At 46.0% G+C, this 70,609-nt stretch overlaps 4 protein-coding genes across 9 annotated transcripts in view; 2 read left to right on the top strand and 2 right to left on the bottom strand.

Annotated features, from left to right (window-relative positions):
* SLC6A16 (solute carrier family 6 member 16) overlaps window positions 1-16,500 on the bottom strand; it is an 18,402-nt gene extending 1,902 nt beyond the window's left edge. The window contains 10 exon segments of the mRNA XM_046682147.1: window positions 724-883; window positions 1,025-1,226; window positions 1,588-1,774; window positions 13,159-13,400; window positions 13,569-13,679; window positions 13,916-14,091; window positions 14,308-14,434; window positions 14,623-14,780; window positions 15,172-15,474; window positions 16,452-16,500. Of these exon segments, the coding sequence (XP_046538103.1) occupies window positions 724-883; window positions 1,025-1,226; window positions 1,588-1,774; window positions 13,159-13,400; window positions 13,569-13,679; window positions 13,916-14,091; window positions 14,308-14,434; window positions 14,623-14,780; window positions 15,172-15,474; window positions 16,452-16,500 (1,715 nt within the window).
* A 27,576-nt stretch (window positions 16,501-44,076) lies between these two features.
* On the top strand, window positions 44,077-49,571 carry CD37 (CD37 molecule). Of its 4 annotated transcripts, none has more exons than XM_046683502.1 (8): window positions 44,077-44,607; window positions 44,730-44,802; window positions 45,671-45,795; window positions 45,915-45,989; window positions 46,604-46,708; window positions 47,384-47,620; window positions 47,989-48,072; window positions 49,188-49,571. In XM_046683502.1, exons 1-8 carry the CDS (start codon window positions 44,539-44,541, stop codon window positions 49,263-49,265), a joined length of 846 nt encoding a protein of 281 aa, XP_046539458.1. In that variant the 5' UTR covers window positions 44,077-44,538; the 3' UTR covers window positions 49,266-49,571. The 4 variants fall into 4 exon arrangements, with proteins under 4 accessions (XP_046539458.1, XP_046539456.1, XP_046539457.1 ...); XM_046683500.1 differs by lacking the exon at window positions 49,188-49,571 and adding an exon at window positions 48,369-49,172 and having other exon boundaries at window positions 44,730-44,784; XM_046683501.1 differs by lacking the exon at window positions 49,188-49,571 and adding an exon at window positions 48,369-49,172 and having other exon boundaries at window positions 44,730-44,798.
* A 79-nt stretch (window positions 49,572-49,650) lies between these two features.
* TEAD2 (TEA domain transcription factor 2) lies at window positions 49,651-63,871 on the bottom strand. The gene is given in 14 exon segments (XM_046683498.1): window positions 49,651-50,343; window positions 50,891-51,043; window positions 51,971-52,132; window positions 53,828-53,863; window positions 53,865-54,002; window positions 56,516-56,664; window positions 57,960-58,024; window positions 59,342-59,400; window positions 59,503-59,610; window positions 59,828-59,839; window positions 60,967-61,029; window positions 61,500-61,564; window positions 61,972-62,209; window positions 63,803-63,871. Coding segments are annotated over 13 exon segments (1,356 nt in total). The 5' UTR covers window positions 62,204-62,209; window positions 63,803-63,871; the 3' UTR covers window positions 49,651-50,229.
* DKKL1 (dickkopf like acrosomal protein 1) lies at window positions 63,068-69,225 on the top strand. 3 transcript variants are annotated; one of them, XM_046683506.1, is made up of 5 exons: window positions 63,068-63,303; window positions 65,680-65,854; window positions 66,292-66,432; window positions 66,555-66,647; window positions 68,830-69,225. In XM_046683506.1, the coding sequence occupies exons 2-5, from the start codon at window positions 65,699-65,701 to the stop codon at window positions 69,139-69,141; spliced, it is 702 nt and encodes a 233-aa protein (XP_046539462.1). In that variant the 5' UTR covers window positions 63,068-63,303; window positions 65,680-65,698; the 3' UTR covers window positions 69,142-69,225. The 3 variants fall into 3 exon arrangements, with proteins under 3 accessions (XP_046539462.1, XP_046539461.1, XP_046539459.1); XM_046683505.1 differs by lacking the exon at window positions 63,068-63,303 and adding an exon at window positions 65,253-65,352; XM_046683503.1 differs by lacking the exon at window positions 63,068-63,303 and adding an exon at window positions 65,260-65,401.
* The last annotated feature ends 1,384 nt before the right edge of the window (window positions 69,226-70,609 follow it).

Below are 70,609 nucleotides of genomic sequence, written 5' to 3'. Positions count from 1 at the left end.
ACCACTCTGCCACAAGGCTGGGCCCCATAAATATCTTTTTAAAAAATAAATCTGATAATGTCATTCTCCTACTCAAAACCCTCCAATGCCTCCTCTTTCATTCTGCAGAAAAAGCTAAGTCCTACCATGGCCTCCAAGGCCCTACATGATCTCCCGCTACCTCTCTGGCCTCATCTCCTAACATTCTATTTCAACCTCCTTGTTCTCCCTGTTGCTCAAAAACTCCAAGCGTGATGCTTCCTCTTGCCTTAGTACTAACTGTTTCCTCTGCTTGGAACAGTCTTTCTCAAAACCTTGTCATAGCTCCATCCTTCATTTCATTCAGGAGTCTACTCAAATGTCCCCTTATCGGAGAGGCCTTCCCTGCAATCTCATCTAAATTAGCACCACTCCACCCTTGATCATCTTACTTACTCTATGATTTTCTCTTGTCAGTTATCACCACCTGACATTTCCATTTGTTCATTTGGTTATTGTCTATCTCCACCATTAGAATGTAAACTCTCTGAGGACAGGGATGCTTGTTTTATTCAATGCTGCACCCCTGGTGACTAAAACAGTGCCTGGCACATATTAAGCACTCAATAAATACGTTAAATAAATGAATAAATAAGAAGGTTTCTCAGAAGGCCCTGAAGTTAACAGTCCCTATGTCACTCTAGTTGGGTGATAATAGAGGCAACAAGAAATCGGTCAACCTTCCCTACAGACCCAAGCTATCACCTCCTGGCCCCATAGGCCCAGGCCACGGCCATGTTTTCAAATATGACGATGATGATTATGGGGAGGACTATCCAGTATTCAGTCAGCAGTTTGAAGAAGTAGAAGCCTGAAGGTCGAATGAAGAAGAGGCCGCACAGGAACATGAGCACAAAGACAACCACTAGAAGAAATATTGGATCTGGATTAAGGTCAGAGGTCTGGCTGGGTGATAAGGGCTAAGCAGAGGTCATAGACCAGGGCTGGACAAGAATATCAGTGAAGTCAGGGTCATTGGTGGGAGTAGAGCCATAGATCAAGGTACCTGTAAGCAGCTTTGTATATTTCCTGAAACAAGAAAAGGTGTCCTGGAGGGGGGTAATGATACCCTGCATGTTCCCTATTGTGGTGCTCAGCTCCAGGATCAGCAACATCAGGAAGAAGAGGATGGACCAGAAGACAGACCCAGGAATGAATGACATGGTTTCAGTGACGGCCAGGAATGCAAAGCTTGGGCCCTCCTTAACCTGTTAAGAGGAGAAAGGTCAGGAGTTAAAGAAACTTTGAACTCAACAACAAAAAAAATACAGACAAAAATACATTCTATGCTCCCTGTAAAACTTCCTAAAAGCCCTGGGTCAGTGAGAAAACCCCATCTCTAAGCTGACCCTCTGATGTGGAAAACCAATTCCCCTAGCATTGTCCGCAGGAGGGTATTCTGGAAGCTATAGTTCTTTGCATCACCAGGGCTGCAGGTGATCCTGGTTCTTCTGGGATTTTTTCCTGGTGCTAATAAAAGCTGAAATTTCTGTTTTACAGAAGGCTTTGGAATATGACAATAGCTTCCAACTGAGGAACTCTAGGCCTTACTTGTCTGTTTTTACTGACCTTCAAAAATTGCTGCTCTAAGCTGCACTCTGGCACGTGGCTGAGGACCATGCTCTTGATGGGATGGGGAAGGTTCTTGAGCCAGGAGGTGAAGATAGAGGTAGGGCGGTCAAACAGGTTTAGAGGGGGCTGAGCCTCAAGAGGCAGCTTCCTCGTGGCTACCAGGTTCATAAGTATTTCAGCACTCCTGGGGATAAAGAGTTGAATCACATAGAATCATTTTGCTCCTTAGGAGACCACCTCTGGTTCCCTTATCTTCCAGATAGGAAAGGACATCACCAGCCTAGCATTACTGATCTGGGTAAGGTAGACCTTAGAATGAAGCCTAGAAGGCACTGACCTTCAGGGACATGAATTGCTGTGAGCCTGGAGAATTTATGACCGTGGAGGGTCCCAGGAGAAGCCGTATCTATAGTCTTCTTGGGGACTCTGGGGTCCCTGCTCTAGTGATGGGGTCTCTTATTCAGCCCCTACCTCTTCCCTTCCTCCTTCCTTAGACAAGTGGGTAAAAGTCAACCTTCTAAGCTTTGCACTACAGAATGTCAAGGAGCACCATTTACTTAGATTACTATATGCATAATGCTCCCATGGAGTTGTCCTATGTGACAGAAACTGCTTCTTGGACTTTTTGATCTGAGCCCTGCTGACCTCTCTAGCCTTATCTTCCCATCATGACCCTCTGCGTACTTCATGCTCAGGTCAGAGTTAACTCCTTACCGTTCCAGGACCTGCCATGCCCTCTCTGGCCCAAGACCAACCCCACCCCCATCGCCATTCTTCATTTGGCTAATTTCTACAAATCCTTAAAAATTCAGCTCACTGCTCTATAAGACTAAAATTGAAGGCCTGCCAAGTCTTATTTATTAGAGCAAAATGCAAGCTGCAGGAAAAGAAGTATAGTTTGATCACATTTTAGAAAATAAAATACTATTCTTTTGGTAACAGGCAAGTTAAATATTTGGACCAACTTTCTTACTGGAAATAACTCAAAAGTCTGGAAGATATTTTTTAATCTTAAAAGAAAAAACGCTGACAAGACAATAAGGAATTATCAGACAAAAATTGAAGTACAGACAAAAGCAGTGGGGAAAGGGGACTTCCAAAGCAACTTTGCCCTGAAGGTATACATCAAATACAACAAACTGTACTTGCAGTGTCCAATTTCATGAGCTTTAAGAAATAAAAGGAGCATGGGGATCACATATAAAGCACCAGAACCTGACCAAAGTAAGGATCAGAATAGAAAGTCTTCTCCTACATCTGGCACTTCAAAGGGCTACCTTCAGTATAAAAACGAACCAGAAGCTTGTGCCCAACCCTTTCACACAACAGGGAATGCGAGGAAAGTTGCTTCAGAAATGAGCAAAACAAGGGGAAATTTTAAAAGTTCCTGACACGTTATAACCACACGCCAGCACTAGTTTGGATTTACAGCTCAAATATTTGACCCTGGTTATCTCAAAAGCTCAAGCCAAGAACTGAGTTTCCTTTTTCTCTCTTTCTTTCTTTTTAAGAGTTTCAAGAAGTCTCTTTTTAATGTCCCTATGCATCAGGTAGAAACAAAAGTCCTATCTGGATGAATACACTTCATCTTAGGCCTTAAAGCATTCCTATAAATAATGGTCAAATAAATAGGACGTAGAGACAACCAAGCACACAAAAACAAGATACCATGAGCAATAACTATCAGAAACAATACAGTAAAAATAGACCTAAAGTTACTTCCAAATGTTAGAATTATCAAAGATTATAATACAACTATGTTTACTACGCTTAAATAATAAAAGGCAAGCTTGGAAATATTTGCAGGGAACAAGAAACTATAAATTGACCATGAAGGTTTTAAAAAACTAAACAGAACCTTTTGAAATAAAATAATTGAAATTTAACATTCAGTGTGGATAATTCTACTTCCAGCCACAATGAAGGAGCAGGGGCACCACTTACCCTCCCACTGTAAACAACCAGACAACTGGACAAACTTTACAAAGCACCTTTATTCAGACAAGAGATAACAGGAAGCACAGGTCTTTGATCCCTGAGAGAAGGGAAACAAATGAGGTGCGCCATACAATCGCCCTGGTTTTCTACCTGACAGCACATTCTAGTCTATAGAGCAGGGAAGAAGATTGCAAGAAAAGTGTGGTGGTCACATTCAGCTGAAGAGACAAAGAGGGGATTCAGGAAGGCTGAAGCAGCTGGAAGTTCCAAGGAAGGATTCTGGGGCAGAGGTAGCTACGAAGACAAAGAATTTCAGAAATGTGCATAGGGGACCTTTGAGTCTTTGCTGAATTTTAAGATGCACATGTGTAGGATGCAAATCCACAAGGCAGAGTAAAGAAAAACCTGGAAACATCCAAGTTCTGAATGGGGTATTCAGAAGAGATCCCAGAAAGGCCATGCCTTAGCACTCCTGGAGAAAAGATTACTCTAAACCCACCCTAATGAAGCTTAAAATCAAGCCACAAAAGGATCAAACTGAGCCACAAGTAACATTACCTGCTAGAACAAAGCTCAATATACATTAAAGGAAGGCAACAAAAGCCAGACACTCAAAAACATAAAATTCACAAAGTCCAGCATCCAGTCAAGAATTGGTAAACAAATGAAGAAGGAACAAGATGTGACCCATAACCAGGAGAAAAATCAGAAAATAAAACAGTAAATAAAATAGAGCAATAAATGACAGAGATGATGGAATTAGAAGTCAAGGATATTAAAACTATGTTAAAGGGGCTGGCCCCGTGGCCGAGTGGTTAAGTTCGCGCGCTCTGTTGCAGGCGGCCCAGTGTTTCGTTAGTTGGAATCCTGGGCGCAGACATGGCACTGTTCATCAAACCACACTGAGGCAGTGTCCCACATGCCACAACTAGAAGGACACACAATGAAGAATATACAACCATGTACCGGGGGGCTTTGGGGAGAAAAAGGAAAATAAATAAATAAATAAAATCTTTAAAAAAAAAAACTACGTTAAAGTGTTTAAAGAAAAATATGAACCTAACAAGTAGAGAAATGGAAGATATAAAAAAAAAACAACAAAAACCAGTGGGACTTGAAATTAAAAACATAATATCTGAAACGAAAAATTCCCCAGATGAGATTAGCAACAGATTAGACACTGTATAAAGAAAGATCAATGAACCTGAAGAAATAGCAATAGAAAATATACAAAAGGAAATACAGAGAGAAAACACACTGAAAAAAGAAGACAGAGACTCAATGACTTGCGGGACAATATCAAGCATTCTAAACCAAGTGCATTGGAGTCCCAGAAAAAGAGGAGGGGGAGAAAGGAGTATTTGAGAAAAACATTGGCTTAAATTTTTCCTAATTTGATAAAAATTGTATATCTCCAGTTTCAAGAAGCTTAATGAACCTCAAACAGGTTAAACAGAAAACTGAAAGAAGACCTATGATAATAAAATTTCTGAAAAACAGTGAAAAAGAGAAAATCTTAAAAGCAATCTGAGAAAGAATAAGACACAGTATAGGGAAAAAAAGATAAAAATGAATGCAAAAAAGCCATCAGAAAGTATAAAATCAAGAAGACAAGAAACTACATCATTAAAGTGTCAAAAGAAAAAAACTGTCAAACTAAAATTCTACATTGAAATATTCTTTTCTAATTGAATATATTTTACATATTCATATAAACATATGTTTCATAACTAAAGGTGAAGTGAAGACTTTCAGACAAATAAAAGTTGAGAGAATTCATTGCTGGCAGGTTTACATTACAAAAAATGTTAAAGGAAGTTCTTTTTCTTTTCTGCTCCCCCAAACCGCAACACATGGTTATATATCCTAGTTGTAAGTTATTCCAATTCTTCTGTGCGGGATGCTGCCAGAGTATGGCCTGATGAGCAGTGTGTAGGTCCGTGCCCAGGATCTGAACTGGCAAACTCAGGCACCCCAAAGCAGAGCACATGAACTTAACCAGTCTGTCACGGGGCCAGCCCCTACAGGAAGATCTTAAATGGAAGGAAAATGATACCAGGTGGAAACTTGGGATCTACACAAAGGAATGAACAGTGCTGAAAATACAAAATATAAAATCTCTTTAAAAGACATTGATTATTTAAGAAAAAATAATAATGATGTATTCTGTTTAAAATGTGGTTAAAAGAAAAATGCATGACAAAAACAATGCAAAGGACAGGAAAAGAGAATAGAAGTATATTGCTGTAATCTTTTTCAATTTTGTGTGAAATTGTTTACTATTATTTGAAAGAAGATGGTGACAAGTTAAAGATGTATATTCTAAACTCTAGAGCAACCATTAAACCCACAAAACAAAAAGGTATAGTGAATAAGACAAGAATGAAAATAAAGATGGAATCATAAAAATCCTTTTAAAAAACTCAACCTAATTAGGAAATGAGGAATAAAGTAACAAAGAGACAGGACAAAAAGAAAAGTAGCAAGACGGTAGACCTCATAAACACTGGAGAATCACTGCTTTCCCTTGAAAATGGCGAAATGCATGCCTGCCCATTCTTACGCCTTAATCAGCATAGCACTGGAGAGTCTAGTCAATGCAATAAAGCAAGTAAAATAATTTTTAAAAGATTAGAAAGGAAGAAGTAAATGTCTTCATTTGCAGATACAAGATTGTGTATGTCGACAAACCTAAAGCTACAAAAATAAGTGAGTTTATCAAGGTCAATGTACATAAATCAGTTGTAATTCAATATACTAAGCAATGAAAAGTTGGATTTAAAATTTAAGAATATTACTTATAATAGAATATAAAATATGAAATCATTAGGGATAAACTTTAGAAAATATATGCAAGACATGTTATAGACTAAAATTTACAAAATATTGCTGAGAGAAATTAAAGCAGAGGTAAGGGGCTGGCCCCATGGTCAAGCGGTTAAGTTCGTGCGCTCCGCTTCAGCAGCCCAGGGTTTCACCAGTTTGGATCCTGGGCGTGGACATGGCACCACTCATCAGGCCATGCTGAGGTGGCATCCCACATGCCACAACTGGAAGGACCCACAACTAAAAATACACAACTATGTACCAGGGGGCTTTGGGGAGAAAAAGGAAAAATAAAATCTTTGAAAAAAAAAAAGAAGAAGAGGTAAATAAACAGAGAGATGTATCATGTTCCTGAGTCAGAAGACACAGTATTGGTAGTTGCTTATTCTCCCTAAAATGATCCATAGATTCAATGCAATCCCAATTAACACCTCTGAACGACTTCTTTTTATAAAAAATTGACAAGGTAATTCTAAAATTTACACAGAGAGCAAAGATGTGCGACAGCCAAAACAATTTTGGAAAAGAACAACACAACTGAAGAACTTACACAACTTGATTTTAAGAAACAGGAAAACATGATTCATACTCAAGAGACGATGATATTGAAACCAGCAGACAAGAATTTTAATGCTGTTGTACTGATGCTCAAGGACTTAAAGGAAAATATACTTATAAGGAAAGAAAAGATAAAGATCACAGCAAAGAAAAAAATTATAAAAGAGAACCATAATAGAGGTTTTAGAACAAAAAATACAGTATCTGAAATTTAAAAATTCAGTGGGTGGACTGAATCAGAAGTGAGTTGGTAACTTAAAGACACATCAACAGATACCACACAAATCTGAAGAATAGAGAAAAATCATATTTAAAAAATATAATGAACAGAGCCTCAGGGACCTGTGGGACAATAAAAAAAAAGTCTAACAAACATATGTATATGTAATTAGAATTCCAGAAGGAGAGGGGAGAATGAGGCAGAAAAAATATTTAAAGGAAGAATGACAGAAAACTTCTCAAATCTGGTGAAAAAATATAAATTTACAGATTTAAGAAGCTCAGCAAACCACAAGCAGAATGAATATTTTTTTTTTTTTTAGATTTTTATTTTTTCCTTTTTCTCCCCAAAGCCCCCCAGTACATAGTTGTATATTCTTCGTTGTGGGTCCTTCTAGTTGTGGCATGTGGGACGCTGCCTCAGCGTGGTCTGATGAGCAGTGCCATGTCCGCGCCCAGGATTCGAACCAACAAAACACTGGGCCGCCTGCAGCGGAGCGCGCGAACTTAACCACTCGGCCACGGGGCCAGCCCCAGCAGAATGAATATTTTTAAAAATTGCCTTCTCATCAGAAACTACAGAGTTCAGAAGCACACTTCACCCTGCCTTACTGAATGCAAGTAAAAACCGTACACAGAACACATGGAAGGACTCTGGAAAGTAAATGGTAGCGAGCAGCTTGGGAAGGAAAATAGAACTTCAAGTACCACCAAATTAGTGACGAGTTTCCAAAAATTTTCCCTCCAGTATCTCCTGGTCTGGACTCAAAAGCAGCATGACACCCAGAACTATGTATCAGGTATGGACAGAAAGAGCTCAAAGGGAAGTTCTCTATTTCTGTTCTAAGGAGTAGGAAAGAGGCCTCAAAGTCTCAGAGAAAGTGGGATAAATCCCCTGATTTTTTTCGTTCTTTCTGTCTTATCACACACATCAGACAATCCTGCAGCAACAATGGTGGCTGTGGCAGTGGTGGCTGGACAAATACCCATAACCCTGAGATGGAAACCCTCATCTGACCAAAGAAACTGTGGTCCGAAGAACACGGATAAAGGAGGAGACTCTTGTTGCTTTCTAAAGATTTCTCTCCTCTCAATGCTTGGCCCTGGAGGTCGATGCAGCTGATGAAATGGGTAGCAGAGCAGGGAAACTAAAGTCCTAGTTGTTTAGGCAGAAAATAAGGTATTGGGACTTCTAAGAGCTGGGAAGTGTCAGGGAGATTTCAGGCAAGAGGGAGCTCTAGAAAGTGATCCCACAACGTGTCACATGAAATCCCGGGCAGCACATGATTGTATCTGAGCCTAAACAGCATTCCAGAGACTGTGAGAGCTGGAGAAGAGGATATACCACTGCCCAGCTCCCAAACTACTGGTGGTATACAACCAGGATAGCTCCAAATAGCATTGCAAAGACTTTGAAAACTGAACTGACATTGGAACCATAACCCATGTAAGGCGGGTAGAAACTTCCAGCTTAAATCTAACAGGGTCAGTTGTCTCCTGAAACTAAAAAAAAAAAAAAAAATCAACATTTTCCAAAGAATTAAATAAATGCCGTCTCAAATATATTTAAAATAACCACAATACAATACAAAATTACCTGATATATGAAGAACTAGGAAAATCTCAACATGCCAGAAGGAAAAAGATAATCAATACACATCAACCCCAAAATGACACAGAAGTTTTAATGATCAGACGTTAAAGCAGCTGTTACAATCATACTCTGAGAAGTCAGAGCCAACACTCTTGAAATAAATGGAAAGAAAGAATATCAGCAGACAAAAGGTATAAGAAAAACACTAAGTGGAAAATTTTATAACTAAAAAACATAACAACAAATAAAAAATCCACTTGATCTGCTAAATAGCAGAATGAAGAAGACAGAGGAAAAAGTCAGTGACCTTGAAGATCAGGCAACAGGAAGCATCCAATAAGAACAACAGACAGAAAAAGAGTGGGACAAAGTGTACAGAGCCTCAGAAACCTATGGGACAATAACGAAGGACCTATTATCTATGTTACCAGAGTCCAGAATGAGAGACAAAGGAGTGCAGTGCACAAAAAATATTCGGAGAAATAATGGCTTAAAATTTCCCACATTTGGCCAAAGTCATAAACTTTTAGATTCAAGAAGCTCAGGAAACCTCAAACAGGATCAACCCAAAAGCTCATGCCCAGACACATCAAAATCAAGCAACTGAAAGCTAAACATAAAATTTTTTTAAATCTTGAAAGCAGCCAGAGAAAAATGACACATTACATATAAGGGAACAACAATTTGAACGACTGCAAAATTCTCATCAAAAATGGAGGCCAGGAGGAAATAGCACATTTTTAAAGTCTTAAAGAAAAGGACTGTCAACCTATAATTCTATATACAGTGAAAACATCCTTCAAGAATGAAGCCAAACGAAAGGCATTTTCAGATTAAAGGAACTCAGAAAATTCATTGCCAACATATCTGCAACATAAAAGAAATGCTGAAGGAAGTTTTTCAGATAGAATGGAACTAATACTGAAGGGAAAATTCAAACTTCAGAAATGAAGGAAGAGCAACAAAAATAATAACCATCTAGGTAAATATAATAGGATATTTTTCTCCCCCTAAGTTTTGGAATATGTATGTCAATTGAAAGTATGTCAGTTGAAAGCAAAAATTATAACATTGTTTGATGGGATTTTCAATGTATGTAAATATAGCACATATGACAACTATAACATAAAAAGGGGGAAGATAAAGGGTCCTACATATAAATTTCTCCAACTTTGTGGCATACATTGTCATCATCTTAATGATATATTTCAAAGAGAAAATGGTTTTAATTTTGATAGTGTCCTATTAGTAACTATAACAAGGGCTTCCCTACTAAGGGACAACGAGGACTCTAAAGAATAGAGGAATAGCAGATATAGAGGATAGCAGGCACTACCTCTAGGCCTAACACAGATCACTTAAGAAAGGAGGTGGAAGAGACTCCCAGGTGATCTTGTTAAATGAAAAAAGTAAAAAACAAGAGTATAAAAACAATAGTATGGGGGCCAGCCCAGTGGCATAGTTATTAAGGTCGCGCGCTCCACTTTTGCGGCCCAGGGTTCATGGGTTTGGATCTCAGGCACAGACCTACACACTGCTCGTCAAGCCATGCTGTGGCGGCATCTCACACACAAAATAGAGGAAGACTGGCACGATGTTAGCTTAGGGACAATCTTCCTCAAGCAAAAAGAGGAAGACTGGCAATCTTCCTCTCTCTCTCTCTCTCTCTCACACACACACACACACACACACATATACAAACAACAGTAGGCTATCTTTTGTGTAAGAAAGAAGGGTAAATAAGAAAATATACATTTTTCTGCTTATTTTTATAAACAAACCCAGGAAAGATAAACCAAAAAATAATGAACTTGGTTACCTATACGGGATGGGTAGGAATCAAGCTGAAGTGATGTTGGGAAAGTGATGTTTCTCTGAGTATCTTTTTGTATAATTTTGTCTTTTAAACCATATTAATGTTTTAAAAAAACAAAATTAAATTAAGCTTGGAGGGACACTAAAATGTCATACAAACAGAAACAAACGATCCTAACTGTATTTCAAATGAACATCACATCCACACTGAATGGAGGAAAAAGAACTAACCCAAGTAATTTTTAAACATAGCATTTTGACTGTAAAATTCAGGAAAAGGACAAAAAGTCTTCAACAAATAATGAACCCTGGAATTAGCTGGCCCCCATACTATTGTTTTTATACTCTTGTTTTTTACTTTTTTCCTTTAACAAGATCACTGGGAGTCTCTTCCACCTTCATTCCTTTCTTAAGTGATCTTTGCAATGGTATGGGCTAGCAATTCTCTAACTATTTTGCTGTGTATTCTAACATCAGAATTGAGCAAATGGGTGTGTGTGAGAGAGATCATTACAATCGTCCCAACACTGTGGAAGGTAATTTGGCATTATCTAGTGACGCTGAAGGTGTGTGTGGTAAATTGAAGACACATGGCCACAGCATTTTGCAGCTCCTCTCATCAAGAGGTAAAGCGTATTTTTCCACCTCTTTCATCTAGGGTAGCTTTGTGACTTCCTTTGACCAAAAAAGTGTAGGAGCAATGACAATGGGAGCATTCCCATGCTTAGGTTTCAAGACACTTTGTTGATTCCGCCTTTGTTCTCTGGGAGCTGCCCAACAATCTCACTCATAGGTATATACCCTAGAAAAATGTGTACATTAGGAACATGTATAAGAATGTTTAAGAGCCAAAACTGGCTCTTAAACTGAAATGTCCAAATGTTCATTGACAGTAGAATGGATAAAGAAATTGTGGTACAGCCTTCTGTCAATTAACGACAGGGATACGTTTTGAGAAACGTGTCATTAGGTGATTTTGTCTTTGTGTGAACATCGCAAAGTGTACTCACACAAACCTAGATGGTATAGCCTGCTACACACTTAGGCTATATGGCACTAATCTTATGTGGCCACCATCGTATATGCAGTCTGTTGTTGACCAAAACATCATTATGTGACACATGACTGTATATTTACATACTGGAATATTATACAGCATTAAAAAGCATAGACTACAGCTACACACAACAATATGGATGAATCTTACAATCATATGTTGAATGAAAGAAGTAAAAGAATACAAAGAGAATATATATATAAATGAACAAATTAAGCTACATAAATGGACATACAAAACTATATTGCTTTATATAACTGTATAAATTAAACTATATTGTTTAGATATGCATACATAGATAATAAAATATAAAGAAAAACAAAGAACTAATCATAAAAGTCAGGAGAATGCTTACCTCTATGAGGGAGGAAAGAGGTTATAATCAGAGATCATGGAGAGGTTCCAGGGTCATTCTAGTTCTTAACACGGGTGGTGTCTATTTCACAGTTCTTTACACTGCACATTTTGTTTTATGTATGTTTCTAAACATATGTAATATCTCATAATAAAATGTCTTTTAAAAACATTAAAAAATACCATTACACTCCCACCAGACTGGTAAAAATTTTAAAGTTTGACCAAGTTTAATCAAGTGTTGTGCAGAAAGGGGAATACACGGAATTCTCACATATCACAAACCACTTTGAAAGTCAGACAATATATAGTAAAACTGAAAGTGTGTATACCCTACACAGCAACTCCATTCCTAAGTATATACCCTAGAGAACTCTTGCACGTGTGCACATATATGTGCCCAAGCTGCTTCTAGAAGAAAATGGCGGCTATTTTCACGGGTTAGGATTACTGGGAATAAATTCAGCTTAGGTCTGCATCCTCTGGGAATCCTTCTCTGACTAGCCTAGGCAGAATTAATGGCTCTGTTTTCTGTCCTCTCCATCACACCTGCTACCGGTTATCATGAGTTTATGACCGTCTGATTAAGTCCTTAATTCCCCTCCCCTCCTCCCTCCAAAACCAAAAACTCAATGAAAGCAAGGACTGCGGTCTGAGTCACCTGTCCAAGTCCCTGCGGTACACCAACAGTACTTTCTAAATGTCTCATGGATGCTTTTTAAATTAATGCCTGAAGAATAAAAAACAGCAGTGAGGAGACAAAAAAGGTTTTAGTTCTGAGAGTCCTTTTCGGATTTAAGTATGCTAGATTGACAGAAATCCCTGAATTTAGGAGTTGACATTCAGAATGAGGGCATTCAGGAAGTAGAAGGTTCTCCGGATGGGTGTGGTCTTACATGCTGTCCAGGACTCGAGTAACCTTGAATGTTTGCCACTTTTATCATATCTCTGTGGTGGGACTCTGAGGTGGACAGTTGGCAATCTCTGAGTTTGAAGATTTCTAGGGCTAGAAAAGGGCTCTGAGAAGGATAATAGCTGACAGGGATTCTACTGTCTCTGCTTCTCACTCCGAGAGAAAACAGAGGCTTTCAAGTGCACCTGAGGTTGAGATGTGTGAATGTGGATCTTTGTAACAACTTTAAGGTTAGGGTCTCTGGCTTTTGTAGTTCCCTGGGGCTGGGACCCTTAATCAAGGGGCTAGCCTTACTTTTCACTGCAGTGCTGCGTGATGACTGTGGCCCGGAAGCCCAGGAGAGAGAAGAAAAAAAGTGTGAAAAGCAGCATGGTGACCAGGTTGACAAGAGCCACAAGAAAGGCATCATGGAGACAGTTGTTTGATGGGTGCATGTGCGAGGATATGGCGACAACGGGGCCAAAGCCTAGGCCCAAGGCAAACAAGACTTGGGTCCCTGCTCGGCACCACACATTCATGCTGTACATAGCCGATATCTAAAAGGGAGAAGACAAGTATAAGGGGAGATGTCAAAGAAGGAGAAGAGAACCTTAACAGTGGGGGAGAGGGATGCATAGGGAGAGATAATGGGGAAAGGATGCCCTAAGAATAGGCAATAGGTGTCCTCCAAGGCCTGATAGAGGAGTGAGGAAGAAATACCGTACCTTGGCAGATGCCAAATGTCGAAGGCCAAATACCGCCCCATCCAGCAGGAGACTCCGGATTAGGAGACAAAGGACGATGAGATAGGGGACTGGTACCAAGAGATACATTACCTGAATTGAGAGTGGGACATATCAGCAACCATGTACCAGTGGGAGTCAACCAACAGTCAGCAGGGATGAAAAGTTCTAAGTCAGAAATGAGGAGGAGTTAGAAGACAGCTTTCAGTAGGAGTCAGGGGCTAGCAGGAGTAAAAGGCCAGTGAGAAATTAGGAGATCCATGAGTAAAAATGCTAGGTGAGGGCTAAAGCATCTGAGAAAGTCAAGAAATCAAAAAATGGTGGCTCACCTTCCCAGTGGACTTGAGCCCATTAATCATGAAAGCAGCAACAAGACACCAGGCCACCAATAAGGACAGGCTCAGACTGAGGACTGGTGGCCCACCATCCTCAATTCTGTCTGAGGCCTTCAAGGTCAGCCGGTACCAGAAGTACATGGAGGGTGTCGTCTGTGCACATTCAGGATCTAGGGGGACCTGGTTTTGGACACGCCTCCTAGACAGAGTGACCCCTCCCCTCTTCTTCACCCCTTCTCCCACCTCCCACTCCTCCTTCCCCTTCCATTTCTTCTTCCTTCTACTGCCTTCCTCTTCTTTATCCCCCCCTTGCTCCTTTCTCCTCTTCCAAATTCCCTTCCACCTCTCTGTTTTCCCTTTCTCCTCCTCTTTCACTTCCTCCTCACCAAAGTCAGTGGAGTTCTTCACTAAGGGACATTTCTCCCATGGAAGGTGAAACTGGAAGGACTGGCTCAAGTAAGAGAGAGTCCAGGCATTGACCACATTCAAGTACAAGCCACCGATGAAGCACACCTGGGGGTCAGGGAAGAGGTGGCTGGGGAGGAAGGGTGGGGACAGGAAAAAGGAAGGGATTTGACAGAGGACTGGGGAGCTAAAGGGACTTGACCCATGGAAGTGAAGTCATAGGACCCATTCCAGGACAAGGGTTGGGATGGGGGTGGGGGGTAAAGGGTAGGCCTGGGCAGCCCAGGGCTCCTCACCAAGAAGCTGGTATACCCCACACCACCAATCCAGGGGCTGATGAGCTTCCATACATCAATGCTGCCCCGACGCAACCTCTGACCAGCTGCCATCTCCAGGAAGAGAAGAGGAATCCCGATCAAGAACGTCATGAAGATGTAGATAAGGAGAAAACTGCCTGTGCAGGGGATGCAAGGAAGGGCTCTGAGAACCATCTGGCTTTTCAGTGCCTAGACTTCATCAGGGGTCCAGGAAAACATGTTCCCCACCAGTGACCTCCCTCAGGGCCATAGGCATCAGGACTCAACTCTTTACATATCCTTCATAGTTCCAGGTGTCCAGTCCCTTGGCCCCCAATTCCTGGAAGACCCATATACCTAGCTTCCAGCCTTACCCCTGCACCTCTACCCCTCTCATGATCCAAGTGTTCAGGCACCTGGTTCCTATCCTGCTCAGAGTACCAAGTCTCCAGCTTCTACACATTCCAGAGACCTTAGAGTTTAAAGCCTGGACAGGCCTCTGTCCTGCTAGCCCCTTGTGGATCCATGACTCCTGGTCCCCAGACTTACAACCTCCGTTGTGAAGCCATAGGAAGGTAAAATGCCAGAGATCACCTGGCCTCACGGAGTAGCCCACCTGGGCGAGGATGTACTCAACCTTGTTGGACCAGACTGGACGGGTGAAGAGGACCTTACTCTTTTCCTTCTCTGGCACCTGCAGCTTCTCAGGTAAGTGCTTCCGTTTTGCCAGTGGGGCAGCTATCATCCGCAATACAGAGTTTTGCTTGGATTGGCTGGCTCTGCTCTGAGCCTCAAAAGCTTGAGCCTCCCAGGCCCGAGCCTTCGCAGCCCGGGCCTCCAAACCCTGGGCCTCTGAAACCCAGGATGTCGGAGACCAGGTGGCTCTGCGTACTTTATCCCAAATTTGGCTTCCTGGGGAACTCTCAGAAAGCTCAGTAGATGGGGTTTTTGACAGTGAAGGTTCTGAAGCCTGGGCCTCTGTCTTCATTCCAGGCTGACTCTCTGGAGCAGCTCCAGTGTTTTCAAGGGAGGGTCTGCCTTGCTGAGTAGACCTTAAGGACACTGAAAACTAGATTTTAGAGTCAAGGAATGACCGAGTTCCAAAACGACACCTCCTTAAAGCAAACCTCACATTTCTGTCCCTGCCACCACTGAAATTCAAAGCACAAGAAAACTCTTACGTAAGTTTTACTTCTTAGAAATGTTTTGGTGCAGGGGACTACGGTAGAGATAGCCAAGCTTATAGTCAGGAATCCCACTCAAAGAGTTTCTGAAAACATTGAGGTATACTCCTCACAGAGGGAGGGACATTTATAGTGGGCTTCTGAATCAAAGAAACTAATTTAATACTAAATCTGCCTTATAACCCTAGGAAAGCTGCTTTACCTCGCTGAGCTTTCTCATCTGTATAACACTCAGGTCTCTGCCCAAATATTGCCTCACCAGACACGCCTTCCCTGCCCATCTATCTAAAATAGCAGCTACCTACCCACCACTCTCACCATTCTATCTACTTTTATTTTTCTTCATAGCATTTCTCACCTCCTGATGTGGTTATCTATTGATTGTTAATCTAGTTATCATCTACCTAACCCCCCACCGCTGCTCTATGCCCAGCAAGAGGATAGCGCTCTACCTTTCATCTGGAGCCACCCTCCTCTTTGTTCTCTGTGCTTCTGCCATTCTCATCTTTTGTTGGCTCCTCAAATGTTCTGCAGGGGAATGGGCAAGGAGCATGCTGAAGAAGAAAAGAAAAAAAAAAAAACAGGTGTAGAAGAGGGGAAGAGAGAGAGACCTGGAGTTTTCTTTCAGAGGGGGAAGGAGCATACCATCCAAAAGCAGAGGCAGTGGGTGGGCATCAAGGCAGCACTGGCACATCCGGGTCACCTGGATAATCGGCTGTGAGACACGCTGTTTCCAAAGAGTTCTTAGTAGCTCAGGAAATGCTTATAATTCAACGATAGGTTAAAAAAAAACAAAATTCAGACGCAAATCTCTATCTTTAGTTCTAGCTCTACTACATTTAAAAATACAATGAAAGAAAAGGCTGAAAGATAATACATCAATAAATAGAAGACGACAGGATTATAGATGTTTTTATATCTTTCGCTCTGATTTTAAACGAGTTTAGTAAATTATCTAAAAAACACGTATTACTTTAGTAATCAAGAAAAATATGTATTAATAAGTAAAAATTTTAAAAAGGAAGACAATACTGGACACAGAAGTCAGATTGAAGGAGCTCCCGTCAACCAAATGTGTGACAATTAGAGCATCAAAATAAAGATAGTAATGGATGAGAAGCCATAGAATAAAACAAGAATCCATGAACTCATAGTGATATAAATAAGGAAAAGAAAAATCTCTTCCTTACAGTAAAATTCAAACTAACAAATGTACAAGGAATGATGAAATCCGAAAATCTTCCTTTGGAAACCATGAGAGTAATAACTGATTCAAGCAAGCATCATCAATGGTTGCTAATACAAGATGATGAAAGTGTGATGGGGACAAATAATTGCCTGGTATTAATGTAGCACCCTACAAAATACTCTCCTCAAAACCCAGAAAAACAGCACCTTTACAATGTTAGACACTACCTTAACCAAGTCATGGAAGTTACTTGATACCACTTGCCTTCTGATATTATGCACTGAGAAGAACACAACATCATTTCAGTGGTATTCCTGCCAAAAATGTATAACCAGAATCTAATCATGAGGAAACATCAGACAAATCCAAACACAGGGACACTACAAAATAACTGGCCTGTATTAAGAATGTAAAAGTCAAGAAGACAAGGAAATATGCAAGAATTGTAAGTCTGAAATAACAACTGTAAGTCTGAAATATGTCAAAATAAGAAGTTACCACTGGAACTGGAAAAACATCTAGGTTGGACTTCCAGTTTCTGGTTCACATGTAAGGAGCTTGAAGTCACCACTCTGTCCTAACAAATAAAAAGCTGAACAGACTGAAAAATCAACAACTCTTCTTGGATCCCTAAGGAAGGTGAAGACAGGGCAAACCACTGCCCCCAAGACTGGAGAGACAGACAGGCACGTGCAAAGATTCACTGACTGCCCGAGCAGAGACTCACGAGTGGAAACCACCATGGGAACCAGTGCCAGGGCAGGAAGATCCTGAACTGTAATTGACGGATTGCTGGAGGCTCAGTGTGGACAACTCCGAGAATTAAAAACTCCAGGGGGATCCAGTCATGGGGGGAAAGGGGCACATTTTTGTGAGTTTAACCTCTAGGAACCAAACCAAGTTCTCACAGAATATTAGAGAAAAATCCCCTGTGCTTCCAGCAAGGGGAAGGAAAAAGGAATCATTTTAAAGTGCTCCAAAACATTCAGTTCTTAACAATGCTTGCCCTCAGGAGAAACTATAAACCAGAGCCTAATCTGCTGGGGTAATATCAGAGTCAAACTGACCTAGGGGAGAGGAAATATCCAACTTCAGCACCCTCTAGCCATTCTGTCCCACCTAAGAAGGGAAGGGAAAAAACCTGAGAAACACATACGAGGGTCACAATTTAGAGGCACAAGCCCACTAAACGACTGAGACCTAGTCATAGGACTAGAGAACACTTCCCTTCTCCCTCCCCCTCACCACCACATTACTAAAGGCCTAAAGGCCTATTTATAGCAGTTCCTTTTACCCATACATCACATCTGGCTATCAAGAATAAGTTACAAGGCATACCAACAGGGAAAAGACATAATTTGGAGAGACAGAGCAAGCATCAGAACCAGAGACATGGTAGGGATGTTGGAATTATCACACCAGGAATTTAAAACAACTATGATTAATATGCTAAGGGCTATAACGGACAAAGCAGACAGCATGCAAGAATAGATAGGCAATGTAAGCAGAGAGATGGAAATCCTAAGAAAAAAGCAAACAGAAGTGATAGATATCAAAAATACTGTAACAGAAATGAAGAATACATTTGATGGGCTTATTAGTAGACTGGACATGGCTGAGGAAAGAATCTCTGAGCTTGAGGATACCTCAATACAAACTTCCAAAACTGAAAAGAAAAGAAAACAAAGACTGAAAATCAGAAAGCAGAAAATCAGTAAGGATATAGTCGAACTCAAAAACACCATGAATCAACTGCATATAATTGACATCTACAGACTACTTCAACCAATAACAGCAGAATACACATTTTTCTCAAGCTCATTCACCATGAGAGACCACATTCTGGGCTATAAAACAGTTTAACACATTTAAAACACTAGAAGTCATACAATGTCTGCTCTCAGTCCACAACTGAATTAAACTAGAAATCAATAACAGAAAGATAACTGGAAAACCCCAAATATCTGGAGATTAAACAACACACTTCTAAACACATGGGTCAAAGAAGAAATCTCAAGAGAAATGTAAAGATATTTTGAACTAAATGACAATGAAACACAACTTACCAAAATTTGTGGGATGCAGCAAAAGCAGTGCTTAGAGGGAAATTTATAGCATTGAATGCATATATTAAAAAAGAAAGATCTAAAATCAATAATCTAAGTTTCCACCCTAGGAAACTAGAAGAAGAACAGAAAATTAAATCCAAAGTAAATAGAAGAAAAGAAATAAAAAGAATTAGAGCAGAAATTGAAGACAGGAAATCAATAGAGAAAATCAACAAAATCAAAAGCTGGTTCTTTGAAAAGATCAATAAAATAGATAAGCCTCTAGCCAGGCTAACTAAGAAAAAAAGAAGAGGACACAAATTGCTAATATCAGAAATGAAAAAGGGGACATCACTACAAATCCCATGGACATTAAAAGGATAATAAAGGAATACTATCAACAACTCTAGGCCTATAAATTTGATAACCTAGATGAAATGAACCAATTCCTTGAAAGATATAATCTCCTAAAACTCATACAAGAAGAAATATACAATCTGAATAGGCCTGTCTCTATTAAATATATTTAATAAAGAATTAATAACCTTCCAGAACAGAAAGCACTAGGGCCAGATGGGTCCACTGGTGAATTCTACCAAATATTTAAGGAAGAAATTATACCAATTCTCTACAATCTCTTTCAGAGGACAGAAGCAGAGAGAATACTTCCTAACCCATTCTATGAGACAAGCATTACCCTGATACCAAAAGCAGACAAAGACATTACAGGGAAAGAAAACTACCAACCAGTATCGCTCATGAACATAGATGCAAAAATCCTCAACAAAATATTAGCAAATCCAATCCAACAACGCATAAAAAGAATTATACACTATAACCAAGTGGCATTTATCCCAAGTATGCAAGGCTGGTTCAACATTCAAAAATCAATTCATGTAATCCCTCAACAAACTAAAAAAGAAAAATCACATGATTGTATCAATAGATGCAGAAAAAGTATCTGACAAAATGCAACACCCATTCATAATAAAAACTATCAGTACACTAGGAATAGAGGGAAATTTCATCAACTTGATAAAGAATATCTACAAAAAACCTATAGCTAACATCATGCTTAATGGTGAGAAACTAGAAGCTTTCCCTCTAAAAGCAGGAACAAGGCAAGGATGTCCCCTCTCACCACACCTTTTCAATATTGTACTGCAAATCCTAGCTAATGCAGTAAGACAAGAAAAGGAAATAAAAGGCACACAGATCAGGAAGAAAGAAATAAAACTGTCTTTGTTTGCAGATGACATGATTGTCTATGCAAAAAATCCAAAAGAATTGACAAAAATGTCCTGGAACTAATTATAGAAAGGTTGCAGGATACAAGATTAATATTCAAAAGTCAATCACTTTCCTATATATTAACAATGAACAAGTGGAATGTTAAATTAAAAACATAATACCGTTTACATTAGCACTCAAAAAAATGAAATACTTAGGTATAAATCTAATAAAATATGTTCAAAATCTATATGAAGAAAACTAGAAAACTCTGATGAATAAACTCAAAGAACTAAATTAATGAAGAGATATTCCATGTTCATGGACAGGATAACTTAATATTCTTAAAATGTCAGTTCTTCCGAAGTTGATCTACAGATGCAATGCAATCCCAACCAAAATGCCAGCAAGTTACTTTGTGGATGTCAACAAACTGACTCTACAGGCAAAAGACCCAGAAGCCAACACAATGTTAAAGGAGAAGAAAAATGTTGGAGGACTGATACAACCTGACTTCAATACCCACTATAAAGCTACAGTAATCAAGAAATACAGTATTGGCAAAAGAATACACAAATAGATCAATGGAACAGAATAGAGAGCCCAGAAACAGACTCACATAAATATAGTCACCTGATCTTTGAAAAAGGAGCAAAGGCAATACAATGGAGTAAAGACAGTCTTTTCAACAAGTGATGCTGGAACAACTGGACATTCACATGCAAAAAAAGAATATAGACACAGACCTTACACCCTTCACAAAAATTAACTCAAAACAGATCACAGACCTAAATGTAAAATGCAAAACTATAAAATTCCTAGAAGATAACATAGGAGAAAATCTGGATGACCTTAGGTATAGTGATGACTTTTTAGATACAACATCAAATGCAATCCATGACCAAAATATAAGCTGATAAACTGGACCTCATTAAAATTAAAACCCTGTGGGGCTGGCCCCGTGGCCGAGTGGTTGGGTTCGCGCGCTGCACTGCAGGCAGCCCAGTGTTTCGTTGGTTCGAATCCTGGGCGCGGACATGGCACTGCTCATCAAACCATGCTGTGGCAGCATCCCACATGCCACAACTAGAAGGACCCACAATGAAGGATATACAACTATGTACTGGGGGGCTTTGGGGAGAAAAAAGGAAAAAAAATTAAAACCCTGCTCTGCAAAAGACTCCATCAAGAGAATGAGAACACAAGCTACTGGCTGAGAAAAGAAGTTGCAAAAGACACATCTGATAAAGGACTGTTATACAAAATACAGACAGAACTCTTAAAACTCAGCAATAAGAAAACAAATAAACTGATTCAAAAATGGGCCAAAGACCTTAATAGACACCTCACCAAAGAAGACATCACAAGGCAAATAAGCATATGAAAATATGCTCCACACATATGTCATCAGGGAAATACAAAATCAAACAGCAATGAGATAGCATCACACACCTGTTAGAACAAGCAAAATCCAGAACATAGCAACACCAAAATGCTGGTGAGGATGTGGAGCAACAGGAACTCTCGTTCATTGCTGGTGGGAATTCAAAATGGCACAGTCATTTTGGAATACAGTTTGGCAGCTTCTTACAAAACTAAACATACTCTTACCATATGATTCAGCAATTGTGCTCCTTGGTATTTATCCTAGAGTCGAAAACTTACGACCACACAAAAACCTGCACATGAATGCTTATGGCAGCTTTATTTACAATTGCCAAAACTTGGAAGCAACCAAGATATCCTTCAGTAAGTGAATGGATAGACTGTGCTACATCCAGACAATGGAATATGATTCAGTGTGAAAAAGAAATAAGCTATCAAACCATGAAAATACATGGAGGAAGCTTGAACGCATATTACTAAGTGAAAGACACCAACCTGTAAACGCTACATACTTTATGATTCCAACTATAAGACATTCTGGACAAGGCACAACTAGAGAGACAGTAAAAAGATGGTGATTGCCATGGGTCACCAGTGGAGGGGTAAACAGGTAGAGCACAGAGGATTTTCAGGCAGTGAAAATACTCTGCGTGATACTACAATGGTAGATACACGTCATTATACAGTTGTCCAAATCTATAGAATGTACAACACTAAGAGTGATCCGTAATCTAAATTACAGGCTTTGAGTGATTATAATGTGCCAACGTAGATTCATCAATTGTAACAAATGTACCACTCTGGTGGGGGATGTTGCTAACAGGGGAGGCTGTGCCTGTGTGGGGGGAGGGGGCATATCAGAACTCACTCTACCTTCTCAATTTTAATGTGAACATAATATTGCTCTTAAAAAAAATAAAGTCTTAAATATGAAAAAAATATATACTGGCAAGTTCCCTGCCACGCCTACTATTTGCCATCAAAACGAAAGGAAGTGTCTTCTAGGAAACATGGTTACATGAACACTGATGTCCAAACTTTCCCATAATCTACCCACACCCAAGAAAAAAGTCAATTATTATAAAATATTAAAAATATGGGATTAAATGCATCATTTCTGAAAAGTGGTTTCCATCTTCATGTCAAAAATGGAGGAAATTCTGCTACATACACAATAGAGAGGACCAAATGGTAGTCCCTGAGGGGTTAATTCACATCCACCCTTCCTGATGAAATGCTCCAACGTTTTGTGGAGTGAGTTATACTTTTCCAGGCAGCTTGTTGGAGAGATAAAAACAACCCCTGTCCAAAGCCCTTCTGCTCCAGTGAACCAATGACTTCCAGAAGCTGTGTCCCAGAGGGCACAAAGATGCGAGCCATCGAAGAGAAAGTCAATGGATTGATGGGTCTCTCCTTCAGACAACTGTGCCAATGCAGCATTAAGAGGGAGCATTAATTGGCACCACAAATGTTCAGAGCTGAACAAAAAATTACGTAGTGAAACCCAGCCTTTCACACAGTATCTTTAATGAAAACGAAAAAAATTGGGAAACACTACTGACATGAAGAGTTAAGTCTAGTCACGGTCCCAGCTGCCCCTCCTCTCTCCATCACACAGCCTAAATCGCTAACCAGCAATATAAATCTAGCCAGTGAGCCTTCAAGCTCAAGATCTGTGAAGAGCATTCTACCTCAAGAATCAGATGATCAACAGGGGTCCAAAAAGAAATTTAATGCCACACAATTTTTAGGCAAGAAACAAGCTAAGACTAATATGTCTTCATTCAAAAACAAATAAAAAGAAAAAAACCCACAATTTGGACCTTAATGCATGTGCACTCTTCTCTGAAGAAAAAAAAAAAAAAACCTTGGTCAACTAAGATACCAACCAAAATAATAATTGGGATATAAATCCCTGGTGATAGCATAGAAAAATAACAACAATCATTTAAACAGTATCTACTAAATCTTCCAGCAATAAGTATAATATTTTTAAACCCCTATTCAAAATAGCTACAGCCTGCACCGCAGTCACGGTGGACGGACGAGATGAAATTGCTCAGGGGGTGCCATCAATGCCAGATGCTAGCTCAGTTCATCAAGTGGCCCATTTGCTTTGTCAGGAGGTTGGAAAAGATTCATCCCACTGGAAAAATGTTTATTTTTTCAGACAGAGGAAGGAAAAAATGGAACCATTGAATTGATGGAGCCCCTGATGAAGAAATCTCTAGAATCATGGAATTAGTTGGAAGAAGAACAGCCAAAGCAACTATCACGTGTGCATGTTATATCCAGTTTAAAGAAGATAACCAGTCATCCTTGTTCTCTTAGACTTTACAGTGAAGCTGTGAAAATTACCCACGAGTTCCCTCAGATTTTTCTTTGGGCATTGTGTGATAGGATCAACCTTGACGGATTTGTTTATGATTGCAAATGAGCTACATTGAAGACTATTAAAGAAGGCCCCATTTTTGAAGAAGAATCCTGTGGTTTCCAATAATCAATTTGCTCTCTCTTGAAATTTTATTTACCTAATTTTAGATATTCCAATCTGCACTTGTTTTTATTGTTGTTGTTTTGGTGAGGAAGATTGCCCCTAACATCTGTGCCCATCTTCCTCTGTTTTCTGTAGGACACGACCACAAGATGGCTTGATGAGCAGTGCTAGGTCTGTGCCCAGGATCCGAACCCAAAAACCCTAGACTGCTGAAGCAGAGTGCACAAACTTAACCACTACACCACTGGGCCAGCCCCCAAATTTACACTTTTTGATGGAACCAGTATATTTAATAATTCTCATCTAAGTCCTCTTATAAAGAAGCACTTCTCAAGTATATGGAATGATCAGATGCAAGAACAAAACAGTTGTCCGAGTTCAGTTTTCTGTTTTACTAATGAAAATTAAAATGCTACATACTATTGGTCATTTCATTCTTATTCTTTTAGTCATATATTCAAGCATGAACTTGGAATTTCATAGTTGTAAGGTCAGGTCTTAGACCTACCAAATGAAACCCTACATCAACTATATCAAAGATTTACTCACTACCTCACAAATTATGCCACGTTAACTACTTGTTTGATACTCCTTGTAAAAAATGATTTTGACAAATTAAAAGAGCAAGCAGAACCCTACATCTTCTGTAATTTGTGAAGAACCTCTTTTTGGGGATTTTAAAACTGAGCACTTACTACTGCCAAACAAGGGACACATGATCATTAAAACAGTTGATGAAATTGTTAGGTTTTTTTTCTTCCTTTCAACTGTCATTATCCTTAGTATGGAATTCCTGTTTACCATCAAGTAATTTTAGGGGTGGGCAAGCAGGGATGTGGCAAGCGTAGGCTAGAGGATGATGCAAAATAACTTGCGATGAACTGCATGGCCAGTTAGGTTTTATAGCTTGACCCATTCTTTTCAGTGAAGAAATAAACTAATTCCAAATCCACTTAGATTGTAAATTATACCAAAAATATTTATTTTAAATTGACATAAACTTCAACTTTCATCATACCAAAATACTCTGCAAATTACTTAAAGGACATTGCCATAGCCACTTATGGGAAAGCATTTTAAAGATTTTATTTTTTTTTTCCTTTTTCTCCCCAAAGCCCCCCAGTACATAGTTGCATATTCTTCGTTGTGGGTCCTTCTGGTTGTGTCATGTGGGACGCTGCTTCAGCATGGTTTGATGAGCAGTGCCATGTCCGCGCCCAGGATTCGAACCAACCAAACACTGGGCCACCTGCAGCGGAGCGCGCGAACTTAACCACTCAGCCACGGGGCCAGCCCCGCATTTTATTATGGAAAGTGAAGACAATTATAACTGAAACTTAGGAAGGACACCAGCCAGTGTCAATAACAGCATTATCTTGGATGCTAGAGAAGGGGTCCGTCCTCACTTGTGTTAACCTCCGAAAACTCAGTGCTATTGAATGTTAAAAGTGCCCTGCCTGAAATCTTCCCTTGAGCTGCCATGTTTAGTAAATTGGACTAAATGAAGAGGGGATCTTGCTTTCTGTCGATGAATCCTTTATGCTAATGATTTATGGTGCCACACCTCTGGTCCCAAACTCACTTCTGAGCTGCACAACATCTGCACCTGGCTGTCTGACCAGCACTTCAATTGGAGCAGGTACAGTTTAACCCAGCGGAGCTCGCCTTCCAAGTGTTCCCTGATTTTTTACAATAATTTTATTGAGATACAGTTCACATATCATACAACTTACCATATTTCAACTGCACAACTCAATGACTTTTAGTATATTCACAGAGTTGTGCAACGACCACCATAATCAATTTTAGAACACTTTTATCACCCCCAAAAGAAACTCTGTACTGTTTACCTATCATGGCCCAACCCCTCCACCACCACTACTCACCCCCCAGCCCTCAGCGACCAGTAATCTGCTTTCTGTCTTATATGTATGCCTATTCTGGACATTTAATGTAAATGGAATCATATAATATATGGTCTTTTGTGACTGGATTCTTTCACCCAGCATAACATTTTCAAGGTTCATCTATACTGTAGCATGTAGCTTCATCCTTTTTTATGGCCAAATAATATTCCATTATAGCACATTTTGTTTATCCGTTCATCAGTTGGTGGACATTTGGGTTTCTACCATTCAGCTAGAAGGAATAATGCTATTATGAACATTTGGGTCTAAGTTTTTGTGTGTACATGTTTTCATTTTTCTCAGTTATATGCTTAGAGTGGAACTTCTGTGACAAATGGAAAATATGTTCAACTTTTTAGGAACTGCAAAACTGTTTTCCAAAGTGGCTGCACCATTTTACACCCCAGCAGCAGTATACAAGGATTCTAATTTCTCCATATCCTCAACAACACTTGTTATTATCTGACTTTTTTATTATAGTTATCCTTATGGCTGTGCAATAGTATCTCATTGTGGTTTTAATTTGCCCTGTTTCTGTTAAGGTTGCCATAAGCCACCCAATTGCCCAGAAATGCATGAATACCTCCTTTTCACTGCCATTGCCACTGTACATTCAGGTGACTGTCATCTCTCCCTTGAACTGTGACAGCCATAGGTATATAACTGGACTTCCTGTTGCCAGCCTCCTCCCATCATCCAGACAATAAGGCTGTATTAAACATCAGTTGTAACTATTATACTGTAAAGCTTAGAAACCTGATAAGTATAAACAGGGGAATGCTTCCTGGGAAGCATGCAGTAGAGAAACCTCGCAAACACTACTTTAATGAAGTGATCAAGGTTAAGCTCACCAGTGATGTCAGGCGGATATCATGTGCCTTCTAACGTGATGTGATGAGAAGGGCACTTCACTTCTGTGGTAGTTTTTCCAATATCCTGAACTCCAGTCTATCACGAGAAAACATCAGACAAACCCAAATTGAGGGATATTCTACAAACTGTCTGATAGGCACCCCTCAAAACTGTCAAGGTACTGAAAAACAAAGAAACACTGAGAAACTCACAGAGCAGAGGAGACTAAGGAGACATGACAACTAAATATGATGCAGGATCACGGATTGGCTCCTGGAACAGAAAAAGGACATCAATGGAAAAACTGGTGAAATCTGAATAAAGCCTGGAGTTCAGTTAATAATAATGTACCTATGTTAGTTTCTTAATTTTGACAAATGTATCACGGTAATGTAAGATAACATTAAGGGAGAGGAACTGGATGAGGGGTTAGAGGAGGGGTTAGACAAGAATTCTCTGTACTATCTTTGAAACTTTTCCGTAAACCTAAAGTTACTCCAAAATTTAAAAAATATATTTTTGAAAAGCTACAAGAAATTACATAATTAAGAATAAATTTCTAGGGCCAGCCTGGTGGCACAGTGGTTAAGTGCCCACATTCCACTTCTCGGTTGCCCAGGGTTCGCCCGTTCGGATCCCAGGTGCGGACATGGCACCGCTTGGCAAGCCATGCTGTGGCAAGTGTCCCACATATATAGTAGAGGAAGATGGGCACAGATGTTAGCTCAGGGCCAGTCTTCCTCAGCAAAAAGAGGAGGATTGGCAGTAGTTAGCTCAGGGCTAATCTTCCTAAAAAAAAAAAAAAAGAATAAATTTCTAGGGGCCGGCCTGGTGGCACAGCGGTTAACTGTGCACGCTCTGCTTGGGTGGCCCGGGGTTCGTCGGTTCGGATCCCGGGTGCAGATATGGCACCACTTGGCAAGCCATGCTGTGGTAGGCGTCCCACATATAAAGGAGAGGAAGATGGGCACAGATCTTAGCTCAGGGTCAGTCTTCCCCAGTGAAAAGAGGAGAGTTGGCAGCAGTTAGCTCAGGGCTAATCTTCCTCAAAAAAAAAAAAAAGTCAATCCATCATGAAGACAATATTTACAAATGTGTACAAACATTAACAAATCTCAAAATACATGAAGCAAAAATTTACAAAAGCCAAAGAAAAATAAATTAATTTCACAATCATGGTAGAAGTTAACACCCTTTCTCAGTAATTGATAGGAAAAAAGAAGACCAAAATATCAGTAAAGATCTAGAAGATCCAAAAACACTATCAGTAGCTTTAACCTAATTAATATTTATGGAACCCCAAAACTGAAGAATACACATCCTTTACCAATGCCATATGCTAGGTCATAAAACAAGTATCAATAAATTTATAAGGACTGAAATCACACAGAGTATGTTCTCAGACTACAACGTAAGTAAATTTAAAACCAATAACAATAAGATATTTAAAGAAACTCCAAGTACTTGGAAATTAAAGAATATATTACTAAACAATCCACAGGTCAAAGAATAAATCACAAAGAAATTATAAGGTATTTTAAACCAAAGGATAATAAAACTAAAAAATATCAAAATTTGTGAGATGCAGCAAAAGCAATGCTTAGAATTTTATAGCTTTATGTGTTGATACTAGAAAAGAGGAAAGGCTTCAAGATGCTTTTAAGAAAGGAACAAAGGAAAATATATACAAAATCAGAAATCAATGAAATAGAAAACAGACGATACAGAAAAGTAAGGAGGCCAAAGCTGGCTCTTTGAAATGATCAACAAAACTAGTAAACTCCTAGACAGATTAAGAGAAAAAGAGATATGCAAATAACCAATATCAGGATTAAAGATGAGTTATTACTACATATCCTATAGACATTAAAAGAACAATAGGAAGGGCTGCCCCATGACCTAGTGGGTAAGTTCAGTGCACTCTGCTTTGGCCGCCTGGAGTTCTGTTCCCAGGCACAGACCTACACCACTTGTCAGCAGCCATGTTGTGGCAGTGACCCACATACAAAATAGAGGAAGACTGGCACAGATGTTAGCTCAGGGCCAATCTTCCTCAAGCAAAAAGAGTAAGATTAGCAACAGATGTTAGCGCAGGGTGAGTCTTCCTCAGCAAAAAAAAAAAAGAAGAAGAAGAAGAAGAAAATATTATGATGACTTTATGCCAACAAACTTAACAACTTTGATGAATTGGGAAAATTCCTTAAACATACAATTTAACAAAACTGACATCAAATGAAACGAGAAATCTGTATAGTCCTATATCTATGAAATAAATTGAATTCCTTATCAAAACTCTTCCCACCAAAAAAACTCCAGGACCAGATGGTTTCAATGAATGAATTATATCAAATATTGAAAGAAAAATTAACACCAATCTTATACAAGTACTTCTAGAAAAACAGAAGAGGAGGAAACACTTGCCAATCCATTTTATAAGGCCACCATGACCCTAATACCAAAACTTGATAAAGATATTAGTAAAACAAACAATTTCAGACCAATATCTTCATGAAGTAGATGCAAAATTCCTCAACAAAAGTTACAAGGCGAATTCTGCAAGATATAAAAGGGATAAGAAACAATGATCACATAGAGTTTGTCCCAGAAATGCAAGGTCAATTTAACACGCAAAAGTCAAACAACATAATTCAGAAATAGACCCATAAGTACATTTCAATTCTTGACAGAGAGTCCGAAGACATCCAATTGAGAAAGAAAAGTCCTTTCTGGGATAATTGGATATCCATATGGGGAAAACAAATGAAACTTGAATTCTACTTCACACCATAGACAAACATTAACTTTAGATGAATCATAGACCTAAATGTAAAGTCTAAAACTATAAAGTATTTAAAAGAAAATGTAAGATAATATCTTCATGACTTAGGGGCAGGCAGAAGTTTCATAGACAAGACACAAAATGCAATAATCATAAAAATTAATCATTTAGACTTTGCCGAATTAAAAACTTCCGCTCATCAAAAGACTTGATTAGAAAATTAATAGGGAAGCCAGAGACTAGGAGAAAATGATCCTGAGACGTATATCTGACAAAGGACTTGTGGTTCAAGGAATATAAAGAACTCCCAAAACTTAATAAAATGATACACGACAATAAAAAATGGGTAAAAGATATGAAAAGACACTTAACAAAGAAAGATATACAAATGGCCAACACATATCTGAAAAAGGTGCTCAACATCATTACTCATCAGATAAATGCACCTAAAAGCACAACGATATACCATTAAACCCCCATGAATTAAGTATAAGTGGTACCCGAATAATGGTACCCCCAGGCACTTTGCAGAAACAAACTGAAATGTTCCCTGGAGTAAGACACCTCCATTCTAGGTCTTAACCTATTCCTACAAATAATTTCTCCAGAACAAGGAGAAGCACAGCACTTAAGGAAAAAAGGTGTCACTAGTGAGAAGTGACAGAAACAACAGACGGCAGAATCAAATTAGCAGAGACATCAAATATTGGAATCCTTAGACAAAGTCAATAAAATAACTGGTTTCCATTTTTAAAGAAATAAATGAAAAGTTTGAAAATATCTGCAGGATTCTATAAAAAGTGATTTAACAGATTTTAAAAAAATAGAATTCCTAGAAATGAAGAACACAATGAGTGAAACAAAGTTTATTTGATGGATTTAACAGCGGTTTAGATTCTGCTGAAGACAGCATTGGTGAACTGAAATAGGTCAGAAAAACAACCAAGAACGTAGCACTGAAATATAGTGACATGGGAAATACAAAAAGGAGGTCAAGAAACACAGAAGTTAAAGTCTGACAAATATTTAACTGGAGTTCCAAAAGGAAAGAACAAAAAATGGTGCAGAAACAATGTCTGAAGACATTACAACAGAATTTTCCAGAACTGATGAAACACACCAATCCTAGATTCAAAAAGCCCAACAAAGTCCAAGGGAGACAAAAGAAACTTCAAATATAGACATATCATTATAAAATACTTTAAAACAGGAGCCAGCCCAATTGAACAGTGGTTAAGTTTGCCCACTCCACTTCAGTGGCCCAGGATTCATGGGTTCGGATCCCAGGCATGGACCTAGCACTGCTCGTCAAGCCATGCTGTGGCAGCATCCCACATAAAATAGAGGAAGATTGGCGTGGATGTTAGCTCAGCAACAACCTTCCTCAAGAAAAAAGAGAAAGACCGGCAACACATGTTAGCTCAGGGTGAATCTTCCTCACAAAAAAACCTCCAAAAAAACAAAAAACACTTTAAAACAATTATAAGAAGAATACAGATTATCTGTAAAGGAGAGACATAAAGGTGACTTCTCAACAGCAGAAATGGAAGCCACAAGACAGTGGTAGGATATGATCAACATATTGAAAGAAAACAACCTGCCAATCTAGAATTTTAAGCCCTAAAAAACTTTACCTTTTAAAATGAGGGTAAAATAAAAATAGTTTACAACAGACAAAAATTTTGAAAATCAGTCACCAAGAGATCCTCATTAATGGAAATTCTAAAATATCTGCTTCAAGAAGAAGGCAAGTAGTCCCAGATGGGTAAGTTGAGAAACAAGAGTGATAAATACAAAATATATATATTTAAAATATATAAAATATGTAAGAAAATCCGAATGAAAAAAGTGATTATATGAAACAAAATAATAATGTCCTGAGAGGTTAAAAAGTAAAAATTAAAAGCATCAAAACAACATAAAAGTTGTGAAAAAGGGACATAGAATTTAAATATTCTAAGTTATTTGTATCTTCTGGGAGGAGGGGAAATATACTATAATTTCTATAAGTTAGGTGTGCGTTTGTTAAGTTCTAAGATGACCACTAAATAAACACAGAATATAAAACTTTATAACTATTAGAAGGACAAAAATATACATAATAATAAAAAATACCAGTCTGCTTACCTACCAAAATTGATAAAATTAAGAAGACTAACACCAAATGTTGAAAAGAGGTGGAGCACCTGGAACTTCCCTAGATTGTTGCTGAGTGTGAATGGTACAAGCATTCTGAGAAAGGTCTAGCAGTTTCTTATGAAACAGGACTTGTTGAATCTTAGTTCTTATTAAACTCTAGACCCAGTAATTCCACTCCCATGGGTTTACCCGAAAAAAACATAAAAACATAAGCCACAAAAAGATTTTTACAAGAAGCCATAGCAGTGTTATTCATAATAACCAAAGATTAATGAAATAGAAAACAAATATACAATGGAAATCAACAAAGCCCAAAAGATCTTTGAAAGAACTAAAAAAAATTGACAATCTTCTAGTGAGACTGATCAAGAAAAAGGAGAGAAAGTACAAATAAGCAATATTAGGAATAAAAGAGGGGACATTACTATAGATATTGCAAATAAATAATAACAATAATAATAATGAATATTAACATTATGGCACCAATAAATTTGGAAAAATAGATTAAATACTCAAATACCTTTAAAAAATTAACCAGAGCCAGCCCTGATGGCCTGGGGGGTAAAGTTCTGCATGCTCCGCTTTGGCAGCCTGGGTTCAGTTCCCAGGCATGGAACCCCACCTCTCACCTGTCAGTAACCACGTTGTGGCGAGGGCTCACACAGAAGAACGAGAAGAACTTAACAACTATACACAACTATGTGCCGGGGCTTTGGAGAGGGGAAAGGAAGAAAAAAAGGGGTAAGATTGGCAACAGATGCTAGCCTAGGGCGAATCTTCCCCTGCAAAACACAAAACAAAACAAAACAAAAACTTGTTTAAAAGAAAAAGAAAAATTAGCCAAGAACTACCTCAGGAAGAATAGAAAGCCCAAGAAGTCCTGTAACCATTAAATAAATTCAATCTGTAATCAAAAATATTTCATTGGGGCTGGCCCCGTGGTCAAGCAGTTAAGTTCACACACTCCGCTTCAGTGGCCCGGGGTTCCCAGCTCGGAAGCTGGGTGCAGACCTACACACCACTCATCAAGCCATGCTGTGGCGATGTCCCACATAAAAGAACTAGGACTTGCAACTAGGATATACAGCTATGTACTGGGGCTTTGGGGAAGGAAAAAAAAGAGAGAAAACTTGGCAACTGATATTAGCTCAGGGCCAATCTTCCTCACCAAGAAAAAAAAAAGGCATACCTTTAAAAAAAACTGAGAAAGAATAATAACATTTGCATCAAAAAACAAAAACAAAACACCTGTTTACATGCCCCATGCACTTTTGTGAATGCATATTTTATTTCACAATTTGGAATGCTAAAAATAAAATAGCAAGAACAAGAAGATACGGCCAGAGAATTCAGAGAAACGCTGGCAGAAAACGCTGTCACAAAGAACTAAAAAGATACAAAAAAGTAACCAGGAGCCACAGATCATCAACACAAAATCAAATGAGAGAAACTCTAAAGCGGGTCCACAGTGATTTCTTTCTTTGGGGTTTTGCTTTCCTGTGGGTGGGAGGGGGCAGGTTGTAGCAATAAACAGCAAAACAGAAATCTTTACTCAATTCGCTCAAAAGTTAACCAAGTTGAGGAAGCTGCAGACATTGATGTGGCAGTCGGCGCCTCACCTAAAAAGCACCAATCTTCACGACAACTCGCCTGCCAGCAGCTGCGAGGTCACAGTCCTCACACACACGAGGAGGACGTCCCATTGCCATAATTCATGTTGCGGACACTGATTCCCGGTTCCACTAAAAAAAAAAAAAAAAAAAAAGGAAAATTGCATTCCTACAAAACAGACACCCCCTCCCCTGAGCACATTCCAAACCTGTACTCCTTCCAACAAGTTTTCTGGTTAATTAGTCAATTCGACCCTTCCGTGGCAAACTGAGATGCTGCCAGCTGGCCACGTGCGACACCTAGAAAGCCCGCCGGACCCCCGGCAGACCCCTTGCTCCCAGGCTCGGGAGGCCCCGGGGGCGACCCTACGTGGGAGACCCCACAGCAGCCCTGCAGCGAGCCCTCCGGGGGGAGCTCGGGGTCCCCAGAGACGCCCGTTGCTCAGCTTCCCCCGCTCCTTGGAACCGTGACCCCCAGACAGGAGAGGAGGAGCTGTGGAGGCTCCTCGAGGGGCGGGGAGTCGCCGTTCGTCCCTCCCCCGCCCGAGGGGACAGCGACGGGGACGGGGCCAGGCCGGACTCTGCCGTCCGGGAGCCTGAACCGATGGGTCCAGCGGGCAGGACTCCTGGGCTCGGCCCTGGCGCCGACTTGAAGTCAGCTTCCGTGGGCGGAGGGGCTGAACCCCATCTCCTGGGTCCGAGGGGACAAAGGAGGGACCCCTCAGGCCTATGTGACCCCTCGGCTCCACAGCGCCCGGAGCGTCCCGGAGGCTCCCGGCCGGCGGCCTGTTACCCCCAGTGAGGCGGCCGCGGACGTGACGCCCAGCCTCACAAAGCCCACATCTGGGAGCATTTCCGGGTTCCCCGGGGCCACCCTCACCCTAGGCTGGGGGCCTGGGCTCTTCCGTCTTAGTCAGTCAGACGAAAAGGAGGGTGAAGAAGCCTCAACTGAGAAGCCCAGCGACCACCTCTGGCCCCTTCAGGCCTCGTCAGGCAGGCGCGCGACGCTCCTCGCTCCGCCTCAGGCGCCTCCCTTCCCGCCGTTCCTCTGCGCATGCGCCGCTGCTCCCGCCGCGCCCCCTCTTGAGCTCGCGGAGCTCGCCATTCCGCACTCTCTACATGCGCTTCCTCTCTACGTGCGCGCGCGGGCGCGCACAAGCACACGCCCTCCACCTGCGCATGCGCTGCTGCCTTTCTAGCCGCGCTCTTTGGACCACGTGCCCAGCCCTCTGTCCCGGTCTGGTCCTCACCTCCTCTGCTCTTCCCGGGCCTTTAGCCGTTTCTTGGTCTAGAGCTTATGCTTTCCTTCCACACCCCCCAGTAAGGTGGTGGTGAGGATGAGGTGGAAGGCTTGTTCTTCCCGTTCGTTCCTTTTTGACTTCAAACCTTCGACTCTTACTTAAAGGCTGCCCCACTCCTAGCCAAATCTTAAATATGTGTCCGACAAGACAGACAGGGACCTTGCCTTCAGAGAGCTCAGGAATCTACTGGAATTGCAGACAAGAATCAAAAACCCAGACAAAGATTTACTTAGATCAATGGCTCTCAAACTTTTTGGTCTCAGGACTGCTTTTATACTCTTAAAAATTAAGGACCCCAGTAATTTATGTGGGTTACATTTATGTAGGTTGTACGTTTATGTGAGTTACGTCTATCAATATTAAAACTGAGAAATTCTAAGATATGTATTGTCATCAAAAATCCATTGTGTTAACATAACGTTTTTTTAAAGTATCTATGATTTTCACACCAAAAATAATTTAGTGATAAGACTGTTTTACACTTTTGCAAGTTTCTTTAATGCTTGGCTTAATAGAATACAGTTGGATTCTAATTTCTGCTTTTGCATTGGGTCTGTTGAAAGAGCTCCTGTCCTGTAGCTTCTGGAAATGTCACTGTATGCTCAAGAGAAAATGAGAGTGAAAAGGCAGATAACATCCTAATAGTGTTAGGAAAATAATATTCATTTCATGGGCCCCTGAAAGTGTCTCAGGAACCCCCAAGGGTCCCTGGCCCACATTTTGAGAACCACAGGCTTAAATCATTATGATTGAACAAAGAGATGTTTGGTGTCTAGGTGCTGTAAGAATGCATCATAATATGTGGAAATTATTCCATCCTTGAACACGTGGACTCAGTTTGGAGGGAGGAGTTCTCTGAGGAAGTAACATTGAAGCTGAGGCTTGAAAGATAACTTACTAGTGAAAAATGAGGTGTGAGCATCTCAGGCCCTGAGAATATGCCAAGGCCCTGAGGCAGGAAAATCTGTGAACTCAAGTCACCCAGAAAAATGTTGGTCAATAAATACTTATTGAATGATGTGCCCGCACTGCCCTAGACCCTCGAGATACTGTTATGAAAAAGATTTTACATTCTAGTGGCAAAAAGACAGTAAATACACAAACAAATAGGAATTTCCAAGGATGGGAGTGCCATTAAGAAAACAAAATAGAGTGTTATTAGGGGACTAGGCAGGGAGCTATAGACAGAGTAGTCAAGAAAGACCTCTCCGAGGAGGTGATGTTTGAGCAGAGTCTTTTTTTTTTTTTTTTTTTAAGGATTGGCACCTGGGCTAACAACTGTTGCCAATCTTTTTTTTTCTGCTTTATTTCCCAACCATCCCCCACTCCTGTACATAGTTGTATATCTTAGTTGCAGGTCCTTCTAGTTGTGGGATGTGGGACGCCGCCTCAACATGGCCTGACAAGTGGTGCCATATCCGCGCCCAGGATCCAAACCCTGGGCCGCCGCAGCGGAGCGCGCAAACTTAACCACTCGGCCACGGAGCCAGCTCCTGAGCAGAGTCTTGAAGGAGATGAGGGAGAAGCCGTGAACAGCATGGGGAAGAGCATTCCAGGTAGAGGGAAGAGCAGTGACAAAGACCTTGAGGCAGAAGTGTACTTGACAGGTTCGTGAAGCAGCAAGGAGGACAGTGTGGCTGGATCCCAGTGACTGAGGGATAGGGTGGTAGTAGATGGGATCAGAGAAGTAGCAGGGGCCTGAGTATTGTATGGAGGGCCTTGTAGGTCATGGTAGGAAGTTGGGGTTTTTTTCCTGAGTGAGATGAAAACCTATTAGAGGGTTTTCAGTCAATAAGTGATTTATGTTTTAACCGGAGGATCCCTCTAGCTTCTGGGCAGACAATAATATGTGTGGGCTAAGGGTAGCTTCTGGTGGCTCCAGGCTTGTATCTGCATAACTCCAATCTCTGCCCTTCTCTTCTAGGAGTGTCTCTCCTCTGGGTGTCTCTTATAAGGACACTTGTCATTGGATTTAGGGCCTACTCCAATAATCTAGGATAATCTCATCTTGAAATCCTTAATTTAATTACATCTGCAAAGACCCTTTTTCCAAATAAGGTCACATTCGCAAGTTCTGGGGGTTAGGACAAGAATGTATCTTTTGGGGAGCCACCATTGAACCAACTAGAGTATGTCTGGGATGGGGACTGAAAATATGCATTTCTAGCAAGTTCCCAGGTGACACTGATGTTGTCCTTGCAGGGATCACAATCACCAATGTAAAGAAGTCAAGCAAGAGGGGGACCAAAAATTGACAGCATGGATATCATTGGTGACTTTGACGAAAGTGGGTTTGGTGGATGAGTCAGGATGAAAATCTACTGGAGTAGATTCAAGGGAGACTTGAAGAGAGGAAGCAGCAGTGAACACAGACAGCTGTGTAGTGGCTTTTATTATCAAGAAGAGGAAGAAATGGAACAAAAGTGTGGAAGGATGGATGGTCAAGGAATGAGTTTTTAAGATGGAAGAAATAATAGCACATTTGTATGCTAGTAGGAAGGAGTTGGTAGGGAGGGGGAACCTGAAGATTCAAAGGAGAGAGGAACAAATCATAGCAGGGATGTCCTTAAGGAGGCAAAAAAAGATGGAAGAGAGCATGCAGGTGGACTGGTTTCCCTTAGGGCTGAGTGGTCCGATATGGTAGCCACTCGCCACATGTGGCTTCTGAGCACTCAAAATATACTGAGTCCAAATTGATATATGCTCTCAGTGTAAAATACACACTGGATTTCATAGACTTAGTACAAAAAGAAGACTGTAAAAGATCTCACTAGTATTTTTTATATTGATTATATGTTAATATTTTAGATATGTTGGATTAAATAAAATATATTATTAAAAATAATTTCATTTCTTTTTTTTAAATATTTATACTGGTATTATCTGTAATAACCCAAAACTGGAAACAACCAAAATGTACATCCACAGTTGAATGGATAAATAAATTGTGGTATATTCAGACAGCAGAATACTGTAGAGTGGTGAGAATGTAAGAACTGTTGCTAGTTATTCCACTGATGAATCTCACAAACATAATGTTGAACAAAATCAAGTCAAACACAAAAGAATACTTACTGTATGGTTCCATTTACATAACAAAAAACAGGCCAAACCAAAGGATGGTGCTGTAAGTCAAGAGGAAGGGGTTAGTGATTGGCAAGGGCGTAAATGGTTTCCAGGTTGATGATAATGTTGATCTTAGTTACATGGGCATTTACTTTGTCATAATTCATTGAGCTGTACATTGTGATTTGTGAACATTACTATATGGGTATCATCCTTCACAACAACAACAAAAAAAGGTAAAAAATAGCATTGTGCACCCAAAACTACTAAAAGAAAATTTGAAAGTACCGGAGTTTGTCACAGATCTGAATTTTGATACTGGTTAAAATGTAGTTACAGGTATTCTACCCATAGCAGTCAGGATTATTAAAGCTGGTTGCTTTAACATACAACTCCAAAATATTAGTAGCTTAATGCAATAGATTCGTACTTATATAAAGTCCAAAAGGCTCTCCTCCAAGGAGAGACCAGGGACCTAACCTCCTTAATCTCTTGTCTCTCCATCCCTGAGTTCTCCAGTGACTTCTCAGCTTCTAGGCAGCCAATGAGTGAAGGGAGAGAGATGAGGTAAAAACTGTACAGGACATTTTATGGCCAAGTTCAGAAGTGGCCTGTATCACTCTGCACCCGCTCCATTGTCCCAAGACTAGTCACATGGCCTCAACCTCACCGCAAGGAGGCCTGGGAAGTGTAGTCTTCCCTCTGTGCCTAGGAAAGAGGAAACCAAATTGGTGAGCATCTAGAGAATCTCTGCCACCCATCCTTGGACCTCCAGTTGCTCATGTCCTCACCTCTGAGGAAAGGATTAGTGTGTGGAAGAGAGGGAGATCAGTGTTTTAGTTTACTGTGACTGCAATAACAAACTATCACAAACTTGGCAGCTTAAAACAACAGAAATATATTCTCACACAGTTCTGGAGGCCAGAAGTCCAAAATCAAGGTGTTGGCAGGGCTACACTCCCCTCTTAAGGCTCTAGAGGGGAATCAGATCTTTGCCTCTTCCAGCTTATAGTCGCTGCAGGACTCCTCTGGCTTGTGGCTGTGTAACTCCCATCTCTGCCTCTCTCTTCACATGACATTATCCTCTTCTCTCTGTCTTCTCCTCTGTGTGTCTCTTACAGCACTGGACACTTGTCAGTAGATTTAGGGCCCACTCGGATAATCCAGGTTGATCTCATCTTGAGATCCTTAACTTAATTACATCTGCAAAAACGCTCTTTTCCAAAGAAGGTCACATTCACAGATTCCAGGACATGATACACACCTTTTGGGGGGATCACCATTCAACCCACTACAATTAGTTCAGCAGCAATTATAATTATCTGTGTGGAAAATGATGAGAGCCTGGATTAGGACGGTGGCCTTGGAGTTGGAGAAAAGTGGATGGATTTGAAATATATTTTAGTATATATACTAAAGGATATTATTATAATTTAGTATATAGTTTAGTATATAATACTAAAGGATATTATTTATATTATTATTTAGTATATATACTAAAGGATATTAGAGGACTTCATGATAGCTTAGAAGTGGGAGCTGAGGACAAGGGGTGGTCTGGGTTTCATAGGGCCATGAGGGGAATGGACTGGAGGGGAGACTAAGGCCAAGGAGGAGCCTGAGGTCTGGGCTCAAGTGGGAAAGCACAAGACCTGAGTCAGCCTGAGCCAGAAGGACAGAGAGGAGAGGACAGGGTAGAGAATCAGGACGCAGGAGGGATTGGTTTAGGGACTGATGGGCTATATGGGAAAAAGGGAACGAGGATGTCACCCAGGGCTTGGCCCACCTGGGAAGAAAGGATCTGTGAACTTGAAGACAGATCTCTTGATATTATCCAGTCAGAGGAGAAAAAAATAAATAAGAATGAAAAAGAGTGAATTCAGTTCACTAGTATTTTGTTGAGGGTTTCTGCATCTATGTTCTAACCTTATACCTCAAGGAACTAGAAAAAAGAAGAACAAACTAAGTCCACAAGTAGCAGAAGAAAGAAAATAATAATGATTAGAGCATAAATAAATAGAAACTAGAACGACAGTTTAAAAATCAATGAAATGAAGAGTTGCTTTTTTTAAAAGATAAACAAAATTGACCATCCTTTGCTAAGACTCAGAAAAAAAGATACATGATTCAAATTAATAAAATCATAAATGAAAAGGGAGACATAACAACTGATACCACAGAAATACAAAGGATCATAAGAGACTACTATGAACAATTATACATCAACAAATTAGATAACTTAGAAGAAATGGATAAATTCCTAGAAACACACAACTTACCAAGCCTGAATCATGAAGTAAATCTGAACAGACCAATAACAAGCAAGGAGATTGAGTCAGTAATCAAAAATCCCCCAACAAATAAAAGCCCAGGACCAGATGACTTTATGGGTGAGTTCTACCAAACATTTAAAGAAGAATTAATACCAATATTTCTCAAACTCTTCCAAAAAATTGAAGAGAAAGGAACACTTCCAAAACTCATTTTACAGGGCCAGCATTATCTTGAAACCAAAGTAAGAAGGACACTGCAAGCAAGGAAAATTACAGGCCAATATCCCTGATGAACATAGATGCAAAAATCCTCAACAAAATATTAGCAAACTGAATTCAACAGCACATTAATAGGATCATACATCATGGTCAAGTGAAATTTAGCCCTGGGATGCAAGCATGGTTCACCAAAGGCAAACCAACACATGAGATATACACATTAACAGAATGAAGGATAAAAATCATATGATCATTTCAATAGATGCAGAAAAAGCATTTGACAAAATTTAACAGAGTTTATGACAAAAATTCTTAACAAATTAGGTATAGAAGGAATGTACCTCAACATAATAAAGACCACATATGACAAGCCTACAGCTAACATCATACTCAAGGGTGAAAAGTTAAAAGCCTTTCCTCTAAGATCAGGAACAATACAAAAATGCCCACTCTCATCACTTCTCTTCAATGTAGTACTGGAAATCCTAGCCACAGCAATTAGGCAAGAAAAAGAAATAAAAGTTATCCAAATCAGAAAGGAAGAAAATTATCTGTTTGCTGATAACATGATCTTATATGGAAAACCCTAATGACTCCACCAAAAAATTGTTAGAACTGACAAACGAATTCAGTAAAGTTGCAGGATATAAGATCAACATACAAAAATTAGCTGTATTTCTATACACTAACAATAAACTATCTAAAAGAGAAATTAAGAAAGCTATGCCATTTACAATAGCATCAAAAACAATAAAATACTTAGGAATAAATTTAACCAATGAGGTAAAAAATCTGTACACTGAAAACTATACGACATTGATGAAAGAAATTGAAGAAGACACAAGTAGAAAGATATCCCATGTTCTTGGATTGGAAGAATTAATATTGTGAAAATGTCCATACTACCCAAAGCAATCCACAAATTCAATGCAATCCCTAACAAAATTCTAATGGCATTTCTCATAGAAATAGAAAAAGACTATCCTAAAATTTGTATGGAACTACACAAGACCCTCAATAGCCAAAACCATCTTGAGGAAAAAGAACGAAGTTGGAGGCATCACACTTCCTGATTTCAAATTATATTACAAGGTTATAGTAATCAAAACAATATGGTAATAGCATAAAAACAGGAACATAGGCCAGTGAAACAGAATAGAGAGCCCAGAAATATACCCACATGTATATGGTCAACTAATAGTTTTTTTTTTTGAAGATTGGCCCTGAGTGAACATCTGTTGCCAATCTTCCTCTTTTTTTTTTTTTTCCTGAAAGCCCTGAAGTACACAGTTGTATATAGTAGTTGTATGTTCTTCTACCTCCGCTATGTAGGATGCCGCCTCAGCATGGCTTGATGAGCAGTGCTAGGTCTGTGCCCAGGATCCAAATCAGTGAACCCCGGGCCAATGAAGCAGAGTGTATGAACTTAACCACTTGGCTACGGGGCTGGCCCCAATGGTCAACTAATCTTTGACAAGAGAGCCAAGAACACATAATGGGGAAAGGATAGTCTCTTCAATAAATGGTGCTGGGAAAACTGGACAGCCACATGCAAAAGAGTGAAACTGAACCACTATCGTACATCACTCACAAAAACTAACTTGAAATGGATTAAAGATTTAAATGTAAGACCTGAAACTGTAAAATTCCTAGAAGAAAACATAGGGAAACAGCTCCTTGAGTTTTGCCAAGTTCGCCTTGGCAAGAATTTATTGGATAAGATACCAAAAGCACAAGAAACAAAAGCTAAAATAAATAAGTAGGATTAAATGAAACAAAAAGAGCTTCTGCACAACAAAGGAAACAATTAATAAATTGAAAGGCAACCTATGAAATGAGAGAAAATATTTGCAAACCATATATCCGATAGGAGGTTAATATCCAAATACATAAAGAACTCACACAACCCGAGCAAAAAAGCAAATAATCCAATTAAAAGATGGAAATGAAGAGACGTTTTTCTGAAGAAGATATACAAATGGCCAATAGGTACATGAAGAGGTGCTCAACATCACTAATCATCAGAGAAATGCAAATCAAATCCACAGTGAGATATCACTCACGTCTGTTAGGATGGCTATTGCCAAAAAGACAAGAGATAACAAGTGTTGGGGAGGGTGTGGAGAAAAGGGAACCCTTGTACACTGTTGATGGGCATGCAAATTGGTGCAGCCACTGTGGGAAACAGTGTAGAGGTTCCTCAAAAAATTAAAAATAGAAATACCATATGATCCAGTAAGCCCACGCTCAGGTATATATCCAAAGGAATGAAATCAGGATCTTGAACAGATGTCTGCACGTCCATGTTCATTGCAGTGTTATTCACAATAATATAGCCAAGTCATGGAAACAGCCTGGATGTCTTATAGTGGATGAAACGGATCAAGAAAATGTGGTATATATACACAATGGAATATTATTTGGCCATAAAAAGAAGGAAATCCTGCCGTTTGCAACCACATGGATGAACCTGGAGGGCATTACGCTAGGCGAAATTAGCCAGATGCAGAAAGACAAATACTGCATGGTATCATTTATATGTGGAATGTAAAAAAAAAAAAAAAAAGCCAATTTCATAGAAACAGAGAGTAGAATGGTGGTTGCCAGGGGCTGGGGAGTGGGGGAAACGGGGAGATGTAGATCAAAGGGTACAAACTTTCAGTTATAAGAAGAATAAGTTCTGAGGATCTAACATACAGCACAGTGACTATAGTTAATAACACAGTATCGCGTACTTGAAAGTTGCTGAGAGATCTTAAGCATTCTCACCAGAAAAAAAAAAAAGCGTTAACTCTGAGATGATGGATACGTCAAATAGCTGGAGCTTGGTAACCATTCCACAATGTATATGTATATCAAATCATCATGTCGCACACTCTAAATATAGACAATCATATTTGTCAATTATTCCTCAATCAAGTTGGGGGGAAAAAAGCCCAGAATCAAAAACCAGGATACTATGAATATGAATTGATTTTTGATGACATTCATAAGAAAATAAATTGCATTAGGAGCCCTTGAAAAAAAAAGAAAATAGCGGATGAGACCTCTCAGAAAAGAGAGAGGGTGCTAGGTCTCTAAGAGAGGCTGGTTTTCCAGGACCTGGGTGGATGTCAGGAGGGTAGGAATATCCCTGACATTGCGTATCTGTGAGGAATTTGGGACAAGATTGGAGAGCCTGGGGGGCCTCGGGGAGACTTCAGAGACTGCTGGGTGTGCAGCCCGGGCTTAGAGACAATCAGGTACCGTCAACCTGGATCTAACTGCTGAGGTCCCAGGCTCCATCCTGGCTCCTCTTCTTGGGGCCCCACTGCAGAGGCAGGAAGCACAGCCTGACGCTCAGCTTCCGCTCTGGGCGCGTTGGTACCGCCCAGGCACCCCCCTCGCTCCCAGGGACCTTCCCATTTGGGGCCTGCAGCACTTTCACTTCCCCCAGGTGCCCAGCCCCTGCCCCAGCACGTGGAAGCACCAAGGTCTACACTTGTCACCAAGAACAGGACACAAACTCTGAGAGAGAGGGGCAATGACAAGGGGGAGGAAGGGGATAGATAAACAGAGAAAGGACAGGCATGCAGAGAGAAGGGGCCAGAAACCCAGAGAGGGAGACGATAGAGACCCCGGGGGTGGGAGGGACACAGACTCAGAGAGAGGACAGAGACCCAGAGGGAAAGAGAGAAATAACAACCAACAGAGAAGGGAACAGAGACCCAGAGAGGGGAGGACCAGAGACCGAGGGCCAGGAGGGGAGGACAGAGATGGAGGCAGAGACGGCAGAGCTTAGCAGGCAGTGAGGTCAGAGTGTCTGTGAGGTCGGCTGCTGTCCAGGGCTGGCCTGGGGTCCTGGTGCCCAGAGTGGGCGGCTGCAAGTAGACCAGGAGCTCCTGTGTGTCCCCCAGCCGAGCCATGGAGACCTGGGAGGGACTGCCTGCTGTGTCCTTGGTGCCCACAGATTCCAAGGCCCCTCAGGTACGGGGGTGTGTGTCCCAGTGGGGCAGGTGAGCGAGATAGGGACGCAGACAGAGAAAAAAGCCACCTCATGTGGAGAGGAAGGGGGCGGGGCTCCGCCCCTGGAACTTCCTCTTTCTCTGTGTTCCTTTCTCCCTCTCTCAGTCTCTCCTTCTCTCTCTCTTTCTCTCTCTCTCTCTTACGGCCTCTGTCTTTCTGATTGTCTCCCCCACTGCCAACACCTCTTTCTGTCCCGTCCCTCCCACTGGTGGCTCACCACTCTGTGCGAAGATGTCGGCCCAGGACAGATGCCTCAGCCTCATCAAGTACCTCCTCTTCGTTTTCAACCTCTTCTTCTTCGTGAGTTGCCTCATGGCTTACCCAGCCCGGGCCCTCCCCACACAATCCCCCCCGCTGCCGCAGCCGCCCAGCCTCCTGGGTCCCCCTTTGCCCACTGCTGTATTCTCCTCTCCTCTCCCCAGGTCCTAGGCGGCCTTATTTTCTGCTTCGGCATCTGGATACTCATCGACAAGACCAGTTTCGTGTCCTTTGTGGGTGAGGGGGCTGGGACCAGTGGGGTGGGCCTCCCTGGGGCAGGCTGGACACGCCCTCCCCCTAACTGGCCTCCTGGGGTCCCCTTGTCCCAGGGAGGCCCTCAGTGCCCCACTCCCGAGGCAGGTCCCAAGCTTTGCTCCACCGCTCGCCTCTGGCCTGCCCGAGCCTTGGCATCTTCCTCTGATAAATGAGTTGTGCATACTAATACTACTACTAATAATAATAGTAATAATAATAGCCATTCCTCGGGCACATCCTACATGTCAGGCCTCGGGTGGATGCTGATTTTTTCACAAACCTTCCCCTCTCTTGAGGTTCAGAGAGGGGAAGTCACTTACTGGATGTCACCCAGAAAGGAAGCAGAAGAGCAGATGTGACACTGATAACAATAGTAGGAAAATAATAATCGGCTAATCGTCCAAATCCTAATAGCTCATATTTACTTAAGTGTTTGCCCTGGGTTGAACACATGTCCCTCCAAACAACCCTAAGAAATAGATATTATTTATTAAGCCCCTAGGCTGCAGGGAGGTTCAAGTGACCAATCCCATGTCACCGAACGAGTCATGGGGCTGAAACTATTGGGAGGAGGAGCTGAAGGAGGACAGAGAGAGTGAGAGCAAGAAGGAGAGACAGAGACCAGAGAGAAGGAAGGATAGAAATCCAGAGACAGGGGAAAAGAGACCTAGAGAGAGAAAGGGACAGAGACTAGGGCAAGGACAGATGCCCAGAGAAGAGTGCCAGCAGCCCAGACAGAGGGCCCCAGGATGCTGCTCCCTACTTGGGTGGCTGCGTAGGTGGGGAACAGGGCTGCCTGCCTGGAGCTGCATGCTTGGGGCCCAATGTCACTGCCTCTCCTCTCCCCCAGGCTTGTCCTTCATGCCCCTGCAGATCTGGTCCAAGGCCCTGGCCATCTTAGGAATCCTCACCATGGGCCTGGCCCTCCTGGGCTGTGTGGGGGCCCTGAAGGAACTCCCCTGCCTCCTAGGCCTGGTGAGTGCCCCGTCGCCTCTCCAACCCTGGGACCACGGACATCCCCCCTCAAATAGAGCTCTGGCAGCCCCTGACACCCAGGGAGGGGCTCGGTCTGATCTCTCCACTCTGCTCCCCAGTACTTTGGGATCCTGCTGCTCCTGTTCGCCACGCAGATCACCCTGGGAATCCTCATCTCCACTCAGGGGGGCCGGGTGAGCTTGTCTTCCCCTCCTACTGTCCCCTGCAGCTAGTGGCGGCGGGGGGGGGGGGGGCTTGGAGGGGATGGAAAGAGATGGAAACAAAGACAGGTGAGGGCTGAGATAGATAAAGAGATATAACAGAGGCAGAGGAAGATGGAGAGAAACAGACACAGAAAGAGACAGAAGAGAGAGAGATACAGAGACTGGCAGAAAGATACAGAGAGAGAGACAGACAGACAGACAGGGAGAGTCAGAGAGAGACTCACCGACACAGACAGAGGAAGAGACATAGCAAGAGAGAAAGAAATCCAAAGGGAAACAAACAAACAGAAAATAAATAAATAAATAAATAACACGCAGAGAGACAAAAGGCTCCGAGGCAGTGACAGGGACCTAATGAGAGATGGTGGGAGACAGAGGGAGAAACAGAAAGACAGATGGTAGAAACTGGCAGAGATTTTGAGGAACAAAAGCATAGCTAGCCATTCCATGAGGAACTGAGGCAGACATAAGGATGCTCAGGGACCCCTTGGGGCTGACACACCCGGGGAGTGGCGCGAGTGGGTCGGAGCAGGTAGGGGTGGGGAGGCGGGAAGGGGTCCAGCCTCTCACTCTTGGCCTCTCAGCTGAAGCGGAGAGTGAAGGACATCGTCCTGGAGACTATTCAGAACTACCGCACCAACCCGGAGCAGACTGGGGCCGAGGAGAGCTGGGACTTCGTGCAGTTTCAGGTGCGTGAGGTCCCCACCCCCCGGGACGTGTATCCCTCCCTCCAGCTCTGAGACTGACGGGGATCGGCTCTCGGTCGAGGAGACTTCGCCCCAAGGGAGCCCGGGCCCCCAGGTCCAGGACCCTCCTGTAACCCTACCTACGCACCCCACCTCCTGCCATGCCGGACATGGGCCCACCCTCAAATAACAAATCCGGCCTCAATGTGGCCCAGTCTCCCAGCTGCCAGACCTTGGAATGGCTCCATCTTTTGCCTCGACAAGACTCCGCCCTCAGGCCCCAGGCCCTAGGGTGACCCCACTGCCTGCCTCGTAGTGACTCTGGCTCCCACGGGCTCACGTGAGGCTCCATTCCCTGGTCATTCATGTGGCCCCGCCCTCCATCCACCTGTCCCATACCTGAGGCTGAATTGCACTGCCCACCCAATCTTCCGTCCACAGCGTGATTCTGCAGCTCCTCCCCCAGCCCCAGCTCGCCCCGTGATTCGTCTCTCCCAACCCTATGTTGCCCTAACGAGCTCTGGCCCTGTCGTGACCCCAGCCCACACCCCACTTCACCCACCACTTAGCCCTCTGCTCTCCAAAATGACCTCATACACATCCCCCAGTCCTCTGATCCCCCCACATCATCTTGCATCTCCCCAGTCCCGGTCCCTCTAACTCTTGTCCCTCTCCTAGCTGCGCTGCTGCGGCTGGTTCTCTCCTCAGGACTGGTACCGCGTCCCCAGCCTGAGCAGCAACGAGTCGACGGCGCACCACGTGCCCTGCTCCTGCTATAACTCATCGGGCGCCAACGACTCCGCAACCTTGGAAAAGATCTCCTCCTCCCAGTTCAGCCGGCCTGGACCACTAGCGCGGCAGCGACACAGTACAGACCGTTGCGTGGTCCCTGCCAACGCCTATATCTACAGTGAGGTGGGGAGGGTTCGAAGCAGGAACTGCTGGAACGAGGAGAGGCCTGTGAGAGGTGTAGGGCCGCAGGACTAGGAGAGGTCGCAAGTAGGGTGGGGCTACAAGAAAGAACAGGACAACGGGAGGAGCGGGGTCTGTAGGAGGGGCGGGGCCTAAAGCCAAGGGCTGGCTGAAAGGGCAGGACCTGGAACGCTGATGTCTAGGGATGGGGAGACTTGGACCAGCCAAAGTGGAGACTAGAGAACTCTGGTAACTAGGGAAGCGGGGCGGGGCCTGAAAGAGGGGTGAAGGCTGGACTGAGAACGGTGGGCCCAGGCTTGAGGGCCAATCCCAGAAAGAACTCTACCTTTAACCTTTCCCTACGTCCCCAGGGATGCGAGCGGAGCCTCGAAAAGTGGTTGCACAACAACCTTATCTCCATAGTGGGCATCTGTCTGGGCGTCGGTCTACTCGAGGTGAGCTGGTCCTGCCTCCACTCGCGATTGGCCCTACAATCCCTAGCTGCCCCCAACCCCCGCAAATTGCGCATACCCCCGCTTCCTCTGGGAAAGGCGCATGCGTGATAGGGCGTCAGCCAATCCACGCCTTCGGGCAGCTCCGGCTAGAACCAAGGAGACCGGGCCTCTGTGAGCCCTGATTGGCTGCACGCAGGGAGCAGGCGTTTCCGCCCTCCCTCTCGAGGCTCCCATTGGACTCCTCGGAGTACCAGCCTCCTGCTATTCGCCGCAATATCCCTCTCCTTTCCCCGCAGGTGAGTGTGGCGGGGCTGAGCCTGCTGCCCCCGCGCGGCGCGCTCTGCCGGGATGCCCAGCCGCAGGTCCTGGGGGCTGACGGTTCGAGCCCCGAGCCCGGCCTGAGCGCTGATGGCGGCGGCGGGCGCTATGGTGCGCTGAGCAGCAGCGGGCGTAGCGGCAGTATGTGGGGTGGCTGGGGCATGGCAGATGCCTGCCCCAACTGGGGGGACAAGGCCCCGCAGGGCAAATTGCCCATGTCCCTGGGGCCCTGGCCGCTTTGGGATCAAGACGAGGAACAGCCTGAGACCGGGACCGGGATCGCGGGCGCAGAGGTGGAGGCCGAGGTGGAATTGGAGGCCGAGGTGGAAGGGGAGACAGATGAGCCTCCGGAATAAAGGACCCTGGGCTTGCTCTGGATCTCACTCCTTCCCAGACTCCAGACCTGCGCTAGACGCAGCTGGGTTCCCCTTGACCCCTCACTGTTCCCCTTCCAGCTCCTGCTCTGCTCCCCCCCTCCCCGGTCCGCCCGCATCTTCTATAGCCCCCCCCCCCCCATGACCTCCTGCCCTTTTACCCTTAACTCCACCACATTCTCCACCTCATCTTCCCCCCAACTCCTGTCCTTGACCCCATCTTTCACAGCCACGCCAAGTTCTCCCTCTAGCCCAGCCCATTTTCTGCCTGCTCCCTTCTCTGCCCCTCTCAGGACACCTCCCCGCCCAATTCTCGGTGCCTTACTTTTTCCCCCCGACTTTTCTCCCTCGGGACCGCCACCACCCCAACCCCTCTCACTGGCACCCCCTCGACCTCTCTGACTGCATCTCCTTTCTCTATAGCTCAGCTTCATGACGCTCTCCATATTCCTGTGCAGAAACCTGGACCACGTCTACAACCGGCTCGCTCGGTACCGCTAGGCCCCGCCCTTCCCCAAGCCCCGCCCCGCCCCCTTCCAGTGCCCTGGGCATTTCCCTGTCCCTGTAAATATTTGTTTAATCCCCAGTTAGCCCCAGCGAGTGAGCTCTCCGCCTCCTCATTCCCCCTGGGGACGCAGGTGTCTGCCTGCCCCGCTGCTGTTACCTCTCCCGGGGGACCTGGGGCTTCCGCCACCAGCTTCCTGCCCCCAAAGATACCTCATTTCCTTAGCTCATCTGTCGGCCTACCACTTCCCACAAGATGATTTTTCACCCAAACCCCAAATAAATCCCCTGTGTTTTGGTAAAATAGCTTTATCCTCTGTCAAAACACAAACCAACACACTTGGGGGGGGCAGCAACACAGTCTAGCCCACGGCTCGTTTAGAAGAGGGGATGAGATTTAAAAGCCTCACCCCACTGCTTGCCCAGCTGAGAAAAAGTCACGACCCTAACACCCACTTATAAATATCTCTTGTTATATTAAAAAAAAACGTATTTCCAGGGCCCACCTGGCTCTGCTCCTGCACAGAAAGGGTTAACCTTCAATATTCGATATTAGGGTCACAGGATAGGGTGGTAAGGAGAGGCAGATTGGGGAAAGGGGGGCTGAGAAACAGAGAGAGGGACAAGCCAATGTGTACAAGGACCCTCCGAAACATCCGGAAGAGAGGGAGGAGGGTGCCTCCTGGTAGAGACTGAGAACCCAGTGCTGTAGTGAGAGTTGTCTCATTCCGGTCCCCAGTCCCTGATGCTCTGGAGTGATCTGTCCTTTCAGATGCCCCTGTGCGGTCCCAATATCAGGATGCGTCCTTTCCTCTCAGTCCCAGCTGGGTCAACTCGCCACCCAGCTTTGAAGGTCCCCTCTAGCAGGGAGCAGCCCCCTCCCCGAATAAGCATGAGGAAAGCTGGAGGTCCTTCCTGGGGGGAGGGTATTCCAGGAGTGGGCCACTCTGGGGGTGCCCCTTCAGTCCCTGACCAGGCGGTAGATGTGGTGCTGGGCGCCCCGCTCGCTGGTGGAGACCTCAAAGACGTAGGCAGTGCAGAGCAGCAGCTCCTGGGTGTCCCTGTTGGTCACCACCTGCCAAGGAGGCCAGGAGAAGGGGGTGATGCTTGGAGGGCAGAGCAGGGCATCACGGGTTACCCAGGAAAGGGGTCCCCACCATGTCGCATTCCCCAAGTAGAGGGGATGCCCAACATGTCAGGTTCCCCATTTGAGGGTCGGCAAGGAGGGACCTCAAATCAGATGATGTATCATGTTACAGGGTCAAAGGAGTCCCCACCACATCACATCCCCCAGAGTTAAAGAGGATCCCACCATATCATGTTCCCTGGGCTAAAGTTAGGCTCCGCATGAAGGGGGTCCCCTAAGCTGAGGACCCACTGTGGGGTGTCCTCCAGGTCAGTTTCCCCAGTGAAGGGGGGATCTCCTTAGATGAGAGAGCTGTGGAGTCCCCCCCACATCAGTTCCCTGCGTGAAGGGGTCCCCTGGGTAAAGAGGTAAAGGTCTATTGTGGGGTCTCCACTGTGTCAGTTCCCCAGGCAAAAGGGTCCCCGGGCTGAGGGTCTGTTGTGGGCACTCCCCTCCACATCGGGGCCCCTGCCCCGGCCCAGCCCCAGGGCATCACCTGGAGGATGGTGAAGTTCTCCAGGACGCTGTTCATCATATAGCGCTCGGGCAGCTGCCGCAGCTTGTGCAAGAAATTCACCAGGTACTCGCACATGGGCGAGCGCAGCAGGCGGTACACGAACCTCCCGTCCTCCAGCTGGGCACGCTCCGTCTGAGCCGGGGGACGGGGAGTGGGGAGGACAGTGACTGAGAGACACAGGGGTCGCCCAGGGACCGAGCCACGCTCCATGCCTCCACTCCCCACTGCCATCTTCCCTCCATTGCCCCATCCACAGTGACCAGAGATGGGACCCTGCACCCTCAAGTATCCAACTCAAGATCACTGTGCCAGGCCGGCCTGGTGGTATAGTGGTTAGGTTCGTACACACTGCTTTGGCGGCCCGGGCTTTGAAGGTTCAGATCCCAGGCGTGGACCCATGCACCACTTATCGAGCCATGCTGTGGCAGGCGTCCCACATATAAAATAGAGGAAGATGGGCACAGATGTTAGCTCAGGGCCAATCTTCCTCAGCAAAAAGAGGAGGATTCATGGTGGATGTTAGCTCAGGGCTAATCTTCCTCAAAAAAAAAAAAAGATCACTAAGCCTATAAACCAGGGACCTCTCCCGCCCCTCAAAGCCATGCTCTGAACCTTCAGTGACCCCCAAATTCCTCTGACCTCCAGCCCCTCAGATACCCAAACCCTCCAAAGACCCCTCCGTGAGATCTCCAAACTCGGTATGACCTCCGAACTCAAGTTCCCTCGAGTCCTCAGCAACCGCTAAATGTGACCCGGAACCTCCTTGCACCGTGGACTCCTCCAGATCCATAAGGATCTTTTGAATCTTGGCGACTCTAAATCTCTGTCCCACACATTACTTTCGTATCCCCAAAGTGACCCCTACATGTGGCTTTGGAACTCCATATTACCTCTAAGGCCATGCATTAAACCCCCAAAGAGGCTAGGACGCCCGCCACCCCAGCATGCAGACCCCCAAATGCCTGAGCTGTCGCGGCTGCTGGTCCATTTCGTCTGCACCCTCAAAATGGCAGGTGGCTGGGTGCTCAGCCGCCCAGAGCTCCACCCGTCCAGCCTCACCTCCACCTTCTCCACCACCTGCTTGCCAAAGGAGCAGACCTTGGAGGAACAGGTGAGGGTCATGTGCTCCAGGCTCTCGTACTGGCTGCTCACTCCATAGAAGCCGCCGCTGCTGCCGCCGGCCCCCACCTCCTCACCACTCGGGCCCCAGTTCAGGTCCGCCTGAGGGATGGGGAGGCACAGGTGAGCTGGAGGAGACATTCCTTAGAAACAGTGGGAACTCTGCCCCACGCCCTGGTGCCTCCCATCACCCGGCAGGTGCCCCCGTCTCCTCCTCGGCGCTCCAAGTCCCCACCTCTCCACGGGCTGGTTTCTGGAGAAGACCCACCCTTCCATCAGCGTTGGAGAAGTCTACGTCCCCAAAATGGTCCTGGCCCTCCCTCCCCAGCAGCCCCCACTCCTCCCACCAAAGGAGCCCTGAAACTCAACTTTTTTATCCAGAAGCCCCCAACTCAAGAGCTCAGCCCCTTCCAAGGGGCTGGTTACCAAGGAAGCAGTTACTCCCTAGCAACCGAGGCTCTCCCTGGGAGCCCCTCACAACCCCCGCTGCTAAGGCAAGTGGCTATTCCTGGCAGCCTGGCGGGGTCTAGGGAAGACTGACCCTTCCCCAGAACACTCTCCTGGGCCCTTTCAGCTGATTCTCAGAAGTCAGACCCCTCTAGGACCCCAGTGGCCAGGTGGGCAGACAGTCCATTAGGCCAAGTGGAGCCTAACGAAGCCTAGGACCTCATCACACCTGTGGTCCGAGCCCATTGGTCATCTTCTTGGGAGGCACGTCTCTTCCTCTTTCTAACGTTAGCTGCTAACTTGACCAGGGCACTCTCTGGGGTGGTTTAGTCCTCTCCTCAGAGGCCTGACGCCATCCATCACCCTGGCAACAGGGCCTCGGGAAGCCAGACAAATCCAAAGACCTTCCCAGCCACTCCCCTGCATCCGTTCAGACGCTGGGCTTCCTAAGGGTCTAGAACTCTCCAGACCTGCAACCTGGTGAGGCTGTCTTAAACCCTCACGATGCCTAAGACCTCAGCAGCGCATCCCAGAGCCATCTCGGGCCCCCACCTCACACGCTAGAACACTTTAGAAGCGTGGTAGCTATGGACCCAGCAAAAAGCCTTCAGCAGACTTCCTTCTCGGGAAGTCTCGCCATGGCCCTGGTTACCACAAGAGTTACACCCCCTAAACCTTCACTGCATTTACTGAACCCCCATAGCATCACTCATTGTACTGGACATGAAACCAAACAGGCCTAAGAGAGACCCAGGGTCAGCCCTCTTATTCACAATTATATACGTAGCACCTGGCCTTGGGCCTATATGTAGTAAGTACTCAATAAATGGTTGTTAGATAAATACAAGATTTCACGAAACCACTCCTTGGGTCCTTCCACCGCTTCCTCCAGGCCAGACATTCTCCAGCAAGAGTCTGATGGAACCAGCGAAGCCTTGTCCTCTGGGGACCAAACTCTTCAGGACTCCATTGCTAAGGGGAGGGAGCCATTCCTTAGCAACAAGGCTTGGTGTGGTCAGGTGGGGCACAGGGAAGTCTGAAATGTTGCAGGCCAATCCCCAGGGCCATATCAGTCACACCTCTGGGTGTGGCAAAGTCTAGTGGGATCCGGCAAGTCAGAGTCCTAGGCCTAGGCCTGCAATGGTCCCAGCCATCCTGCCCTGGGGGCAAAACTCCTCGTTGTTCAAAGGTGCTCCTCCTTGTTGCAAAGGGGGCTGACACTGAGCCACGAGGATGGGAAGGTCCAGGCTGACCTGGCTGGTCCCGAGACTGTCTCCCTTAGAGTCCAAGGCCTTTGCTGGGAGGCCACGTGATTTAGGAGCCCTTTTTGTTTTTGGTGGCGGAACTCACCCAGAACTTGACCAGGAAGAAGGCGTGGGGGGGGCCCGCGATCATACAGCTCCCGCAGACCACCCTTTTTCTCCGGGAATTTGTCATAGATCTGCCGGACATCCACACTCTCGAGGGGGGGCGCTCCAGGGCTGGGGCAGTGCTGGCTGATGTGTACGAACAGGTGCCTCTGGTACTGAGGAAGGTCAGCCGTGGATGAGGGGCGGGAGATGGGCTGGACCCCCGGCCCTCGACGCCCAAGCTTGTCCCACACCCCTGTCACCACTCGCACAGCTCCTCCGCGAGCTGTTCCACACTGTCCACCCAGACACTGGGCCTGACTTCCAGGCACTGCCCCTACTCCCTTCTGCCCTTTCACTCCCACAGTACCTCAGTCCCCCAGCCCTGTCTCTACTGACCAGATCTCTGCCCTGTCCCCTACTCTCCATCCCCACAGCTCTGTCTTCTCCCACTGTCACCCCAGCCTCCTCGCTGGCCTCCCAGCCTCCAGTCTTTCCTCTCTAGTTCATTGCTCAAATAGCTCCACAGCTGACCCTGGCCCTCCTCTGCTCATAATCCTCCCATGGCTCCCCAGTGCCCTCAGGACAAAGCCCACACCCCCTCAACCTGGCCCTGAACTGAATACATGAATGTTCGATCAATGGATGTTCCATCAGTGGGTATATAGATGGACGGATGAGAATCCACACAGCCCACAACGAGACTTCCTATCGATTCGCATTCTTATCACTTCTTATCCGTAACCTGAAAATCTTCCCCATCTTCTCTTAATACAAATCTTCCCTCCATCTTTCCAGACCCAAGTCCATCCAACTCTGCCTCTTCCTAGAAGCCTCCCTTAGATCAAAATCAGATAGGATCTCTCTACCCTACCTTTTCCATGGGTCCTCATCACCCTCAGGAGAAAGTCTGGGTCCCTCACCTTGGCAATGTTCCTCCAGAACAGGCACCTCCCCGCCTATCTGCAGCCTCACCAGCTCCCACCACATTCAATTATTTGTTTCTCTGAAAACTTGATGCTGTTTCCATCTCTATACCTGAAACATGCAGTTCTACACATGACAAACTCCTACATAACCCTCAAAGCCCAACTCAAATGTTGTCATCTCAGGGAAGCCTTCACTGACTCCCCAGGCAGAATTACTCCTCTGGACACCCACAAAAACTTGAGCTTCCCCTATCTCAGAGCATACTCATTATTCAACAAACATCTATCAAGAGACCTACTGTATGCAAGCACTACTTTGGGTCCCAGGGCTACAAGGTAAAGTCCCTGACTTTATGGAGCTCACAGTCCACGGGCAGAGACAGAAAATTTCAAAAATCATCCCATGGGTAATACGAATTTCAGAGAGCGATGTATCCTATGGGAAAAAATCCCACTAAAGCATGGTAAGGGGGTCAAGAGTGATAGCAGCTGGTATCTTTTGTAAGGTGGTTTGGGAAAGCCAATCTGAGAAGATAAAATCAAGCAAAGGTCTGAATGAATGGAGAGAGAGAGTGGGGACATCTGGGGAAAGCACATTCCAGGTGGCAGGAACAGCAGATGCAAAGGCCCTGAGGCAGGAGTGGGCCTGGCATGTTTGAGAAAGGGCATGGAGGCCAGTGTGGTCAGACCAGAGTAAGCCAGGGTGAGAGGGCAGGAGGTAAGGGCAGAACAGGACCAGAGGTCAGATGGTGCAGAGCCATGTGGGCAACTGAAAGGACTTCAGCTTTCGCTCCAAGTGAGACGGGAGGGCTTTAAGCTGATCTTACTTGGGTTTTACCAGGACCACTATATGCAGCAACTGGTGTTTATGTGGCTGTGGCAGAGACTGCCATGTGTTCACCAACCCCAGTTCCCTTTCACACAGCTAAACTACATTTCCCAGGCTCCTTTGCAGTTAGGTATGACCACATGACTAAGTTCTGGCCAATGAGATGTGAGCAGATCTGATGGTTGCCACTTCCAAGCCAGACCCATAAAACCTGCTGCACAGTTATTGACTCTCTCCCTTCCACCATCTGCCAGCCAGATGCAGAGAATCAATCCAGCAGTAGATTCTGATGCCCTAGAAAATGGCAGAGCCACCAAATGCAAGATGCCCAATTTTCCCAAATCACTATGTGGAAGGCTCCTGCTGGACACCCACATTGAAATGTTACATGAGTGAGAAACTTCTGTGATGTGCAGTCCCTGAGTTTTGGGGTTATTTCTAACAGTCAGCCCACCCTGACTATTATGGCATCTGTCTCCACCCATCCTAGGCCAGGGAAAGCTCAAACCTAGAAATAAGATGTGTTTTTCCAGGTTCCCAGTATCCACCACAAAGCCTGATGCACAGTAGGCACTCAAAAATGTTTAATGAATGAATGAACGATGCCCTGGGGAGTTTCTCTGATCTTCCCAACCTGTAACCCCATGATCTTCCAGTTCCTTTATGCTGGTAGTTTTCAAAGTCTGGTCCCTGGACCAGCAGCATCAACATCACCTAGGAGTTTGTTGGAAATCCAAATTCTCACCAGACCCACACCAGACCTACTGAATCAGAAATTCTGAGAGTGGGGCCCAGGAATCTGTGTTTTAACGAGCCCGCCATGTTATTCTGATTCATGCTAAAGTTTGAGAATCACTGCTTTATGCTTTCCCTTCCTATAACCCTCTCTATCCCACAACACCCACAGTGACTATCTTGAAATTGCACTCACAGAGTCTACTGCATCTGGCGGTTCCACAAAGGCTGAGAACTCCACCAGCTGCAACCGGGCAGTGCCCAGGGCCCGAGCCTGCCAGGCTGGGGGTGACGGGGCAGGTGGGGGCAGGGCAGGAGGTGAGAGGGCTTGGGGGGGCTCGTACCCTAGAGAGAAAGAAAAACAAACAATAAAAATTCCTAGTTCACACGCTCCGCTGTGGCGGCCCGGGGTTCGGATCCTGGGCGCGGACATGGCACCGCTCGTCAGGCCACGTTGAGGCGGCGTCCCACATCCCACAACTAGAAGGACATGCAACTAAGATATACAACTGTGTACAGGGGGGCTTTGGGGAGATAAAGCAGGAAAAAAAAAAAAGATTAGCAACAGTTGTTAGCCCAGGTGCCAATCCTTAAAAAAAATAAAAAATAATAAAAAAAATAAAAATTCCTAACATTTATAGCATATATCAAGCATTGTTCTCTCTTGCCTGCCTCTGCTTAGAAGCTGAACAAGCTAAATACTCACTTTCCCAGCCTCCCTTGCAGCTAGAGGTGGCCATGGGACCATAGTCCTGGCCAATGAGATGTTAGGGAAAATCTGCTGGGGGCACTTTTGGGAAGGAGTTTCTTCCTGAATGAAAAAGACAGAACTTTGGGAGGAGAAAGCTTTTGGCCCTGACCAAGTCTGCTTGGGACATGATGCCTGGAGTCAAAACAGCCATCCTGAAACAATAAAACAGAGGACAAGGGACCTATAGAGACACTGGTCCTGATATTGCTGAGCTGCTGAGCCAGCACAGAAGCAGCCTACCTCCAGACTTTTTGTGATGCGGAATCACTAAAGCCTTTACTATTTAAGGCACTATTAACTTGGGCTTTCTGTTACTTGCGGCCAAAAGCATTCCTAACTGATGAATCTATGGAACCTGAGAGTTCTCTTTCACTGATACGACTTCCTAGGACTACATCAGCATGAACTTCTGGAAGCCATCTCTGCTGCCAGGTGGGCAAAGCCTTCCAGGGAATGAAGCCAGCACAGAGGAAAGCAGAACCAAGCAAGTCTTGATGCTACCATTTGAGCCCCTGGATCCAACCATGCCTGAAGCCATAACTCCTGAGATATCAGTTACCCAAACTAATAAATTCCTTTTTGTTTTTTTTTTGTTCATCTGGATTGATTTGGGTTAATGTCACTTGCAGCTGAAAGAATCTTGACTAATATACCTCTCCAATGTGCTTTAGGCTAGCAAGTGGCAGAGCACAGACTCTGTGTGTTTGGCTACAGAGGCCAAGCACTTAACCACTACAAATTCTGCCACTCATCTTTCCATAACCCTGCATGTCCTGCCTCAGAGCTGGAGCTCAGTAAGAATGTGTCCCCTGATGAATGGCAAGTTGATGGAAAGATGGTTGGGGTTGAAGAGAGAGGGGAGACAAGGGAGATGAAAGCAGGGTCTTACCTGGGAGGTCAGTAGATGGGGGAGTCAGTGACAAGGAGAACGGTGCCTGCGAGAATGGCTTCACACTGAGGGAAAAAGAAGCTGGGGGTCAGCAAGATGGAAAGCTGCTAATTGTACTAGCTAATGTTTACTGAGGGGCGTGACATGCCAGACCCCAGGCCAGCATATTATGTGCACAAATTCATCGAGGTCTCACAGCTTAGGAGGTAGGTGCGATTACTGCTCTTCTCGTTTTGCACAGGAGGAAACTGAAGCACACAGGGGTCAACTGACCCCCGCCCCCCAAATTCACACAGCTGGGCACAGTGGAGCCTGAGCTTGAACCCACGTGAGTCCCAACCACGAAGCCTGGGGTCTCGATGAGGACATCTTGGTACCTCTCACAAAACAGCAGAAAGAGAAGAGAAAGGGGGTTTCAAGAAGCGGGGGGAGAGCACAAAGAATAGGAAATTCAGCGAAAGAGGAGGCTGAAGGGGCGGGAGGGTGGGGAGAAAAGGAGCGGTGGTCTGGAGATGAGATATCAGGCCAGTTTCGGGATGGAGCGGCAGCACAAGAGAATCAAAAGCAGTGCTGTCCAACAGAACTTTCTGCCATGATGGGAATGTTCTGTATCTGTGCCACCAGCCACACATGGCTACTGAGTACATGAGCTGTGACTCCTGAGCACGAATGTGGCTGGGGCCCTCCTTCCAGCTCAGCCCCTTCCTCTGCAAACCTGAGGCTCCTTTGGCCCCCAGGCACTTGTTCTGACCATTCCCTGTGTCCCCATCCAGCAGCACCTCCTCAGCGAACTTTCTTGTCTCAGAGCCCGTCACTTCACTGTTTCTCTGGCAACTCCCTCAACACTCCTGCCTCACTGTCCTGCGGCCACAGTACCCTTCCCACGCCCCGCCTGGATCCATCAGCTCCTCTCTAGGCTGAAAACTACACTTCCCATGAGCCTCTGAGGCCCAGATAATCTAGATGGGATCCCACTATCCCCAAGGGTGATCTCCAGGCCCCTCACTTCATCAAGTTCCATCCTGAGCTCATTTCTTCCCCAAACCCGCTCCTCCCCCAGGTTGCACACTGTCCCACCAACCCCAGTTACGAGCCAGCCCCTCACTGTCCCTGCCTCCTCCCTCCTTCTCAGCTCGCATCATGCCCCAACGCCATCCCGCCTTCTCCTGACTCTCTGCCCTGTCCTCTCCTCACTGTCCCAGCTCAGACCTAGTCCTCTTCTGCGGACCATCACCCCAGCCTCCTCCTTGGGATTCAGATGCAGATAGCCTAGCTCCAGAATCTATGTTCCCAGGGGAGCTGAGAGCCAGAAGATGGGGTGAGTAAAGTCTGTTAGGGGGAGTGGAGGTGGGGGCCACTGAGCCAGAAGAGAAAGTACTTACTCTGGAACATTCCATGGGGGCCCAGAGCCCCCCGGCCAAAACTGGAAAATCTCAGAGGCCTGGAGAAGAAAAAAAGAAGGGGAGTCAGTCAATTGTTCTTCTGTTGAAACTGCGGCCCCACCCCTCCAGCCCTGAGCTTCACAACCCCCAACCCAGACCACCTGAGGACCCGCGGGACCCAGTTTGGCCTGCAAGGAAGGTGCTGAGATGAGCTGGGCCGAGGACATGGTGGCCATTGTCTGGAAAGCCTTGTCCTTGGAAACCTGGTCCTGGAGGAAAAGTTAGAGGTCCATGTTAATGGGGAGTCCCAGTCGACACAGCAAGGGTGGGTCAGTGACGGGGTCGGGCCAGCATGGGGAGATGCAGAGTTGGGGAGTCAAGGCGAAGGGTTGGGGGAGGGCCCAAATCCCTCTCGCTACAGCCCCGGCCCCTCCTCAGGAATGTCAGGGGTAAGGGACAGGGTGGGAGGATGGGCAGGGGACTTACCACATTCAAGGCCTGCCCGTGGGGGTGGGGGAGGGTGCCAAAGGAGGAAAGAAAACACGACTTAGGAAGTGAGGCCCGGACTCTGCCAACTTCCTGCCCTCCCAACTCCTACAGCCCCATCACCCTGAGCAGAGGAACGAGAGGAAGGGGCAGCAAGGATGAACATGGAGCCGGAAGTAGAGGGGCCACCCTACAGGGGAAAGGGAGTTCCCAAGCCCAGAATAAAAGATAGCAATGAGAGTTTCTAGGTCAAGAAAGAGCTGGAAGTGAAGGTTTCCGGATGCGCAGGCAACAGGAAATGAGAACTTCAGACCCAGAGGGAACAGGCGGCGAACATTTCCCAGCCTGGACGGGACAGAGGGGGAAGAGCAAGGTGGAGACAAGATGGGAAGTGTAGGTTTTTAGGCAGAGAGAAAGGAAGGGGAGACTTCTAGGCACATCCCCAAACCAAAGGAAGATGCAGATCCCACACCCAGAAGGGTAGAAGGTGAGAGTCTCCGGCCAAGAGGGAACAGGAAATCCAGAAGATGAAGAAGAGAAAAGAGATGTAAAAATCTCCAGAAGGAAATGAAGGCTTCTGGGCACGGAAGGAATAGGCAGGCCACACAGGGGCTGGGAAATGAGAAGATGAACCAGAAGGAGAGGAAGAGGAGATCCACACAGCACAAGAGGGAAAAGGCAAGGAGGACACCAGGAGAGCAGGAGGAGGCGCGGGAGGAGGAGAGGGAGGGGAGACAGCAGGAGCCAGGAAAGGCCCCACGCCCCATCCTGCTGGCCTGTGCTAAGCTCAACCTCCATCCCCCTCTCTCTGCGGATCTCTCCCTACCCAGAGTCTCCAGCCACTGCTGAGCCACCAGCCCCACCTTGGGTCTCTGCTCCCCGGCTCTGTCTACTTCTCTGTGTGACTCTTGCCCCATCTCTGGGTCTCTGTCCCCCACCCCGGGTCTCTCTGTCCCATTTCTCTAAGTCCCTGTCCCCCTGTCTCTGGGTCCCTGTCCCCCCCTCTCTGGGTCCCTGTCCCCCCCTCTCTGGGGCTCCCCCCCCCCCCCCCGGGGCTCTGTCCCCCTCTCTCTGGGTCCCTGTCCCCCTCTCTCAAGGTCCCTGTCCCCCTCTCTCAGGATCTCTGGCTTGGGCCCTACCTTGAGCTTGGACTGGATTTCCCTCGATTTCCTTCGGGCCAAAACCTGGATGTGACTAGAGACCTGGAGGGAGTGATGGAGAAGCAGATTCAGGCCACAGCCACTCGCCCCTTCAGTCCCCTCCCCCTTCCCTCCCTTTAGGTGCCCCAGAGCTGCTGGAACGTGAAAGACGACAACATACAGAACATGCCAGCCGTCTCAGGAGCACGCTGACACAGACATGTCCACAAAGGCTATCCCTTTCTCACCAACACTGCTGATCTTCCCCAGACCCAGCACATCCGGGTCCCCTTTCCCTTCCGCATCCTTCTCCCTTTGTCTCTTTTAGTCTCTCAAGCTTACTCTCTGGTTCTAACACAACTGCTAAAAGAAATGTACCAAAATTGGCACAGTCTGCGCATGCTAACAGACCAGCCAGAAGACAGACAGAAGCACAAAGCCAGATCCTCCTTGAACCTGAACTTGCCCATACTGGGCTGGCCCTGAGAAGGCAAGCCTGCCCCACACAGAAGCCCACAAGTCAGTCCTGAGACCTGTTTGCGAGTTCGGGTCTTCCCCGTTCTCAGCTTGATGTAGCGGGCAATCAGTTCATTCCGACCTGAAGAGTCAAAGATGGAACAGAGTTAGACCTTTGGTAGAACTTCCCAACAGAGGACACTCGGGAAGAAGAGAGAAGCAACAGTTCCCAGAAGTCTGCAGCAAGCTGGGCTGCAGGTGTCCTCAGCTATATGGGAGAGGAGTTACGACCACAGGTTTTGGAGCCAGCCTGCCTGAGTTCAAATCCCAGCTCTGCCACATGCTAGCTCTGTCACCTTAGGCAAATCACGTAACCTATCTGTGCCTCAGTTTCCTTCTCTGTGCAAATGGCGATGCTAGCTCCTACCTGAGTCATTGTGAGGATACCATGTGCTTTCACGTCAACAATGTTTAGGGCTCCATAAATGTTGGTCATTATTTTTATTATTCATCCGTGGGGGCTAGGACAAAAGAGAGGGGTGGACTCACCATACATCTTGCCTTCATCGGACAGGATGATTTTCCGCCGGCCGCAGGGCGGGTAGATGGCCAAGGCCTCCTGGAAGCTCTGCTCGATGTCCGGACTCCAGACACCCTCTGCATCTGGGCCCCCGTCTCCCCCAGCCCCCTCGCTGCCACCGGTGCCCTCCTCACTTCCTTCCTCACTTCCTGTCCAGCCGCTGCCATCATCTAGGGGGGCCCCAGCCCGGGGTTCCCCCATCTGGGCCTGGAGGAACACAGAGGTCAGCAAGTTTCCCTGGACCCATCCAGAAGGACTTCAGGGCTGGGAGTCCAGACTGCTGGGTCTGAGGGAGGAGGGGCTGGGGCCCGGACCCCTGGGTCTGAGGGAGGAGGGGACTGGATTTCTGGGGAAAGTTAGGGTGAGAATGTTCCCCTCTGTGTTTTCAGGGGAGCCTGGCTTGTCATGAAATCTTGATGACCCCAGGTAATGCCCAGGGCCCATGAGGGCCAAACCTTTGGGAATGGATTACTGATTTAAAGAAGACAGGAGTCAGGGCCTAGTCGCTGGAAGGGGGTTATGGGTGAGATCTTCTCAGTCCCACCCCAAGAACAGGTGGTAGGATGTGAGCAGCAGCTGCTGGAAAAAAAGGAGGAGGGGCACAGGCCCTCATAAAGCTGAAGGGGATCCAGAGAGAGGAAGATAAGACTCAGAGAGAAGACTGAGTCCCAGAGAGAGGGGGACAGAGACTCAGTGTGGGGAGTCAGAGAGACAGAGAGAGGGGGACAGAGACTCAGTGTGGTGGGTCAGAGACCCAGAGAGAAGGGGACAGAAAGCCAGAGAGAGGCGGACAGAGACTCAGGGCAGAAACTCAAGCCGAGACCAGGAAAGACCCGGAGAACCACAGGCTGGGGGGCAGGGCTGCCCTGCCATCAGGAGAGCCAGAACAAAGGGCCCAGGCGTCCCCTCCCCCAGTTTCCCACAACCCCCATCAGGGGAGGGGCTGGCCGGCGAGGGCGCCTCCCCTCCGGCCCCAGACCCCGCCCCTTCCCTCCCCCCCCCCTGCGCCGTGGGCTCGGATCCAACTCAAGTTCCCAGTGACTTTCCGGAGGCCGGGCACAGGGGAAAACTTTTTCCAATACAGTTAGATCCCGCCTCCCTGGCGGCTCCACGTCTTCCATAGCTTTCCCAGGACCCCGGAGTCCAGGCCCCATCCCCCTCTTCCCTCGGACCCCGGAGTCCCGGCGGAGACAAAGACCCCAGGCCGAGCCCAGTGGCGCCGCGGCGTTCAGGACCCCCATAGGCCAAAATCCCAGCCCAGCTCTCCCCCATGTGGCCAGACAAAGGCACAGAGGAGCCGGGTAAGAAAAGTCTCCCCTAATTTCCCGCCCCAGGCCCCAAACTTCCGAAGAGACAAGACTGAAGATCCAGGAAGACCCATAGCCCTCCGTCTGCCACCCCGGCGGCCTCCTTTCTCCGTGAGGAGGACCAGTAGCCCACAAATGGCACCCGCAAACCAATTCGGTCAGAAGCACGCACGGGATCGTTTCTCACTTGAAACCTAGACCGCCGCAGAAACTCACCCCCCAATACACACACCCGCCAAAGTCTCCAGCCCCTCACCCACTCCCCTGCGCACACTCCCAAACTCAGACCCATCAACAGACACCCCGACTCCAGCGCAAGTTCCAACTCCACACTTAGACTAGTCTGAGCGCAAACTCGGGCCCGCCGGCCAAAAGAGGACTGCCAGCCATTCGGAGTCGGTCCCACAAACACCTCCACTCGGAACGCGTAACTTCCCACCCCAACTCACACACCCCAAAGCAGGATCCCCGACTCCCGCCGGCGCCTTCCTACCTCCCGGCCTGGGGCTGGGGAGCCGCGGGCGGGCGGGGCGCTGCGAGGGAGAAAGTTGCCCGGGAGCTTTGTTTGGGAAAAGTGGGAGGGACCGGAGGGGGGGCGGGCCCGGGCGCCGGACAGAGGGAAGGGGGATCCGATGGTGACAGTTTAAGCGAAGAGTTTTGCTTTCGCAAAGGAGAGATGAAGTCTAGCTGGGTCCGGATTCGGATGCTTGGGTCCCTGGAGGAGGAGAGAGGATTGCGGGTCTGGACTCCCGGGTCTGAGGGAGGAAGTTGATGAGGGCCAGGAAACCTGGATCTGAAAAAGGAGACGAGGGGTCTGGACTCCTGGGTCTGAGGGAGAAGGGGGCTGAGGGCCAAGATTCCTGAGTCTAGCCTGGAGGAGGAGTCTGGGGGCCTGGACTCCTGGGTCTGAGGGAGGAAGAGCTGGGACCCGAGACTCCTGGGCCTGGGGGTCTGGACCCCTGGCCCCCCTCTAGTGTGCTGGGGATGTGGAAGTGATACGAACACAAAAGAATCTTTCCTGTTCGGCCCCAAGTATGTTTTTGAGGTTTGAGATGTGAGGATGCGTTTTGATTGATTTCTTTGACAACACAGTTTCTTTGTGACCTCGCCAGAGTTAAGGGTCGCAGGCAAGACGACCAGGACTTTATTGGAGGTGCACACTCCCACACCCACACGCACTAGTGGACTAGAGGTGGCGCTGTCCCAGGACCAGGAGAGAGCGTCGGTGCCTGAGGGGAGAGGGGCCTAGGGCAGGCCCTCCTGGGTCTCTTAAAGATGAGAGGGTCGGTCTTCAAACTCACGGGACTAGAGGGGGCTGGGGGCTGGAGTCTGGAGTCCTAAGGGAGAAGGACTGGATTTAGGGTTTCCGGAGAGTGTGGGGCTTTTTAGTGGAACCGAAGAGGGCTCGGGGTTCAGGGTCCCCACGTTGCCGTCTGTTGAGCGCATTAATCCTTTCTTCCTGGAGAAGACTAGAAGAGACACGGAGAAACTCTCGGAGATAAATACCAAACTAAGGAACGGGTGAACCAGAAGGACTGTTCGGACTCGAGGCGTTTCACGAGCAGAGGGAGCCAGGAATGGAACTGAGGGCGCTGGGAGCAAGATCAGGGGCACAGGGGCGTGGCCTAGGCCCGGGGACGCGGTCCTAAGTCAAGGGGCGTGGCCACCTGCGATTGGCGCGGGACTCCGGCGCGAGGGCCAAGATCAGAAAATACAGGCAACGCTCGGTCTCCAGGGCCGAGGTCAACCGACAGGGGCGTGGTCTGACGATGGGGATGTGACCATGCAGTGACCGCGCGGCGCTGGTTTAAGGGGCGTGGCTAACGAAGGATAGAGGTGTGGCTCTGTCCTTAAGGGTGTGACCGTCCAATAGAGGGCTCGTGGGTGAGGTCAGCAGATGGGGGCGTGGTCAGATAATGGGGATGAGGCGAAGGCTCGCGGAGCCCACCCAACGCTCCAGGTGTCCGGCCTGGGCTCGAGACCAAAACTGGACTTAACAGTCCGTGGATGGCCGGAGTCTGAGAGTCCGGTGACCGGGCTGTGGTATAGCATAAAGGCGGGGCCCAGAAGAAGGGGCAGGGCGTGGGAGAAGGTGAGGGATGAGATCTGGGTATGAATGTGAGCGAAGGAGAGCAGTGAGACCTGTGAATGAGGCAGAGCCCACAAGAGCGGGGCCGGACCCGACGTAGGGGATGGGAGTGGAAGGAAAGGGAGGGCGAAGATGGGCGTGGTGTGGGGGAGTTGCCTGGACAAGGGGCGGAGCCTGGGCCAGGGGTAGCAAAGGGGTAATTGTCTTGGGTGGGGGGGCTTGACCGCTGAGGGGGCGGGGCCTTGATAGGGGCTGGGACTCTGACCCTACGCGTGCCACAGCCTCCTGGCCCGCCCCGCAATGTGGCTTCCACTGGTCCTGCTGCTGCTGCTCCCCTCTGCCTCCGTGCCCCCCTCCACTGCAGCCCCGATCCGCGATGCTGACGTCCCGGAGAGCTCCTCGGGTCTTCTGGGCCTCCAGAGCCTACTGCAAGGCTTCACCAGGCTTTTCCTGAAAGTGAGCGATGGCAGGGTTTGGGGGAAAGAAGAGGTACAGAGAAGAGGGACGGGGGCAGATGGAGACTGAGGGATGAGGGGGTTCAGGGAAACAGTGGGAAACAGGTCGCGGCCAGAAAGGACAGACAGGAAGAGAGGGAGTCAAAGGGACAGAGGGATAGGAGGAAGAAAGGGAGATGGACAGAGACAAGAGACTGGAGTGGGGAAATCAGAACAGAGAGACAGTAGGACAGCCGAGGAACGGGAATGGGAAGGTAATGGGACAGAGAATAGACAGGACAGATGGGGGGTGACCTAGTCAGGCCCTGAGGGTCAGAGGATGGAGAGGGTGGGAGTTGGGAGGGATACAGCCAGGCCTCGAGGGCATCCTGGCAGGGCTGCAGATGTCCTGGAGAGTCCTGAGGTCCAGCAGCTCACAGGTCCCTCCTCTGGCCCCAGGATGATCTGCTGCGGGGCATGGACAGCTTCTTCTCTGCCCCTATGGACTTCCGGGGCCTCCCCAGGAACTACCACCAAGAAGAGAAACAGGATCGCCGGCTGGGGAACAACACTGTCTCCAGCCACCTCCAGATCGACAAGGTGCCTATGCTGGGAAGTCCCTCCTGGAGTCTCCCCACCATCCCTCATGCTGCAGTATCTGTCGGGAAGAGGGCAGAGGAGAAAAGTAGTTTTGCTCTCACTCTCTCCTCCCGTCCTCACAGGTGACCGACAACAAGACAGGAGAAGTGCTGATCTCCGAGAAGGTGGTAGCGGCCATCAAGCCGGGAGAAGGGCTCTTGGACGATGACCTGAAGGTTAAGACATGCCCCTCAAAATTGTCCAAGCCCCAATATTTTCTGTTGTTTAGGACGAGGGGAAGACGAGTTGACTCCCCGACTCCGTCTGTGTGGGACTTCCTCTTCTGGGCCTCAGTTTTGTCATCTGTCAAAAGGGACTTAACCAGCTGTCAGAAATGAGGTTTACAATCTCAGAGCACATCCCAACTCGCTTGGTAAACCCCAGAGGGTTTGTCAGCGCCAAAGTGTTTTGTAAACTCAAGGGTGCTCTTAATTCTAGGTGTTTGATAAGCTTCACCTTCCTAAACCTCAGAGTGTGTTTTTATGAAAGCAGTCTGCAAACCTCAGGCTACCTTTTAATCTCTCTCAAAGTACTTGCTAAATCTCTCCCTTGTAAACGTCCAAGTGTGATTTTTAATTTATCAACCCCAAACGCTTGTGCAGCTCCCCTTCCTAAACCTCTGAGTGATTTTAACCACCAAGTGCACGTTTTTTGATCCTAAAAAGTTTTAAGAACCCCCAAGTGCTTGGCAAACCCATAGGGTTCTCCAACACATACCCCCAGTTTTTTATTTTAAAAATTTCAAATTTACAGAAAAGTTGGGAAAAATAGTACAATAAGTAGATCTGTGTTCCCCTGTTTGTAGAGCAGGTTTTCCCACTCAGCTGCTGATAGGTATAGAGAAATAGGGACTTTGTGTCTGTGCTCCGTGACTGGCACCTGGCTTGATTTCCTATGTTGCAAGATAAAGGCAAGTCATTACGCTTATCAGTCAGCTGAGTTGGTACTTGGCACCAGTGGCTCTTGGGGCTGGATCTTTTCTTATTAGGGGGCCATCCTGTGCATTGGAGGATGTGCACTGTTGACAGCCTCCCTGCCTTGACCCACTAGATGGAAGAAGCATGCCCACCTCTGCCAGTCGTGACAACCCAAAACCTGTCTCCAGACTTCAGTCGAGAACCACTGACCTAGATTCACCACTTAACATTTGACCACACTTACTTTATTTTGACTTTTTCATTTTTTGAACCACACGACAGTAAATTATAACATCGTGACGCCTCACCCCTAAATCCTTCAGCAGCTGTCCCCTGAGAATAACGCATTCTCCCGCGGCACCACAGTACCATTTTACACCTGAGAAATTTGACGTTGATAGCAAACGATTGCCGCCATACTCGTTTTTGAGGGGTGCCCTCCCAAAGTGGCACAGACTGGATGGCTTAAATAGCAGACACTTATTGTCTCAGAGTTCTGGAAGCTAGGGGTCCAACATCAAGGTGTCAACAGTTTGGTTCCTTCTGAGGCTGTGAGAGAGAATCTGTTCCGGGCCCCTCTCCTACCTTCTGGGGGTTTGCTGACAATCTTCGGCGTTCCTTGGCACGCAGACGCATCATCCCCATCTCCGCCTTCATCTTCATGTGCCGTTCTCCCGATGTGCATGTCTGTGTCCAAATTTCCCCTTTGCATAAGGACACCAGCCGTATCAGATCAGGGCCCACCCTAATGACCTCATCTTAACTAATTAAATCTGTACTGACCCCATTTCCAAATGAGATCACATTCTGAGGTGCTGTGGTTAGGACTTCCACATATGAGTTTGCGGGGGAACACAATTCAACCCATAACAATCTCCTACAGGGCATCTCAGACCTCAGCTTGTTAAAATGCAGGCTCTGATTCAGTAGGTCTGGGGAGCGGTGGGGCCCGCTAATTTGCATGTCTAAGAAGCTCTCAGATGATGCTGATGCCGCTGGTCCACAGCCCACACTTCAAATGGCAAGGGCCAAATAAACATTCAGCCTATATTCAGATGTCCCCACTGGACCCAAAGCTGTCCATGGGAGCTGATTTGGTTTTTGATCCAGGATGCAATCAAGGATCACACATTGCAATTGTGGTCTTGAGCCTCTAGTAAAGCCAAGAGCTTTTAATCCCGAAGTGCTTTGTACATTTCAAACTGCTTTCGAAACCTCCAAACTCTGTATTCGATCCCAGCGTATTCTATAAACCTCAAGAGTATTTTTAATTCTAAAGCACTTATAAACCCAAGAGTTTTGTAAACCACAAAGTGAGATTTTAGCTCCCAAAGTGAAGTGTCCTGTAGGTGGCAAGGTGGGTTGAATATGCCAGTGGGGACTGAGCATCTTGAGGTTGTCATTTGGACCTCCAGAGGGTCTCCTTGTCCCTTCTCCCCAGGCACACAAGATAGAGGAGAAGGAGGCCATGGTGCCTGTGCCGAAGGCCCAGGACAGCTTCCACCAGGAACCCCATCCCCGAGTGGCCTTCTGGATCATGAAGCTGCCACGGCGGAGGTTCCACCAGGATGCCCAGGAGAGTGGCCGCTGGCTCAGCGAGAAGCGACACCGCCTGCAGGCCATCCGGGATGGGCTCCGTGAGGGGACTCGTGAGGACAGCCTGGAAGAGGGGACCCAGAGCTCCTCCCACGCCAAGCTGCCCCCTCGCAAGACCCATTTCCTGTACATCCTCAGGCCCTCCCAGCAGCTATAGGGGTAGGAACCGGGGGACACTTGCATGTACCCCCACCAACAGACCCCACCCCAAGCACCATATGGAAATAAAGTTTTTTTCTTACATCTAGCAGCACTATCCCCTTTCGGGATCTGTCCCCAAGCCTCAGCCGACCAGGCCGTTGCAAGTCTCCCCAACCCTAACCTTGAGCATGACCTCTGCCTGCACCACCTCCTCTTGCCAAGGACCCCAGGCTCCGTTTCCTTATTCAGACACTGTCCGTCTTCTGACTGAGCAACTCTGCCACCTCCAGCCCAATCCATCCAGTCAGTTCCCGACCCTGTCACCTCCAGCCCTGTCTACCCTCCCACTCCCAACTGTCGCTCCAGTCCTTTCTGTCCACTCAGCCGCTGCATTAGTTTCCTTTCACTGCCGCAACAAATGACCACAAACATAGCAACTTCAAACAATGCAAATGGATTCCCTCGCAGATCTCCAGGTCGGAGATCCAGGATGGCTCGGCTGGTCCTCTGCGCACGGTCTCCCAAGGCCAAAATCAAGTGTGGGCCAGCTGGCTCTTACCCGGAGGCTCTGGAAAGAATCCCAAGGTCATTCAGGTTGTTGGCATGATCGCACCCCTGCAGTTGGACTGAGGCCCCTGCTTTTCGCTGGCTGTCACCTAATGGTCACCCGCCCTTGGCTCCTGGAAGCTGCTCTTCGGTTCTTGCATGTGGACCCCACACCTCAGATCTCACACTTGGAATCTCTTCACTTGTCCTTCTGCCCCATCTCCACCGTAACTTCCTCTTCCTCTTCCAGTAGGAGAAAGTTCTCTGCCTTTGAAGGCGCATGGGAATGAATTGGTTGGGCCCACCTGGACGACAGATTTCACACCTTCCAGGAATCACAGGGTGGTCATCTTTGGGGGGCCATTATTCTGCCTACCACAGGTCCAGACCCTGTCACCTCCAGCCTCCAACTCTGCATCTCCAGCTCTGTCTGTTACATCCACACCCAGCTTTCTTCACTCTCTCATCCTTATCTTCTCACTCCCTGACTCTCAACTTAGTGCTGACTCCATCTCCGACTTGCTCTGTTTCTCTCTCCCTTTGTCCCTCTGTCTGTCCCTCCATGCTCATCCCCTCAGACTCCATTTCTGCCAGCCAGGCCTGATGGCTCAGCCAAACCTGAAAGCTCGCAGACCCTGTCTTGGGTGTCCCATCCGCTTTGCCCTCATCCCCAGAGCATCTCCTATTTCCTCCGAGACTCCTCCCTCAAGACCCACCATTGAGAAGGCACATCAGGGGCCTCTTGGCGCCGAGCCCTGGAGGCGATGCAGACACGGCATGCGCTTTCTCGCTTGAAGCTGGACTCAGGGTTGGATCAACCCACAAACAGACTCAGTACAATCTAGCAGTGCATGAGCGTAAATAAAAGTGAACTTTCTTTTGAAAAAAATTAGATTTTTGATTATTCCAAAAAAACATCAATACGGTCCTCACGAGGA

The sequence above is a fragment of the Equus quagga genome, chromosome 13 (assembly GCF_021613505.1).
Source record: "Equus quagga isolate Etosha38 chromosome 13, UCLA_HA_Equagga_1.0, whole genome shotgun sequence".
In the NCBI taxonomy this organism is placed as follows: domain Eukaryota; kingdom Metazoa; phylum Chordata; class Mammalia; order Perissodactyla; family Equidae; genus Equus; species Equus quagga.
This window is presented reverse-complemented; position numbering and strand designations above follow the sequence as displayed.

Bases quoted from the DNA above. Each gene is read 5' to 3' on its own strand.
- CD37 (XM_046683499.1), top strand. From the start codon at position 44,539: ATGTCGGCCCAGGACAGATGCCTCAGCCTCATCAAGTACCTCCTCTTC. The intron at 44,608-44,729 runs GTGAGTTGCCTC...TCCTCTCCCCAG, and splicing joins TTTTCAACCTCTTCTTCTTC to GTCCTAGGCGGCCTTATTTT. The intron at 44,803-45,670 runs GTGAGGGGGCTG...CCTCTCCCCCAG, and splicing joins CAGTTTCGTGTCCTTTGTGG to GCTTGTCCTTCATGCCCCTG.
- DKKL1 (XM_046683506.1), top strand. From the start codon at position 65,699: ATGTGGCTTCCACTGGTCCTGCTGCTGCTGCTCCCCTCTGCCTCCGTG. The intron at 65,855-66,291 runs GTGAGCGATGGC...CTCTGGCCCCAG, and splicing joins TCACCAGGCTTTTCCTGAAA to GATGATCTGCTGCGGGGCAT. The intron at 66,648-68,829 runs GTTAAGACATGC...CCTTCTCCCCAG, and splicing joins TCTTGGACGATGACCTGAAG to GCACACAAGATAGAGGAGAA.